The sequence below is a fragment of the Acomys russatus genome, chromosome 28 (assembly GCF_903995435.1).
Source record: "Acomys russatus chromosome 28, mAcoRus1.1, whole genome shotgun sequence".
Lineage (NCBI taxonomy): Eukaryota > Metazoa > Chordata > Mammalia > Rodentia > Muridae > Acomys > Acomys russatus.
The window spans coordinates 12,007,583-12,079,671 of NC_067164.1; the positions used below are offsets into that span (position 1 = coordinate 12,007,583).

At 35.3% G+C, this 72,089-nt stretch overlaps 1 non-coding gene across 1 annotated transcript; it reads right to left on the reverse strand.

The window, feature by feature from the left end:
- Positions 1 to 22,125: 22,125 nt before the first annotated feature.
- On the reverse strand, positions 22,126 to 22,229 carry LOC127211094 (U6 spliceosomal RNA). Its single transcript, XR_007833378.1, has one exon. It is a non-coding gene; the product is annotated as a U6 spliceosomal RNA (small nuclear RNA).
- Positions 22,230 to 72,089: the final 49,860 nt, after the last annotated feature.

Genomic DNA, 72,089 nt, shown 5'->3' on the forward strand with positions numbered 1-72,089 from the left:
TACAAGTCCTGAGTTGATCATTCCTTCAATTATGATTGTTTTACAGTGTCTGATATATGACAGACTTGGAATAAATATCCATAGAGTAGGATTGCTGTGAACAGAAAGACCCAGGGTGAACACACCATAAAGCCATTTTTTAATTTGGTTTGTAGTCCAAGGCAGAATTTAAGTAGCCAAATTTTCTGTGTTCATTCATTGTTTAAAGCTTGGTTGGAATGCTGCTTATCTGTCTGCATTATTCACATATGCCGAGGTAATATCCTTCTTCCTCCTTTGTCACTTTTAAACCTGCATGATAATTAAATAAAAGAACATAAATAAAGGAATATGCCCTAGAACTTTTCATTATTAATGTTCTTTAACTGAATAAGAAATGTGCTACTATATCCCAAGGGGATGATTAATTTAACAGACTAAGTAAGAGTCTTGAATTAAAAAGGAATCAAATGTTCTGACACAGTCTATTTATCAGTTATTATGATATTAAAACACTCTAATCATTGTACTGCCTAAATTAAGATTTCACAGCCTAAATGTCACTTCATTTTGCTTCTTTTAGTTTGGTGATGTTTTACGGCTTATTACCTATTAATGTGTATGCGTGTGGCATATGTTCTTGTTAATTTCTAAAGAAAATAACACAGCACAAAAGCATCTTACATAAGCTATGCTTCCTGTTTCTTCGTGTTTCAGAAGAAATGAGGACTATCAGAGAGCCTGATCATTTCTGAGGTAGCTGGCCGTTCTCAAAATCCTCATGTTTTGGAATGCATCCTGTTGATCTTTAACACCCCCAAATATTTGTTTAGTGTTCGTATTCCAAGTTTTGTTTCACTATAAGAATAAATGTGTTAAGTTCACATACCAGAATAATATGTCATTTATCACAAAGTTGCCTCTAAATTTAGAAATAAGCCAAATTAAAAAAAGAGAGAGAAAATAAGAAGTATTGGTTCAGAGATTTTCTTTTCCAATACAAATAAATCATCTGTGCGTTTCAAGCCTGCGAGTGTGTTAAATACATTATGTTTTATTGAATAAGTAAAATAAATAGCATAATCAAATACTATTTACTTGACCCAATATTTTTCATATTGATTAGGGACAGCATAGTTCAATACATATATACTGTGGAATGCTCAATCAATGTAATGAGAAGTACTTATTATTTTGTATATTGGGATTCTTTGGATTTTCCTATTTTAGCTATTTTGAAAAATGTAAAATAATTATAATGCACAGTTACACATCTGTAGAATCAGTTCTATTTATCAATTTTAATTAATTTCTATTCCCTAATACTTTCCTGTTTTTGTCACCTCCACACTCCCTATCCTCTAGCACCCACTATTTTACTTACTGTTTCTGAAACCATCTGTTTCATTTTTACTTCAAGGCTCAGCATTTGATGTGATATCCTCTCATCCTAGTCATTTTTCTAAAATTATAGATCCATCCTTATATGTATAAATTATATCCCTGATAGCTGTGAATTTAATACTTCAAGAGAGCTCTATATTGTATTCCATAACACTTATACTATTTATATTTCCATCAATGTATGGAAATGAGTATGAATTGTCCAATTATCTTACCTTCAATATTTTCATTTATTTTATATTTTAAAGTATTCTAATTGAGTAAGGTGAAATTAAATTGTTCTTTGATATTTGCTTGAGGTATTATTTCTTTGTCTCATGCTGATATTCTTACTTATTTTTTTTATCCAGCCTCTCTCTCTCTTTACTTTTCTTCCTGTCTTTGAACCATCTCTTTCTTTCTTTCCTTTCTTCCTTCCTTCCTTCTTTCTTTTTTTCTTATTCTTTGAATAGCTATTGTGCTCAAGTCTAAGGCCTTGTGTATAATAGATAAGTGCCATATTTCCTGCATGCCTAGCTCTTATTGAGCAATTATCTATCATCTTTGGGAAAATATTGATACAGATCACTCATTAATGTAAAATCATATCAACATTTTGGTAGTGAAGTTGTTTGAGTTCATTGTATATTCTCACACTTTTGAGAGTTTACAGACAAACACACAAACCCACAAACACACTACTAGTCAGAAACAAAGTGTATGTGTTGAGGATATGTTTGTGTTGTGTTGTGTAACTTACTGAGTCTACTCAGTTTTACTCATATTTAAATTATTTTAGATTTGAAATGGAATGACCTATCAGGGAGCTCATATTGAAAGAAAGTTGGTTATTTCTTTTTCAGCACTCATAGCACTTCATATAAGAGTGGAACCTTGGGAGACTTCCCCTATCTACATTTTCACAAAATTTGGTGTTGCCATGAAATTCTTATTAAGGACACATAGTATTGAAATTTCATGAGTTCAGTTTTCATTCCATGTCTAGAAGACACTAATTAGCTGCAGAATTCCTTTTTTTTTTTTTTTTTTTTTTTTTTTTTTTTTTTTTTTTTTTTTTGTCTCTTAGAATTTTTCTGTACCTTCTTCATTTGCTAAAATTCCATATATCTGGGGCTGGAGAGATGGCTCAGAGGTTCAGAGCACTGCCTGCTCATCCACAGGTCCTGAGTTCAATTCCCAGCAACCACATGGTGGCTCACAACTATCTGTAATGAGATCTGATGCCCTCTTCTGGCCTGCAGGTGTACATGCAGGCAGAATACTGTATACATAATAAAAAAATAAATAAATCCTTTAAAAAATCCCATATATCTATTAAAAATTTTTTATTCATTATCGACTTAAAACGTCTATCTAGACCTTAGAATATCTTAACCCCTAAACAACTAAGCTTAATTGTGAAACAGAACTATCTGGTCTTTAGCCCCATCAGAGCCTTGAAAAGGAATAAAATTAAATACCTGAGTATACAGCGAGTGCAGGCTTACCATCTTCCTAAATGAGAAGATGACAAAGAACATTTGCTGCGTGAATGGCCACCCAAAATTCTTCATAATGTTGAAGCCTTCTGGCCCAATATATCTGACAGACAGAGGGGCCTTTGGGATAGTGTAGTTTTAAGATGGCTGGCTTCTTCCTCATGCTCCCCACCCCCCACCTACCAACTAAAGCTTGACATCTTAAAAAAGACATGTTGCACAATTGTGGGACAGGCAGCTAGCTCATCTTTGTTCAGACAAACCAACTCTGACTTGAGAAAGGAAGGCCACCCTCAAGGACTCCTAAAACCTGCAGCAGGGCTTTAAGTTTCTAACCTCTGCTTGGGAGAGGGTATTTTCTGTTTGCCTTAGCAATTGTGTATATTTTCTCACCCTTAATAAAAACCTTTCTTTATCCAAAAGTGAAAACGTGTGTCCCTAAATATTTATCTTATAACAATATTTTAAAATATTTATGTTTTCTTTAGTAAATCCACATGTGTGTTCTTACATTTCTTTCCTTACTCTACTTGAGTTTACTTTTCTTCATGGTGAGACTCGGTGTTAATTATTAAAAATGTATGTTCTTACCATGGCTATTTTACATCTTTTATTCTTCATTTCTATTTTTATTTTATTTTCCCATATAAATAAAACATGTCTGTGGATATAAGTGAGTCTATACCATTTGATTCTCTCTGCTTCTGGGTTAACTCACTCATTATGATCATTTCTAGCTCAATCCATTTATCCACAAATTTTGGGAATTCCTTGTTTTTAACAGCTGAGTAGTATTCCATAGTGTATATGTACCACAGTTTCTTTATCCATTCTTCTACTGAGGGACACTTAGGCTGCTTCCATGTTCTGGCTATTATGAATTAAGCTGCTATGAACTGGAACAGAGGGGAGGGCATCCTATTGGGACTCTAGATGAGAGAAGCATGGGAGAATAGCAAAGTAGAAGGATCCAGAAAGTCCTAGAAACCTACAAGTAGAACATTATGATAGGCAGATTTGGGCCCAGGGGTCCTGCTGAAACTGAGGCACCAGCCAAGGACAATACAGGCGGTAAATTTTGAACCCCTACCCAGATCTAGCCAATGGACAGAACATTCTCCACAGTTGAGTGGAGAGTGGGATATGACTTTCTCACGTACTCTGGTGCCTCACATTTGATCATGTCCTCTGGAGGGGGAGACCTGGTGGCACTCAGAGGAAGGACAGCAGGTTACCAAGAAGAGACTTGATCCCCTATGAGCATATACAGGGGGAGGTAATCCCCCTCAGGAACAGTCATAGGGGAGGGGAATAAGGGGAGTACAGGAGGGAGGGAAGAATGGGAGGATACAAGGGATGGGCTAACCATTGAGATGTAACAAGAATAAATTAATAAAAAAAAGAAAGAAAGAAAACATGTCTGACTCATGGCCTTGTCTCGGCCATGGACTTGAAAAGCCTTACTGACTTCCATCCCATTGTGATTTTTCTGTTTTTGTCCTACAATAAATATTTTTAGTGAACGTTAAAAATACATTCTGTTATCTTCTTACCTCAAGGGTCTGCCTAAGTTTAATTTCATCATTAGCTGAAACATAAAATTAAACCAATGATTCATGTCTACTCCATGCTCTGAAGAACTCAGACAAAGGTTAGGTGTCGGTCTTGTCCTTCTCTTTCACCTTTACAGGGTTCTGTCATAATTGCCAGTGAATTTCTATGTTTGCTAGATTAAAATCTGGAACCATGCCACGGCTAACAATAACTATGTTTAAAACACAACAAACTTTATATTATACAAAAAGGTTTCTATTCTATATTTATCTAATTTATACATAATCTGTCATTCAAACTGAAATATGAGAACCAAATTGTAAGGATCAGACTAATAAGAAAAGTTCCTTCAGATTTTTGACATTTATAGAGACACAAAACTTATAGTTAGGAATTTTATACTGGAGCATTTTGGTTCTTGTGCTTCTTTTCTTTATTGCTATTTTCCTTTTGCTAAGCACGCACAGTGATTCAGAGAAGGAGAGCATGGTTAGCCTCAAAACATATTAGCGGACATCGGACTGGAAACATATGTGAAATACAATGAAAGCAAAGTTACTTACTCTAAGTGATTGGAAACAATTGGTTGTGTGTGCCTCACATGACTGAGTATGACAATGCTACTGGGGATGGGGAGAAAGGATGGCAGCACTAGTCAAAGAAACAAAGCTGTTTCGCTTTTAACTTCATGATTATTTAGGTATACAAAGATAGAGATGGTGTTGACAGGGAGCACACTGATATTCTGTGTTCTGTTCTGAACCCGTAGATAGACTACACTGCTGCATAAATATTACTTTTCGTTCCCCATGGACCAGACTTAGGAAGATGATAATGCTGTTGTCTCAGTTTTGCTTTTACCATCGTGTTGTCTTTTATGAGTCATTGTTTTCTGTATTCTGAAATACTCTGACAGGAAGTAATGAGAGATTACAGGAAATTCTATTCACAGGCAGCTAGAGACACCTGTAACTATTCATTGTTCTCATATCTATTTAAATTTGCAGTTACTCAAGGGAGCGTCTGTAGATCTACCATACATGCTGCCTTACATGCAGATCGTTCAATTCTTATAAATACCAAGGGTTAGGTGAAAGGTTTGTTCCACCCTCTCCCTCAAGGATTATACTATTTTTTTTATCTTGCTTAAGCACATTAAATTTAATAAATATTCTGGCAGCTTTATATGGAAGATTGATTTTTATATTGAAAATTATAACATGGCAAGCAATAATGAGCTTTGTGTCTGGCATGAGGGTTAGAAACAGACTCACAAAGCCCAGGGAGATGAGCTTTGTGGAAAGTTTTATGAGAGATGAATGTTTCCCTTTGCCTTGATTGACAGCAATGCTACTAAGCAGAACTACGCATTCAGTCTCAGTGCCAATACTGCTGTGACATGATGTGGGCTTCTGATTTCAGGTGAAGATGCAATGGATATAACAGACACCTATTCCTTGAATTTGATATTTGGTATTCCAAAACCTTCTTAAGTGACTTCAGAAAGCCCTATAAAATCTGTGTGAAATTTTCCTTAGTTTTGTGTACACAGGTAATACAATTAAACGGGCCTTTTAAATGTTGTTTTAGTTTTGGGGATTATACTTCACCCTTTCCTTTTACTACTCCTCCAAACTCCCCCATATACATCTCATTTCTTCTTCAGACTTATGGCTTGTTTTTTCTGCTTAGTCTTGTAATGCTATTAAGTGTATATTTTCAGGTCTGGACATTTGGCATTGAACAACCAATTGGTCTTCTCATAGAGTCTCACCGTTCAAGTTTAAAACTGAGCTTTTTGAACATTTAGAAAATAGCCAACTACCCACTGTAGAACCTAGAGAAGGACCTGCTTCACCACTTATCAAAACCTGTGTAATCTCAAAAAATTGATACTAATTCCTATTCTTATTCCAAAATATCAATATAATTCTCAACTTTCATCAAAGAAGCTTCATTTTGCAGCATATAGAGACAATTACAGAAAACTGTAACTGGCCGAGATGCAGAGAAGAACCTCTGGAAATGGGCTATTTTGCCCTACTTGATCATTAAGAATTCACACCCTTCAGGTAATTTTGGGAAACAGTCCAGAATAGGGGAGAAAATATTGTAATATCTAGAGGACGAGAGTGTCTACTGCAAGAATACTTCTTCTTTATATAAATGGGCAGATGTACACAGGAAATCTCAACAGTATAGTTGTCTATATATTGACACAATTTAACCTGTCACTCTGGTGAAGTTATTTCACAAGGATCCAGCTCTAGATAAAGAGCTATAGTCAATGAATGATGGCTACGATATGAAACTTCTGATTGACTTTTAAACACCAAAAGGCTGACACTACACATATGCAACTAAATGGTGTTTTTATACTTATTTATCTATTCACCTGCAATTAGAACACCAACAAACAAACAAAAATGATTCCATATAAGTAAAGCAGTTAGAGTTACTAACAGGAACATGATGACAATAAATATACAGGATCATGGGTAACTCAAAATAGTCAAATGATTAAAATGCCCCATCTGAACACAAATGACAATTTTCCCATGCTCCGTCAGTAACATCACACTAACACACATATGGGGATCAGTAAATAGACTTAGTTGGTTGTCAAATAGAAGACAAAGATAGAGATGAATATGATTATAAAGAAAATAATAATAATAACAACAAAGCAACAATAGTAATGTTAGGAGAAGAGAAGAAATGAAGTTAGAAGGAGGAAGTGTTGGGAGAATCCAAGAAAGCGGTAGCAAATGGGAGGGTATACATCATAGTTCGTTATATTCATGTCTTAGACTCCCAAAGGGTAATAGAAAAGAAGCTCTAGCATTGGAACCCTACAGTCAGCCAAACTTCCCTATCCTATGTATACCATTGATGTCCAATACCACATCCATTGGGAAGCAGTATAGAAAAGTAGGGTGGATTCAGGCAACTCTCCCCACGGCTCTATCTGCGCTATGAGGAAATGGTAGCAGCTCAATTACAGTCATCACTGATCTAGGTATCACTACGTTGATTTGCTTGTTTCCTTACCATTGACTACTTGGTAAAGGTTTTCTGTTGCTCATCACATGGATCCCTGATACACGTGGAGATAGTAATGATTTGATGTGCAAACAAGAATTATATAACCTATTAAGCCACATTTCGGAATCACTAAGAAAGAGGAAAAATAAAATATAAATAAGCTTCATTCAGCCAATTTATCTAATACATTAATATTTCAATATGCATCAGACCAAATTAATAATTATGTATTTATATTATTCTATCTTTACTAAGATTTACATTTAAGACATCTCAGTTACTGCATTTCTTGTTTCTGTATGTGACATTATTCTATTTCTCATTTTTTACAGTGTTTTCACTAATACCACAAACCTTTTTTTTTCTCAAAGCTGTTATGTAAATGAGCAAGACTCAATATATTATTGTAATATTTTGAAAACTAAAATCAGAGATTACTAGAAAATGATTAAAGTATCATCTAAAATAAAGTCTCATAAGATTTTTTAAGTAATGGTGTTAATATTCGGTTGATTCAAGTCAGTTAAATTCAAGTATTTGTTAGGTTGTGATGGAGCAAAATGTATTAACTAATTTAGAAAAATTTACTGAAAATGTCTTAAATGAAAGGTATTTTTCAATTATTAAAATCTAAGCATAGGAAAAGAGGTAAAATTTATTAACACAAGCATTTTGGCATGGTACTCATAACTATTCTATGAGAAGAAAGTAAAAAGAGAAGAGAGAGCTGCTAGACAACAGAAAGATAGGTGATAGATAAAGATAGATTAGATAGATAGATAGATAGATAGATAGATAGATAGATAGATATAATGTATATAATGTATATAATGTATATAATGTATATAACGTATATAATGTATAAGTAGATGATACAGATTTCAAGCATGAAAAACATTTACTCTATTCTTTAAAAAGTGAAACAAAGCATTCTCAATGTGAAAATGTCATAAAGCACAAGTGAATTGAGGGATTGAAACTAAAATGTCAGGTAGATAATAAGGTGGTAGATGGATTGATCATTAGCTAATGATATGGTACTCTGTTATAGTGAGACAAACCTGACCTAAGCAAGAGTATTTAGGGCGCTTTGTGTTATGATTGAGGAAACGAACATTGTAACATTAGGGGAATGCGAGCCTAAATAATGTGACATTGTTGCTGAGTTCTCAGGGCTTTTATGTATCTATTTTCAGGAACCAACCAAAATTGTGGAAGAAAATCAGAAGTTGAGAAAGCAAATATTTACAGGCCAGGATTCAGATCACTAGTCTATAGCAGATCACTCCCCCTCACAAGATCACTCAGGTCTACCAAATCTCTCCACTACCCTCACCCAAGCCTGACCACTCACATAACCTCAGGAACTGTTTTGTTTTAACTTTGCTTTTCCCAACAGAAAAAAAGTTACTATCAGAGAAGCTTCTTGTGGATTGGTGAGAGCGCTAGTCTCCTACACACCCTGGTAAAAGAAAATAAGTGGATGGTAACTTTTGATACAGGTACAGGTGTTAGTGGTCTACTGTAGTTAAGCTATGTAGTATAATAAATAACATGAGTTATACAGAGTCATGAATTAAAGTAGTGGCGAATATTGGATTGGGTATAATTGTTCTCAGTAATATCCTAGACTTAATAATAATCACTGAAGAAAAAACTCACATCTGAACAGAGTGAGGCTGCTGGTCTTACTAAAATAATGGAAAAATAAATATGAATTGATTTATATGGCCAGATGGAAACTGGAAAAACATTAGAAGACAGTATTAAGGTGGTTGGAATAGACCTATAAATAGAATTAAGGAAATTATTTAGTCTAATAATTTATAACACTTCACACATGTGAATTTGACTGTGACAGGATATAAATGAAGATTTACAAAAGAGCTGGAAGCCTTGGAGTAGCTGGATACTGAGGATATAATCAGTTTATAAGGTTTATATCATAATTTACTTCACTCTGTTCCCTGTAGAATAACAATGACCACAGTAGAATAAGAAGGTGGAGCTGAAATACTTATAATTGCTTTAAAACTGATTAATACATGAGCCCTTAAGCCCAAACAGCTATTTAAGACATAGGATTTAGACTCTCTGGCAACTGAAGATAAAGACAATGATGGAATGACATAAATTGTTTTTATTATGTTATGATGAATGTATGTATACATGTATGTGTTCGTATATGCTTGTGTGGCATTTATGTGCATAAATGCATGAGAAATACTATAATATTAGGAATAATTTTAAAAATCTAACACATGACCCAAATCTAAACAAATTAATGGAAACTTTCCATTCATATAAATAACTATGATACAACTAACAATAAAAACAAAACATGTTTATTGTGAGTATTCCATTACTTATATGAATTTAATGGCTAGCAGTAGGAATTATAGGACATAAAAAACAATCATAGAATGGCACTTACACAAAAAATGTTTTAATCACTTGAATTAATTTCCACAATTTGAACTTACATTATGTTCTTAGAATTTGGCCCTTTCCGTGATAACCTATTATATTGTATATACATACTTACATGCGCATACAACCACATACATGCATGTATGTATATGTGCACATACATTTTTCTAGCAGCGCATGGTTAAGCCATTTCAAATTCTACCCATACTTTCAGAAACATACTTACTTTACTATATTGATTAACCTGTTATTTAGTCCTTAGAAATGTACAGCCAGATAATGATGTTTGTAATATGTGAAGCCAGTCACGATGCTGTTGGAAACACTGAACACCCTCTAAAGCAGAGATGCTATAGTGTCCTAACATTTTTTAACAAGGTTATGCCTTCTGTTTCAGAGAGATATTTTCCACTGAAAAGAGTTTCTGGTTTACTAATGGTCCTTAATGGACACAGTATTTGTTCATGACTCCCTAGGTTTTCACATGGCCTGATTACTATGAACACGGTATTCAATGGCCACCCATACAGACATTGGCATGTGCTTCTGGCCTAAATGGGGTGAAATGTAATGTGATTTAAAGACTGTATTTTAACAGATCCTAAAGAAAAAAACCATATGAAAAACTAAGTCAGTTTCTGCTAAACTTTTATATCAGACGATTGGCTGGTGTTACCTTTTCTTAGCGCTCTCTGTTGGGCTACTACAGTGGTCTCTGCTAGGCGGCGTGAGCACCGTATTTGGTGATGCTTTACTGTGTATCTGCTGCTTCTGTTGTTGTTATTTGTTCTTTTTACATTTGCTTGCAATATGTTTAATAAGCTCAGCCTACAGAATGGGAAAAGATCTTCACCAACCCTACATCTGACAAAGGTCTAATATCCAAAATATATAAAGAACTCAAGAAATTAAACACCACCAAGGGAAATAACCCAATTGAGAAATAGGGCTTGGAACTAAACAGAGAATTCTCAACAGAGGAATATCAAATGGCTGAGAAACACTTAAAGAAATGCTCAACCTCCTTAGTCATCAGGGAAATGCAAATCAAAACAACTATGAGATTCCATCTTACACCCATCAGAATGGCTAAGATCAAAAACTCAAGTGACACCATATGCTGGCGAGGATGTGGGGAGAGAGGAACACTCCTTCATTGCTGGTGGGAATGCAAACTAGTACAGCCACTTTGGAAATCTATCTGGTGCTATCTCAGAAAAATGGGAATAGGGCTTCCTCAAGACCCAGCTATTCCACTCCCTGGAATATACCCAGAAGATGCTCCAGCACACAACAAGAAAATTTGCTCAACCATGTTCATAGCAGCCTTATTCATAATAGCCAGAACATGGAAGCAGACTAAGTATCCATCAGTAGAAGAATGGATAGAGAAACTGTGGTACATATACACTATGTAATACTACTCAGCTATTAAAAACAAGGAATTCCCGAAATTTTTGGTTAAATGGATTGAGCTAGAAATGATCATAATGAGTGAGTTAACCCAGAAGCAGAAAGAATCAAATGGTATATACTCACTTATATCTGCATACTAGCCCAAGGGGCATGTCCCACGAAAGCCTTCATTTACCAGGAAACTGGGACAGAGGGGAGGACATCCTATTGGGACTCTAAGGCAAATAACCAATTTAAAGATATTTAATTCATTTCATACTTAGAACTTAAAAATAAAAATTGGTAAATGAAGTCATACCAACAATGAAAATCTTTTATATCTTTGGGTTTTAAATTTAAAAAGAAGGCCTATTTCTCAGTATCTATTTATTTGCAGGTAAATAAAAGGAAAGATATTTGAATAGTGTAAATATTGTTATGATAGAATACAGGTGGATTTTTAACATTTCAGCATGACCAAAGTACAATTTAGACAAAATTTACTGAGAAAAACAAAGAGTAAATTCATTATGTTAATTAGCAAGGACAAGAAAGGATATAAAATTGTTTTCATTTCAAAGCAGCTATTATTTCAATATGGCAAATTATTTTTACCCCCTCAAGAATCTTTTAACTCTAAAGGCTGCCTGCCATTATATGTACTAGCAAATGGACTTTCTGTATAGCAATTGCATAATATATATATATATATATATATATATATATATATATATATATTCCTTTATTTGAGCCAGTCTCTGATTTTAATATTAAGATTTATTTATTATTAATATGTTAATATTAATAGAATACTCTATTAATAGATTAATATTGAGAATCACGTATCAGCTAAGCAAAGACGAGTGTGTGGGAATGATGTAAAATAATGAAATGTAACCTGTTGATTCGTTCAATGACTTCATTCTCTCTGTACAAACATGAACTTGCTAATGAGTGTATGAGAGTAAGAGAGAGAAACGGGGAATGTAAGATACCATAAGGCTTGCCAACTTCCGCGTTTTCCCTATATTTTATTGTCAACTTTACTTTCTACATAGTGATTACATAGTGTAAAATGATGTGATAAAATGCATAGAACTATCATCATATGCATTAATTCCATTTTGTTCTATAGCTGACTTGATAGATATTGGACATATAAAAGTGGATTATGGTGACTATACATCATTTCAGAAAAATACAGCCTTAAGAAATTTAGGAATAAATCCACATATTCCTATGTCTATAATAATGTATGATACATATAATATCAATTATGACAATTATTAATACAACATCTTTATTTGACTCTAATATCAAACATAAACTCTATGTGTTTTAAAGGCCTTATATATTCTGTAATGCCTGTTTAACAACATAACTATAATAGAACACTCAAAACATTTTATAATTGTTTAGTTTAGTTAATATAGGTTTGGAAAAAATGGTATCTACAAGTGAAATAACAAATGTATATACTTTCTAAGCTCTTAAAACTTGGGAGAAACTTTAAGAAGTTTATGTTTTCATATTTTTATATGCCTGCATACATGAACAATGGACATCACTGATCTCTAAACACTGAGATATAAAAGCCTGACTTTGACCATTTTGTTCCTCTATTGAATCTTGCAAATTCATGCAAATTAATCAGAGAAATTATAGAGAGCTGTTTAGAAAACATATTGTTTAATAGGAATAGCGGCCAAATAAACTAAATATTAGTGATTGCATGGGAATGGTGAGTCAGTGTTGGGTTTTGATTTATTTCTTTTCTTAACTCATCAAGTAGTCACCCATCAAACTGGTTTTGTCTTAAAGCATGATTTTTTGTCATACTTTAACATATGTATTCTCCTCTTCAGATAATATTGGTGTTTAATATTTGATATAGGTCTGTTTTATCACTAACGACCACTGTTGTGTTTTCCATCACTACCTGTGATGAGCACACTCTATTAATAGACAAAACATTGCTGTGTTGTCTTATAAATTCTGCTTTTATAGAACAACATTGGCAGATAAACACCATGCTGCTTTGAACAGCATTTATCATTATGCCAGAGGCCCATCTGGAAAGGAAAATAATCAACACAGATGATTATGACCATGAAAATAATCTGCTTTCTAGGCAATTAATTAACATGAAAATAGCAATATGATAGTAAAACTTCCTCATAAAGCTCCACTTCCTATCCCTAAAAATCATCTGTCACTAGCTATCATGCTTTGCTTTTTACTTATCATTTGAATACTCCAGGATTATGAGTTATTTACACTTATAATATCTATACTGATTTATAACAGTATATATTTTCCTCTAGAGATGAATCTGAAATATGCTTCAGTAATATCTTTCCTGTACTTCTTTTTTCAAGATTAATAATGTTAAGTAACAATGCTTTTATTTGAAAGGGATTTGAGTACCCCCTCCCCAGAACAAATGCATTGGTATTCTATTTCTGTTGGGAGTTGCAAAGAAGGCATAAACCTAATCTGGACTATGATAGTTACAGGAGAGGCCGCTGGGAGGTCGTTATGAATAGATAAAGTTATGAGGTGGAGACACAGATGCAGAACTGCTAGAGCATTTATAAGAAGGGAAGGAGAAAAAGGCGCAGGCACACATTGCCGTTTTATTTCGTTGCGTATTGTCTTGCTGCTTCAGCAAAAAGGCTATTAACCATTCATATACAGATTTGAGACAAAAATTAGCACCTTGTTCTTGAAAGTCTGTCTCAGTTTTGGTTACAGCATAGAAAAGCAGATATAAATGAAGCGCATTTTACAGATCTAGCCAATGGACAGGACATTCTTTACAGCTGAGTTGAGAATGGGGTCTGACTTTCACACGAACTCTGGTGCCCCATATTTGACAACGTCCCCTGGATGAGGAGACCTGGTGGCACTCAGAGGAAGGATAGCAGGCTACGAAGAAGAGACTTGATACCCTATGAGCATATACAGGGGAGGAAGTCCCCTTCAGTCACAGTCATAGAAGAGGGGAGTAAGGGGAAAATGGGAGGGAGGGAGGAATGGGAGTATACAAGGTTTGGGATAACCATTGAGATGTAATATGAATAAATTAATAAAATTAAATTTAAAAAACAAAAAAATGAAGTGCATTTTAAATGGAAAGGTGATATGTATTCATGCTACTGGAAATGTGAAAGTATTAAGATTAAGAATAGGTATAGAAGTTGATGAGAAAGGGAGTTGCAAATTGTTACTCACAGTGAAAATTATATATATATTTCTGTCTCTGTCTCTCTGTCTCTCTGTCTCTGTCTGTCTCTGTCTCTGTCTCTCTGTGTGTGTGTGTGTGTGTGTTTGTGTGTGTCTCTGTGTGTGTATGTGCTATAGGTGAACTGCAAATGTATATTTACATATGTGTAGACACATATGTGACATTGGGTATCTTACCTGAACACTTTCCATGATATACTTTCAACCAGGGTCTTTTATGTTTCTTTCCAGAGCGAACTCACTTTTTAAAGTAATAGTGGCTTCTAGTGCTGAAAATTAAATAAGGAAGGCTCTATGAATCTCATTACCATTTTTAATTATTTCTTTTATTTTTGAGATAAAGATATAAGTACATATTTTTCCTTCCTTTTGTTACATTAAAATCTTCCAGGTATCTGTTATTGCTCTCTTTCAAATCCTGACCTCTTTTATCATTAATTTTTGTTATATTTATATATGTGTATGTATATACATATTAATTTATAAATACATAGATAAAACCTGATCTGTATAATGTTACATGTTTGTATGTGTTCAGGGATGAATATTTGGTATTGAATAGCCAATTGATGTACTCATTCCTGGAAAAGGCTATTCCATCTTTGTGATTGCACTATCTTCCTTATATGACATGCCACGGTGTTCTTTGAATGTTTTTGGAGTATTTTATTTTACTTCTTTTCCTCCTTTTCTTTTTGGCTATTGTTTTAGATAAAAGAAAGATAGTTGCATTTATCCTTAGTTGAAACACTAGTTGCTAGACTATCTCCTTGAAAGTCCAAAATTACTCTGTAGCATAGAAGACCTTTGTTCTTTATTTCCATACTTAGAAAATGTTTAGCAGTATGAAGAGAAGTAAATTTGCTTCTGATAGTATTGGTTTTCTAGGGCTAAATGTTCTCCCAGAGCAATGAAGTAGAAAGTACTGAATACTGAGTGATCAAAAGGAACAGACACATCACCCAAGCATTAAACATCAAATATCTATATTCCAAGAAAAACTATGTTTTCCTGTCCATATAAGCTTTTTATAAAATGGTTAAGTGAGATTTATAAAATAGAATATATTTATTAGAGTATAATGCAACCTAGGACATAATGTATATGTATGTGTGTGTGTGTGTGTGTGCGTGTGCGTGTGTGTCCAGAAGCTCAGAAAAACAAGTTATAGATATTCTCTAAGAGATAAGTGTACTATATAGAGGAAACAGTGAAGCCTCCTGGCATCTTGATTTTTGCTAAATGATTAAGTTTAGAACACTGGTATCCACAGCTGTCAGAGAATAGATTCTTACTGTTTCAATGCTCAGACTTTATTGCATTATACTAATGTTCAAATCCAGGGTAATTAACTGACTGTGTTTCATCTTCACATCACTTTCCCTTTTGTACATTTTTAATTGTACTCTAATTTGTTAAAGATTTATTTATTTGTGTCTATAAACACTCTATTGTCAGATATGACTGCATGACAGAAGAGGGCTTCAGACAGGAGGAGGCATCCGATTTTATTATGTATGGTTGTGAGCCACCATTTGGTTGTTGAGAATTGAATTCAGGAGCTCTGAATAGACAGCCAATGCTCTTAACCTCTGAGTCATCTTTACTGCACCTGGCCTCTTCCTTTTTTGTTTTGTTTTGTTTGTTTTTCTGTTATGAAAATGCTTGTGATTGTACTTGAGGCACACTGTACTGTGAGAAGGTTTCACCTTAAAATTCTAAGTTAATAATATTCACCTAAGTTCTTCTTCCATGGGTATTACTAGCTAACATCTTGGAGAGGAATTCCATATTTCTGTTCTTTTGTCTAGCAAAACATTCATAATTTTACATAACAGATAAATAAAAATGTTCCTACTATCAAGCCAACAGTGATGTTTCTATCACTTAGTTTGTCAAGATAATTAATAGTCTAACTGACAAATTATGCTTCAATAATTATGGTAGAAGGAATAGGTAGAAGAAACAGCTCATATCACATGATAAGAAAATTAATTATTTCTTGATAATTTCATATTTAATGATCAATCTATAAAACATAACAAAAACTTGAAAAACAGAATAATAGCAGGGCATGCATAATCTGGATGGAAAAAGTTAAAAATGAGGGTACTCCAATTAGAGATGGTGGAAAAGTAAATACAGAAGAAGTAAAGAGGAAGGTAAAGTAACAATAATAATATATCTGAAAAAGTGTCAACTACTATATATAAATATATATATATATACATACATATATATACATACACACACACACACACACACACACACACATACACACACACACACACAGCAATGATTCCACTAGAGTCATGGACAATCTATCAAAAACCCCAGGATCTGACATGAAAATACTCCTTTGAATTCCTGATCAGACTTGTCCAATTGAATCCTAAACATTAAAGGCTATTGTTATTGGCATTGGTGTTCTTTTAAGAGGTGGTAGGTAAACACTTATTGCCACTGAGCTGGCACTTACTTGAAGACCTCCTCTCTCAGGCCTACCTGTCACTGAACCAGAGACATTCTACAAGTCACCAAAAGAAGGAAGCAAACAAAAGTACTATGCAGCCTATGAAACCTAATAGTGAGCAGTAGTACAAAATAATTCCAAGAGTCTCATATTAACATGCACACTTTGATGGCTCTCCAATTGGTCCGAAGACCAGCTCAAGAAGAAAGAAAGCGTGTCTGGTGCTGGAAATCTAAGTACTCAGGGCTCGGATGTCATTGATCTTGAAGGAAAGCCTCCAATGTCTCCTTACTAAACCAGCACAATGCCTAACTACACTCTACATATACGACTTCATAGCACAGATAAGTATAGCTCTATCACACCATCAAAGAAGCTTCAAATTGTAACAGAGATGTACCACATGGAAATACAGAACCAATCAAAATGCAGTTCGATGCTCAGTCCCAAGTGATACAAAACAACTCCAGTACCTAAGCATCAGCGATTGTTGCAGAAGATGTGGCAGAACAATTATAAGAAGCAAGAAATATTTTTTTAGTTTTTAAAAAGTAGCCAAGAAGAGACTTGATACCCTATGAGAATATATAGGGGGACGTAATCCCCCTCAGGAACAGTCATAGGGGAGGGGGAATAATGGGAAAATGGGGGGGGGAAGAATGGGAGGATACAAGGGATGGGATAAACATTGAGATGTAACAAGAATAAATTAATAATAAAAAAAAAGATTAAATAAAATAAAATAAAATAAAATAAAGAAATGAGAGATAATAAAATAATAAAGTTACTTTAGATGCAAAGAAAAAAAAATTAAAAATTTGTTCCTCTTCCATCCTGACTGTAGTTCCCTCCCTAACATCTTCCGAGTCTCACTCTCCTTCCCTCATCACCCCTCCCCTAGTCCTCAGAAAGGGGAAGCCCTACTCCCCTATCATCTGACTTCAGCCTATCAAACCTCTTCAGGACTGGCTGCATCCTTTTCCTCTGTGATCCGTCAAGACCACCCCACCAGGGGCAAGTGATCGGGAAGTAGGTGCCAGATCCATGCCAGACGTGGCCCCTATTCCCCATATTATGATATACACAAGGAGACTGTGATGCCTATTGACTACATCTAAGCAGGGGTTCTAGGTTCCCACCATGCATGATTCTAGATTGGTGCAGCAGTCTCTGTAGCAAAGGGACCCAGGAAGCAAAGTGGAGTAGCCATTCTATTATCTAAAAACAATAGACTTTCAATAAAAAACTGATAAAAAAAGAGTCAAGAAATGTTGGAAAAATAGTGCTCATTTCCAGGGCACTATTGCACAATAGTAAATGGTGAGGCCTGAAAGCAAACATATACAGGTAATGTCAACTAGTGATTGTATTTATGTATGTGCTCATATATATATATATATATATATATATATATATATATATATATATATGTATATGTATATGTAACAACATCTGGAGTAAAAGATGCCATGAATTTACGGGAAAGCAAGGCAGGAAATACAATAAATGGTGTGGAAGGGATGAAAAATGTCAAGTAATGGAATTATAATATCAAAAACATTCAAAAATTGGGTTTCCTATTTTGTTTTTATTTCATTTTTACTATTTTTCTATTAGATGCCTGCTTATATTCTAATGAAAGTGCTGTATATTTGAGAGGGTGAGGATTGGGGTGGATCTGGGAAGAATTGAGGAGGGAAAAAACGTAAGTAGAATATATTTTATAAAAATAAATATTTTCAATTTTAAAGAAGAAAAAATGACCAATTAATCTGTAAAAATATACAGGATAAGGAATTTATTTTTCATGCATTTTTAAAATTTTAAAAATTTTACATATACATGTATCCAATAAACTACCTATAACTAGCAAAACCATGACACATACAGGAATTACATAAATGTTACATTCTTAGTGTTTTGCCTGTTTGTATTTGATATCCTTGAAGAAAATATATTTCCTATCTTGGTGTATCTAAATTCAGGGCTCCTCTTTCTGAGTACTAGGGGAGGGAAGGAGAGGAGATGAGGAAGGGAGTGAGGATTGGGAGGGAATAAGGGAGCAGGATACAATCAGGATGTGAGAAATTTAAAATGCAGAACAAGCAGGTAACTTATGGGAGTAGCTCTGAGACTGGCTCAAACATGAACATCTAGGCATACACAATGCTTCTTGTTGGCTGCAGAACCCCTATGAATTACTATGAGATGGCGTTCTTCATATGGCATGAATGAAGATTTACATAAGTCTTTTTTTTCTGCTCATACATAGAGCAGAAAACCAGCCTTAATTTTTATGTGCTTCAAGCACACCTTATACACTTATAATTTTAGGACTGTATAATACTTGTGAGAAATTACATGTTTTCAGAACAAAAGAACCAGACACTGACATTGAATCAGACCTGACAGGATTCATTCTTCTCAGCATGCTGGACGCTGACATGCTGTATCCTTCATGTTCCAGCAGCAAATGCTTCAATTGCTGCTCCTCATCAGAAGAAGACAGCTCCCAGGACACTTTCAAAGAAAGCTTTGAATCCCCATTGGTCCAGCGTTTCAGACTGTCCCACACAGGACTTTAATTAAGCATGGAATTTCTCAAAATTTAGAAACTGGAACAAAAATGCTATACCTGCCAATTTTATTTGGGCCCGTATTAGGTATTATCTTTCCCTAGGCAGCCAGAAGAAACCTCAGAGAATAATGCCCCACTTCCTTTAAGGCGGGTCAGGTGGGTTTTTGGTTGCTTTCCTGGGCAAGGGAGGGTTATCATCAGTGGGAGTTGGTTACAAGGAATTTATTCTTTAATATGGATCCTATATATGTGATGACTAGCTCGCCAGCATGTATAAAAACGGAGGAAAAATGAGCTCAAATTGTATTTCTAACACGAGGGTGTGTTGAGGTGGATAAGCGCCAGGATGTAATTGGAAATTTAATTTGCCTTAAGTAGTGGTGATGAAGACTTTCCCAGAAGAGTTTCCAAAAGTTCACGCAGAAAAGTCCAGTTTCAACTCTTAAAGCTAAAACCAGAAGGCCAGTTACTGAAACATGATGACTTTGTGTCCTCTATTCGGAATACCCAATGCTAGAAAACCCAGAACTTGAAGGTGAGAGTAAGAAGAAAAATATCAGATTCCAAGTATTTCAGAAAAGTGCAATTAGTTAGAACATGAATTTCATTGACTTTTGTGGCACTAAATAGAAATTAAAGGAAATCGATTCAATAGATTTTAATTTTAGTGTCAGAAATACATTTTGCATGCATATTTGTATGCACAAATGTCCATTTATAAGAATACAATTCATTCACAGTTAAAGCATGAAGATATGAAAGTGTGGATTTGCTAAAGTTACTTTATTCTTATTAAATTATCTTTTCCATACCACTTGATAGAAGTGACTTAATTTGCATTTTCTTTACATGTATTGTTTCATGCTGGTTTTCCTCTGTGTTAGTTCCAGTTAATGAAATCAAGCCACAACTTGTGTTAGGACAGCTTGTTCTAAGTCAGTAAGAAAAATGACAATTATGTTGCTGGAAGTTGTAGGTTTCTTTAAGCACTATAGTGCTTGAAATTCCCATAAAACTAATGTCTGCTATTCAGGTGAGAAGTTTGCTAATTTTTAATTTAAGAATAACTCCGTACCATCCATCTACTAATACAGTCATTGGAGTTATTGCAGAAAAAAAAAAATCACAGAAAATTATGACCAAGCATTTTCTATTCTCATCCCATCCCAAGGACATGATTTATTTCCACAAATAGCCATATGGAAATAATAACCCCACAAACCACTGTTCACCATCACAACCCAGAGGCATGGGACCTGAAAGTGAGTTGCTGCCCAGCTGCTCACTTGAAAATTCATAAGATGTAAAAGGTAAAAACATGGAGATCTCAATATATGGCTATCAGCAAGGGCTATTTTTTTTTTCTCCTTTATAACTGTACGACATAGTGGAGCTTGTGTCTACCATTTAAATACTTGCAGCTACATTCTATTATTAAAGACATATTTGTTAAAACATGCGTAGAAAAAGGGTCTGTAATTGAAGCACAGCTTTGATGTATTTAATAGGATGTAAAACTGCCATCGTATTTTAATAGGCGATGTCTTATGTGCATTAGTAGTAATATAATAATGCCTCTTCCATGTGCTCTTGCCACTAGCACTTTTCCCTCCCCTTCTTTCAGTTCATCTTAAATCTTTAATGAAATCCAAACACATTTACATCTTTTTCCCTCTTCCCTGTTCTTGAACAGGAAGAAGGATCTTTGAAATAAACTTTCCATAATTGAAGGATAGTTGTTACACGGCCTGACCATTGTTAATACTCTCCCAAATTCGGCCTGCCTTTGGCTCATGAAGGCACATGGAAGTGCTTATGGTCATTGAAACCGTTTGAAGGGAACAATGGAGGGTTTCAACATGGCAAAAGGACTCTAGAGTTACCTTAGCAGTTAAGAGTGTTGGCGTCTCTTCCAGAGGACCTAGGTTCAATTCCAGTATTTTCAAGGCAATTAACAGCCATCCGGTTCCAGGAGATATGACACCCTCTTCTAGACTCTGTGTATACAGGCATTCTTGTAGGCAAGAAAGAAAGCCCATATGCATAAAAATAATAATTTAATAAAATTTCAAAATATTGTAAAATGGCCAGAATATGTAAAGTCAAAAGAAATAAAAAGCTCATGCATTTTAGAGGATCTATAATGTGCTATTAGGTCAAGCCATATGCTTTGAAAGGAAACTGTAATAACTTATTAATGAATATAACATTGCCTGAATTAATAAAGGCTGTGTTTTTAAAAAATCATTACAAATGCTAAATTCTATAGGAGAAATCATAAGAACTACACCTAGACTTAACTAGTAGGCAAACTGACGCCCCTTTCCCTCCTTCATCCCCTCTACCTTAGTCCTCAGAAAGGGGAGCCCTCCTCCCCTAACATCTGGCCTCAACCTATTAAGTCTCATGTTTACTACCTATAGCCTCTTCCTCTGTAGCCTGGCAACACTGGTCTTCCAGGGGGAAGTGATCTAAGTTCGGTCACCAGATTGCACGTCCGAAGTAGTCCCTACTCTCCACACGTGGCACCCACAAGGAAAATGTAAAATATGGAATGCTTCACGAATTTGCATGTCATCCTTCCGCAGGGGCCATGCTTATCTTCCCTGTATCATTCCAATTTTAGTATATGTACTGCCGAAAGGACCACCCTTAACACATTTTAAGTTGTAGACTTATCCTGGGAACCTCTCATTCTCTTACTCCAATCCCATTGGGACATATAGAGTCATCCTTCATCATATAGATTCTCCTTGGGATTTAATCCACACTTCCTAAATAGCAGCTTGAGTCCAGAAGCAATTTTTTCCTTACTTTCCATTAAGTCCTATTTCCTAAAGTCAGCTTTTTAAAATATCATGAACTATTTCCATATTAAATACAAATAACCCTCCATAGATTATTGTCCTCCAAACAGTATATTTTCACACACAAAAAAAATTTATCTTAGGCTAAATATCCGTGATACATCAAATCTATAAGATACATTCACTGCAAATATTTCATCATTAAAAACCTTATGGAGTAAATTTTAGGCACTACTACTATTATATCCATTTCATAAATTAAATAGAGGATACATATAAACAGTTGTAAGAAAATTTTGCTGCAGTTATTTTCAGTTCATTTAAACACAATATTGCAGTAATTGTGATGGGCCCTTCTTAAAGAGTGACGTCATTGGGTAACTTACAATGTATCTGAATGTAATATCATTATTTCATCCTTCTATTACTGCCTTATCTACACTTAGGTGACTTCTTGATACATCTCCCCAGAAAAATCAAATATCATTCCATTTTCTCATAATTTCTCTAACACAGCTGCAAGAATTCTGAGATGTCTGTAAGCTTCAGCATTTTAAAAAGTTCTAGGAGATCTTTCAAGCTATCAGACTATGCTAATTTTATGGCTGTGTTAATTTCCTAAGTGACAGACATTATGAAAGTGCTGAACAAAATGGATTGTGATTAGAACAACAATGATTTTAATGGACAAAAAGGTCAGCAGTCATATAAAATGCACAGTAAAAGGGAAGAGAGTGACATGGAGATAGGCTTTCTAATAAGGAAGCTGACAATAAAAAGCAAAGAACTTGAGAAAGATGCAAGACCCCCTGTAGACTGTGTTTATGACCTCCCTGAAGAAGGCAAGCTCAAACTTCTCATTCACTCCAGACTCAACGATACAAATGAGTTCATCATTCATCTGACTGTAGTATCAGCTCCTGCCTGGATTCTTCTACAAACTTTATCCATCTTGTCTTTTACAGGACTACGTTTGGTTTTTCTTTAACTTTTGCATATGTGAAAAAAGTATCAATTGCTTCTTAATGACTTCTAGTAGATTTGATGATCTTGTTTTTCCCTTAAATATATAATATGACATACACTCCAGTGCTATGGGACTGATACTAAAATAAACAAGAAAAAGATGCTTTACTGCCTTCACCATACTTGGCACAGAATTCAAATGACTCTTTCCTTAAATTCATTCTTTCCTGTTCTGCCTACACTGTACTGTTTGAACTTGGTTCTTGAAACATTTTCCCCTGTATTTCTGCCAATCTATATTTTTCTACTATTTCTCAAACTTCCCAGGAAACTATTCTGTGTCCTTCTTGGCTCTTCTGTGATCTTCGGTTCTCAAGATAAAGGATAATTGTTATGGGTCTCTTTGCCTTACTTATATTTATCCAAGATCCAGCTTCTAAAATTTCCTTCTGCAAGCATTGCTTTTACATTCTTCTAAGCATAACATAGTCGCCTTTTCTAATTTCATTCATCTATTTATTAATTCACTAATTTGTAGTACTAAGGATTGAACCCTGAGCCTTGCAACCCTTAGGCCGTCACTATGATACTGACCTGTGTTTGCAGCCCTTAACATTGTTTTCTTAATTTTATCCCTATACTCTGTGTGTGTGTGTGTGTGTGTGTGTGTGTGTGTGTGTGTGTGTGTGTGGTCTTTGGCTCCTGAAACAGTTCTAACTCTATTTTATTAAGAATTTGTCTCTCTTATGTTAGGAAAAAACAGTGTTATTCAAAGTTCCTAAAATGATTTTCTTTAATCACACTTTTTCACATTTTATGTAAATATTTTCAACATGCAATTTGCTGCATATAAAATTCTTAATACAGCAAAAATCCTATGCCATTTACATAGCCTTTGATTATTTTTATCATTTCTTTTCATAAGTTTGTGAATTTTTGAAACTGAACTAAAATACCCCACTAATTGTCTTGAATATTTCCTTTTAAAAATTTTTCTGCCATAGTTCATTTATTTTCTGCTTGCATATATTGCTTTTTTGCTTTTCTAGAATAACCCTATATTCCTTTTTTGACGCAAACATGTTATAATTGGATCCTTCACAAATTTTAATTTCAGAGCAAAGATCATTTGTAACCTTTAATATTTACTATTTCTGTGTATTTTTAATTAATGTATTAATCACTTTACATCCCAATTGCAATCCCTAACCTTCCTCTATTCCCAGTCACACACTCATACTGTCTATTCATATTCCCCTCCAGAGAAGAGGAAACTGTATATAGGTACCAATGCACCCAGGCACATCAAGGCAGCTCAGCTGAGGGAATAGGTTCCAAAGGCAGCCAACATAGTCAGAGACAGCCCCTATTCCAATTGTTAAAGGACCAAGCTGCACATCTGCTACAAATGTGTAGGGAGCCTAGGTCCAGCCTATTAATTCTCTTTGGTTGGTGATTCAGTCTCTGTGAGCCCCCATGGGACCAGGTTAGCTTACTCTGTAGGTCTTCTTGTGGCCTTAAGCTCTTGGGCTCCCTCATTCCTTCCCTGAACTCTTCCAAAAGACTTCCTGAAAACTTCAGCCATGTTTTGCTGTGGGTGGCTGCATCTGTGTCCATCAGCTGCTGGATAAAACCTCTCAGAAGACAGTTAAGCTCCTGTCTGGAAGTATAGCAGAGTATTATTAATATAGTCAGTGTTTAGCTCTCTCCCATGGGATGGGTCTCACTTTCGGCCATCATTGGTTTGCCATTCTCTTAATCTTTGTTCTGTCTTTATCCCTATAAACTTGTAGCCTGGACAAACTTTAGATTAAAGATCTCCCTAGGTGGATTGGTGTCCCCTTCCTTCCACCAGAAATCTCCCTAGCTACAATACGTAGCTACTTCAGGCTGCATATCCTCCCATCCTAAGAATCTAGCATCTCATCTAGGGTCACTCCCATAGACTCTCTGAAGCATTCCCTGCCCCAAGTCTCTGGCTTCTCCAAGAGATGGCTACTCAAAAATGATTTCCATTCTCTCTCACAGCCTTCCCCTATTCTCCCCACACCTGATCTCTACACCTGCTCCCCTCCCCACTCCCGTCTCTCAGCCAGTTCCTTCCCTCCATCCATCTCTGGTGTCTTTTATATTTCCAATTCAGGCACCCTTCTTTGGGTCCTTCTGATTGCTTAGGTTTGTTTGTTTGTTTGTTTGTTTGTTTGTGGACTCTAGTATGGTTATCTGGTATTTCATGGCTAATATCCATATATAAGTGAGTATATACCATGTGAGTCTTTATGGGTTTAGGTTACCTCACTCAGGATATTTTCTATTTCCACTCATTTGCCTGAAAATTGCATGATATCTTTATTTTTAATAGCTAAGTAGTATTACATTGTATAAATGTACCACATTTTCTTTATCATTTTATTCATTTCTAGGTTGTTTCTAATTTCTGACTATTATAAATACAGATTCTAAGAACATACTTGAACAGGTATCCTCATGGTATGGTGAATCGTGTCTTGAATATGTATATGATATAGTTTGGTCTTGAGGTAGAACTATTCCCAGTTTTCTGAGAAACCACAAAATTGATTTTCAAAGGGGTTGTACAACTTTAATCTCCTACCAGCAATGAAGGAGTGTTCCTTGCTGTATATTCATATTAGCATGTGCTGTCATTAGCCATTCTGACTGGTGTAATATGGAATCTCTGAGTTGTTTGATTTCCATTTCCCTGATGACTAGGGATGTTGAACACCTTTAAGTGTTTCTAGGCCATTCTAGACTTTGTGAGCAGGGAGACAGAGTCATGGGCCTGACAATGGAGCTCAAAGGAAGGCTTTACATACTTGCTTTTATTCAGCTGAGTTTCTCAAAATTTATAAAATTCAGGACTCCATGGCTGAGGAATGCTGTCTCTATTATTATTATTATTGTTGTTGTTGTTGTTGTTGTTGTTCTGTTTGTTGTTGTTATTACTATTACTATTATTATTTTAACCACTTAATTTAAATATGGTACATATGACTTAAAGGTCAATGATACAAAATAATTTCTTACGTATATCTAAGCATAAGAAAATATGGTGTATTTAAATACACACTTTATGACTTTTTGTAAAATGCAAATCACTTAAAACACTAAAACATTTTAAAAATATTACCTTAAATGAAATAAATATCCATTAAACACATACAATATTTCAATAATATAGTCAAATTTTAGTCTTCATGGTTGCATTCTATTTAATGATAATGTGTGGAAAAAACTATGTAAACCAACACCATACAGGCAAATTTAAGAAAACAAACTAAAAGAATAAAAAAGTTAAAAAATACAGTTGATTTTGAAACAAGTCTTGTGTTATTACTCAACTTTCTCCCCTACTAATATTGAAGTAAAGAACCAAAAGCCGTGTATTGGAGGCCATAATAAAAGCAGAAAGGAAAGCCACAGTAATGGTCAGCCTTTCCTTCTGAAGCCCATTGAGATGTGACATGGTGGAGAATCAGAGGGGTTAAGGATGTTCTTTAAAAATATATAAAATTCTTTAGATACGTAATTTAAAAAAGAAATGTATATAGGGAGGAGGAAGAGAAAAAAGTCATTTGAGACAGAAAATGGGAGGGAGAGGGGAAGAAATGAGAAGGAGCACAGAAAGAAAGAGATGTAACTGCTGTCATTTTTTTTTTTTTTGGGTAGTCCTTTGATTTGTAAGACATGAATAAAGGACTGTCCATGAACTACTGAGGGACACCTAAGGACACAACACTCATGCTCTGCAGCATGTACATTCCCTACATCCCTACATGACTACTGACATTCTTCCCCATAAAGCCTGTCCCTACTCAGACTACATTTTAAAAGATTTTATAGTTGGGGATGTGAGATAGTATATAGTTATTCACAAGAATGCAAAATTTCTTTGTTATTATCTTTATGTAAAGTTAATTTATATTACATAAAATTTATTTGTTTGCATAAGATTAATCATTTATACATCTATAAAGACATCATATTCTATCTCATAAATATATGCAATGATCACTTTTATAAATAAACAGAATAATGTTCAAGGTAAATAATATAATAAAGGGTTACTTGAAATTTCATACAATTCAGAATATAATCAATAGTTTGGCTACATGATTACCTCATTTTCTGCTTCATAAGATTGATTTAAAGCATATTAAGTATATGGATTTATGTCAATTATCTCACCCAACATATGAACATATGAACAAAACTAAAACAAAAAAAGTACATAAAAATACATTTTCTTTTAAAGACAGTACAAACACAAGGAAATTAACTTTTAGGAATTAAAACTAAGTAACAATTTCAAAGTGATGTTGTAAATCAGGGAAAAAGTAAAAATAAATAAAAAGAAAACACACAGGATTAATCTAGCCAGCCCAACATTTTAATAATAGGAATTCCTGTGAGAGTAAACAAATAAAATAGAAGAGAAATTACCAGAGAAGTACATCATTTCAAGGAACAGAAATAAAGCATGTTTTCAAGATTAACAATGTCTGCTGAGTGCTCAGCTTAATGAATTCTCATGCTGAGACAAAATATAATGAAACTGTGCAATACTGGGGCTGCACAAAAAAGCTTATAAAAATCTTCTAGGGGGGAAAAAAGGAAGGAGACATTATCAAAGTCACCAGTTGGTGCTGTCAGACTTGTGAGCTACATGCATTATTATTAGCTATGATAGAGAACAGCAGAGGTATATCAGGAAAGATAATTTCCAAGACATAATTATATGCTGAGGTAAGATGTGGAGGATAGGATAACTGCACTTCCTATATGAATCGTCCTAACTTTTACAATTCATATACCCACAAACAAGAGACCAAAAATGGGGACTGGTAGTACAGATAAGTCATTAGAGAACATTTTCTTCATATGAACAATTCATAATTTGATTCTACACACATCAAAAAGTTTAAGTTTATATATAAATCTTTAATGTCCTAACCTAAGGAGGATATAATATTAATTAGGTGTTAATGACAACCTATGAATTAGTGCTTTCTGTTACCAAGTTAAAATACCATAGCAAAAGCAACTAAAGAAAAAGGATTTTATTTTTCTGTATAGCTCTGGAGTCCACTTTAGAGGGCAAGTCATGATAAGACAGGAGAATTATGAAGAAAAGATATCACCTGTCATGAGCACTCCACAAGCAGAGAGAGAAAACAGACTCATTTTCCAGTGGTAAGGCATCACATTGACAGACATTGTAGATCTAGATCCAGCTAGAATGTGGATACACTCTGGAGTACAGAATGATCGGGTTGGAATAAAGACAGGTTCTTAGCACACACCTTTAATCACAAACAATAAAGATAAGGTTAGTTGATAGAAGGAAACAGCCGTGTTTTAAAGTCAGGTCTGAGGGCCAAAAAAAGTCATGAATCAGAAAAAGACTTGACGGAATGTTTCAGACCTAACCTATGCCCAACTCTCAGGAGAACAGGACAGGAAGAGAGGCTTAAATGTGTTAATATCTGGTTTCCTCAAGGTTGTCAAATACAAATAGCCAAAACACTAACAAGGTAACATTTACATAATTACTGACTGTGTCATGGTTCTTCTTTTTTTAATTTGTTTTTTTTTTAATTTTTTATTAATTTCTTCTTGTTACATCTCAATGGTTATCCCATCCCTTGTATCCTCCCATTCTTCCCTCCCTCCCATTTTCCGCTTATTCCCCTCCCCTATGTCTGTTCCTGAGGGGGATTTCCTCCCCCTGTATATGCTCATAGGGTATCAAGTCTCTTCTTGGTAACCTGCTGTCCAACTTCTGAGTGCCACCAGGTCTCCCCCTCCAGGGGACATGGTCAAATGTGAGGCACCAGAGTTCGTGTGAAAGTCATACCCCACTCTCCACTCAACTGTGGAGAATGTTCTGACCATTGGCTAGATCTGGGTAGGGGTTTAAAGTTTACCGCCTGTATTGTCCTTGGCTGGTGCCTTAGTTTGGGTGGGACCCCTGGGCCCAAATCTGCCTATCATAATGTTCTACTTGTAGGTTTCTAGGACCCTCTGGATCCTTCTACTTTGCTATTCTTCCCTGCTTCTCTCATCTGGAGTCCCAATAGGATGTCCTCCCCTCTGTCCCAGTTTTCTGGTTCTTCTTGCTATAGGTAGTCTATTGTAAGTATGTGTAATAATATAAATGTATATGTAAAAAATAAAAAATATTTAATTAATAAAAAATAATAGGATTAAAAAAAGAAATCAGAAAAAAAGTGTTAATATCATGATAGATCAATTGTTAGGTGAATTTCAGTATCCTAATTTAGGAAAGCAGATGCACCTGATTAATCTATTATTATATAATGTAATTTAGGAGCTTTAAGAGCTCAGAATAAGCTGGAGGAACAAGGAAATAAGCTCTATGTCATTCAGGAAGATTATACAAAGCCCCAAAGAGACATTTACTGATTTATTACATTGATTAATATCTGCTATAACAGGACAATATCAGATCCAGATGCAAGATGTGTATCAATTGAAACTTTGGCTTTCCAAAATACAAATACAGAGTATAAAACATTTTTAGACATTTAGAAGCCAGATCAGCATCCATGGCTTAGTGGTCTAGAACCATGCTAATATTGACTGTATTGACTATGTAATAGGACAAGCAATAGGCAATAATTCTAGCTATCAAAATATCTACTGTGTTAACTTTGGGAGACAAGGTCACTTGAAAAGGGATAGTAGCAAAAATTCTAAAGGCTTCTCTAGAAGACCAAAGCCTGTTGGGGTTTGTAGAAGATATGGTAAGGGTAAGCATTGGACGGATGAATGCAGCAGCAAGAGATATGCAAGGTAATCCATTACAAATTGGAAACACTCTATGAGATAATCCTCTAAATATGGGAAACTTCTTAAGGGTGTTTGGTCATACATCTTCAGCAAACATAAGAAACCAAGAATAACCCATCAGCAACCCATAAGGAAACCAGAGAAAACTAAACTCAGTTTTGGAGATCTCATGCATGGTACAGACGAACGTGCTGCCCTAGACATAGTGTCGCACCTCACTTGGCCAGCAAGGAAGACGCAACCACCAGTTCTTCTCCAAGCAGTTTATTCAAGCTCTTCGTGCAAGCAACTCCCCCGAACCACACCCGACACACACTAATAAAGCATACTATCATCCAATCAATTCACACCACGTCTCATATCCTTGTAGGTGCACGAAGGCAGAACTACCGCAGGCAGTGGGCTATATCCAAATAAGGACCTGTTTGTTTTCAACAGAGGCAGCTCTGGCGACAGGCCAGGCACTATCTTAGGGTGTGTTCCTTGGGGGCTCTCCACAGTTCCCCCTTTTTGTTTTATTAAAATGACACATCAGGACTTCAACGCAACGCGTGAGAGTAGAGGTCTGATTTCCGGTATGTATGGGCATTTGTTCACACTGCCTTCAAGCAAGCCCTTCACTCGCTGAGTGCCAGACCTGGCCCGGTACCTTTTTCCCGGAGGTGGGGTCTGGGATACCAACCCACATGTAATCAGACTTGCTCCCCAGAAGGCCATTAACTGCATACAATGTACCTCCTGTGCAGTGCTCTGCCTCGCACCCTGAGCGTGATGAGAAACATTGTGTCAGTTCTTCAGGACAGCCAGCCAGATCTGAGGCGACTGTCCTGCCTCAACTGCTGCAAACGCTTGAGCCATCAGGACCTGCATACGATGTTGAGACGTTCTTAACCGACAAATACACCACAGGCATACACCACTCACACCCAGGAATATAATGCTTATAACCCCGATGCCCGTTCATTCCTTCAGGTGATTAACAGCAGTCGCCAGCCAAGTGGAGAGTCCATCTGCGAAAGCCAGGTCAACACGGGTAGAATTGATTGTAGTAATCGACAGTCGAAGCTCCCTCATCAGGCCCTCAAAGTTGGTTGACCAGTTACCTAGAAGATGGCTAGAGAGCTGTTTAGATAGATTTGCAGCCTTAGTGAAATTACTATATTGAACTGAAGTAATACGAATCCCAGGCAGTTTCCATTCACAGCCTAGCTGTGCCAGCTGCCATAAGACATCCACCTGCTCCTGGACCAGGTCAACGCATTGGTTCAGGATCATAATGCCTCCCTTTAACTGGGCATTGATGCTGACCTGCGTATCTAAAGCCTCAGCAACTGTGGCTGATAAATTGTTAAGGGTGGCGGCTGTTTGAACTGTGGAGCTTAGAGCCACTGCAGGAGTGGCAGCACCTGTAGCGGCAAGGGCGACTGCAGCAACAATGGCTGCGGTAATCCCAAAATCCCTTTTATGTCTAAACAACGTCATGGCATTAGGTGCTTGCACTGGGATGGGATATCCTGTTTGTTGATTTAGCAAATCGACCCTGTCCCAAAAGCATGTCCCTGTCCCAGGCTGGATTGCCTCCAGCAGCATTAGTTGCAGCCTGATCAGTGGCAAATTCTATCAAGAAGGCCTTCCAATCAAGATACTGACCAGGAGTGAGGCATGCCTTAACAAGGCTACTCCAATCGGTAGGTGTCATGCAGTGCCTAGTTAAGCTCTCTATCATCGGCACCGTAAAAGATGCCGAGACACCATAGGCACATACAGCCTCGGCAAGGGAGTTTACTATCTTGAAATCTAGAGGTTCATGGTAGCGATTTCCCTGAGCATCTTGAAACACTGGAAACCCCAAGGCACTCGCTCTGACTTCCCTCCAAACCTGCGGGCATAAAGACTGACCAACATTAGTTGGCTCTGGTTCTAGATTAGGCACGCTGTAGGGAGGAGGCATGGCAACTTCCGTCTCAGCTTTCATCACTCCCCTCCTTTTAACTTCCCCTTTTTCTGGCATCTCCTTTCTATATGGAGACAAATCCAGATATAGTCCGGTCCCCTCCATTTTGTTTATTAGTTCCTCAATATCATCCTCTGAGCTAGATTCTTCACTGAGCTCACTTCCTTTTTCTGAATTTTGAGATCTTTCTTCCTTCAACTGTTCAAGAGCTTGATTTCCAGTTTCTATCGCCTGACAACACCTGGTATCTGACAAGCAACTACGGACCAACTTCCACATTGGCCTCACCCCGGCTTTCAAGTCTCCTTGTTCCCAGGCAAAATCCAAATCCTTACCTAGCTTATCCCAACTCGGAAGGGAAAGATGGCCGGACACCGCGAACCAAGGGGCCACTGTATCACATTCAGTCAGGAAGGTTTCTAAGGTTTTACTTTTAATCTTAAGTCCCTTTGATTTTAACAATTCTCGGAGGGCAGCGAAGACCGGGTGAGAAGGTGACGCACCCATACTTTTGCTTTTCCTCCTCGCGAGAAACCTCGCACATTAGCTCCCTTCCGGAGACCTTAGAATTAGCTCCCTTCCGGAGACCTTCCCCTTTTCCAGGGGTCTTAAGCTCCACTTACCGGGAACTTACCCACCTGCGATCCTTGACCACTTGGAGTTCTGAACATAACGGTGGGGGAGTGGACAGCGAGGGTCCCCATACGGGCCACCACTTGTTGCGCCTAACTCGGCCAGCAAGAAAGACGCAACCACCAGTTCTTCTCCAAGCAGTTTCTTCAAGCTCTTCGTGCAAGCAACTCCCCCGAACCTCACCCGACACACACTAATAAAGCATACTATCATCCAATCAATTCACACCACGTCTCACATCCTCACAGGTCCACGAAGGCGGAACTACCGCAGGCAGTGGGGCTATATCCAAATAAGGACCTGTTTTTTTTTTCAACAGAGGCAGCTCTGGCGACGGGCCAGGCGCCATCTTAGGGTGCGGTCCTTGGGGGCTCTCCACACATAGCCCTAAATAAATATCTCACACTATCACTAAAAATTAAATGCTATAAAATACCCCAAGCAGTTCATGGACTTCTACACCCAAAGATTCTAGAAATGGTTTTATGAAGAAGTAGTCTAACATCTCAAGAATTCATTGTACACCCAGAATTTATAGATGAAGACTTTAAGGGAGAGAACAAAATTATGGTATATGTAAAGAAAAACATACAATTTAAAATGGGAGATAGAATTACTCAGATTTTACTGGTCCCATGTGTCAAAGGCAAAGTAATTAAATGTGTGGGACCAGATTGTCAAAGAAGATTGAAGCCATATATCACTGATAAAACATAAACCTATGGGAAAGAGATCTATTACAACAATGGGAGGGCTCAGATTTATATTCCTTCAATGTCAGACAATAGATATCTATTTTAACTGACAGTGTATATTTATATTTTATGTAATATGGCTTGAAGGTTTCTGTGTTTTATTGGGCTCTTCTGCAGAGGTTGAAGTCTGATGATTCTGGATAGCCTCTGAACTTGGTTTGCAGTGACGTCACTCACTCCCTTTCTCAGCCATTTCTGAACACTAGAAACTCTAAGAGGGCATAACATAGCCATCAGGGATGATTACAGGCTGGATCCTTTTCTGATAGAACCTGTTCACCAAGCACCTATTCAATATGTGTGGATTGATAAAATTTTAATTGTACCTTGATTAAACAGAAATGGGGCGGGGGGCAGAACGATAAGATTGCCTGAAAGATAAAGATACTGGGCTGTAAAAAAGAAAAAAAAAAAAAAAGAAAGAAAAAGAAAGAAAGAAAGAAACCCACATAATTAGAATAATTAGATCAACCTGTATACTCTAAAGGTGTTTTAGTATCAGAATGGAAGTTAAGGAATGGATTACTTTGGAAAGATGATTTTCCTATATTTCCACAGTTGATGAAAGCCTATGGGTTCCACCAAAGTTGATAAAGATCCAATTTGAATGAGAGATGTTTCTACATGAAAGGCGTGACTCATGGGAGGAAAGATGCGAAAGACAGTAATGCAGATGATGCAGAACACAGATACGTTGTCCCCTGCATAAGGACCGCACAACAAACTGGCTGAAAAAGGACAAATCATTCATCAGACTGGTAGACTTTAAAATCTTGATGGATGCTGACATGGACATTTGCTGGAGGACAGATGATCAGGGCAGCACTTATGAGGATTATCACATCAGGGATCTTCATAAAGGCATCCAAACTTTCTAAGTTTATGGAATTGATAACTGTTTCTGCTGTTACAGTTAAACTGTGTACAATTTTTAGCTCATACAGAAAGGGGGGAGATGTAGAAAAATTTTAATTCAGCAACATGACTGATCATACAATGCGTTACATCCAAAGGCTTTCTAGGTATATATGATCTGGCTGGAATGCAGACACAGTCTGCATCACGTTATGATCTGGATGGAATATAGACACACCCTTTCTTTGCACATTTAATGACAAAGAATGAAGGTAAAGTTTGTTTATAAAAGAAAGCAGCCATGTTTGAAAGTGATTTCTACTTGATAGACAAACAAATTGCTGTATCAGAGAAAGATTTGACAGAATGAGTCAGGTATAGGATACACCCTACTCTCAGGAGAAAAAGATAGAAAAGAGAATATACTTAAGAGAGGACCAGGAGAGAGTGAAAATTTTGACCAAGGTTTTCCAATAAGAGTTTCATACCGGGAAAATTTAAAGGGGTCAAGTTGCAGATAGAACAAGCTAGAAACAGGTGAAGACAGAATAGGCTAAAGAAGGAGAAGGAGCCAGGAGGTTAAAACATCCTCACAGATTAGTGTGAAGCCAGACAGCACAATTTAGTCAGAAGTCAAAAATAAGTGAGTTTGAATCTGTCACCTTGGAGAGGAGTTTAGGACAGAAGAGCTGACTTGAACCAGGTAGTGAGAGTACAGAAATGGCTAGAAAGACTTGGGAAGGACTCTCATCACATCCCCTCATTTAAAAGCATAGGTGGTAAGTTGTCAACCCTTAAATCCTGGCTTCACTGACATGCTTCCACCAGCACACCATTACCTCATTAAGGTTAAATAATATGCCCAAATATGACCAACCACCAGGGACCAACTCTTCAAATGCATACTTTTAGTTAAACTAGCACATTTGCTTATCTTTGGAAACCATTATACTAATTGAATAGATATTCTCCAGTTGCCCATTGCTAAATAGCAAATGACTTCAAAACTGGATAACCATACAATGAGTTCTTTCAGTAGTACCTGATATCTTAAAAATTATCAAATATTACCCAAAGATGAGGTATTTCCAAATTTGAAAAATGTAATGTAAGAAGTTAAAACAATGTGATGAATTCTGGGAGGGATATTTTACTTAATTTCAAAGCATTCATGATGCTTGGGGAAAAATATTACTGATGGATTTAAACAAAATTATTTTTCTAAAGTTTGCTATGAAAAGCCTGCAAATTAAAAAAAAAAAAAAAAAAACACTTTGCATAGCAGTTTCCTCCAATGTAGAAACATTTAGTCCTGCAGGAAACCTCCTTAAGCCAGAATATAAGCAACTCAAAATAGCTTCAGGAACTCCCTAAAACTGACTGGATGTTTTAGGCCTTTCCCTGTCAAGAATAAACAATAGAGCCTGCTAAGGGTCATTGCTAGATGAACCAAGCTACAAAGAATTGCAGACAATATGAGCAACAACAATGACTCTGAGACCAGACCAGCTTCCTGGAAGGAAGAGCAACCACCCGAGAAACCTGAAAGAGGTTTAGCCCAACGTATTCACTTAGAAAGGACACACTCCAACCTGTTGAGCTGTCATTTATCTCCAAGTATAGAGCCACAAAAGACCAGGAAATGCATTTCAGAAATGTATTACTTATGTTATGAAATAAAATTGATATAAATATTATTCTGTATACTACTAGTCATTGTAATATAGCCATTTACATGGTTAGAATTGTATAGGATCAAACATGTTTTCAATTCAATAGTAAAATAAAATTTGGGGAAAGGAATAGTAGTGCACATCTTTAATTTCAGCAAGCAGAAGTTTAAATATGCATATTTCTGTTAATTCAAAAATCTGTTTTGTCAACATATTATATTCCAGGCCACTCAAAGTTACATACTAAGACCTTATATCAAACAAACAAACAAACGAAAAACAAACAAACAAACAAACAAACAAAAAAAGATAGAGCCTGGGATTTTTATTTTACATCTTTAACTAGAATGTTTTAATTTGTTTAAAAAAATTATTATAAATTCACTTTTAAGCCAAAAACCAATGAGAAATTTTATATGAGGCAAAATATTTATATGGATTAGAGACATTGTTTTACTATTAAGATCATGGTTGTTACTAAGGTGTATAATAATTTAGTAATCATACAGCTCTGAATTTAAAGAATCTAAGCAGTTGTTTTCATCCACATCGGTGCAGACAGAAACTATACTGATCACGGATTTAGGCAGAACTTTGGATACGTTTTTCAAGGGCCCCAGGAAATAAAACTAGGACACCCATCTTCAGGATAATGGATATGTGGATGATGTGTGTGTTGTGGGGGGGCACATGTATGTGTATGTTGGTGTGTATGCATGTGTGGGTATACCTATGTGTGTGTAGGTGTGCTTTTGTATGACTGTGCATATGCATATGTGTATACACCTCTGTGTATATGTCCCTCTCTGTGTTTATACCTGTGTGTATGTGTGTGCATGTGTTATTACATGTGTAAACCTTTGTGTGTGTATCTCTGTGTGTGTCTCTGTGTGTACAGGTGTATAATTGTGTGTGCCTGTGTGTACACATTTGTGTGTGAGCATATGTATGTTTGTGTATATATCTAGTGTGTGCACCTGCATGTGATTATGACTGAGTGTATATGTGTGTGTACACCTAAATGTGTGTATGTCTCTGTGTGTGCATGACTGTTTGTGTGTACATTTTTCTATATATATATATATATATATATATATATATATGTGACTACATGGTGTTCACACCTTTCTGTGCGAATGTTTGTATATACATGAGTGTCTGTGTGTGCAAATATGAACAACTACATGTGTGTATGTTTTCTGTGTGCATGTGTGTAAGTACGCCTATATGTGTGTATGTCTGTGTGTGCCCACCTTTTTGTATGTGTGAATGAGGTTGTGTGTGTACACACCTTTGTATGTCTGTGTTTCTCTTTGTATATATGTATATGTACACTTATGTGTATGCATGGCTGTGTGTGGACAAACATTTGTGTATGTGTGTGTGTCTTTCTCTCCATGTGATTTTATGAGTGTGTGTGTGTGTGTGTGTGTGTGTGTGTGGGTGTGTGTGTGTGTGTTTATACATGTGTGGTGAGGGTATGATGGTGAGTATATGGGGAAACCAGAAGCAGGAACTGAGGCCCCTCCTATCACTCTCTTCTACTCTTTTGAGGAAGTCTATCCTTAACCCTGGAGAATAGTCTTCTCTTGGCTGAAAGCCAACATCCTTGGGGAATCTTTAGTTCTGTAGCCCTCAGCATTGGGATTAAGGACATTTTGATGAAGGCTGGGATCTGTATTTTGGTTCTCATGGTGGTACAGAGAATATTCTTAAACACTGAACTGCCTCTCCAGCTTGGAGGCTTTCTCACAAAGACTATAGAGCCACCACCTAAAGAGAACATGATGCTAAATGTGGAATGCTGCCTGATTCTTCACAGTGGAAGAGCTTGAGTTATTTTTCTATTTTCACATTGCTTCAAATGATTCTTAGGTGGCATATAGAAGAGTTCAAGGAGTTGGCTATCATAGTTTGAGCCTAAGTTTTACTTTCCTCCATTTGCACAATACAATAAGGTACAGAACAGCCTAACTCAAACACCAAGACATATAAGCTAGAAAAACAGATTATGAAAGCATGTAGACTTAGTAATTAAGAAGGAGAGTGCCCACATATACTTCAAGGAATAAACAGTACTACAAAGAATCAGAGAAAATGAAAGTTAAAGGTATTTAAAAAGGGGACACTTTCCATATGAAGTTGAGAATTAATCTTTCAAGGTCTGTAAAGAATTGTATAGGTGTTTGTGATAGGGGTTGCATTGAATCTGTAGATTGCTTTGATAAGATGTCCATTTTTACTATGTTGGTTCTCCCAATCCATGAGCACGGGAGATCTTTCTATCTTCTGATATCTACTTCAATTTCTTCAGAGGCTTGGAGTTTTCTTTTTTTATATACAAGTCGTTCATTTACTTAGCTAGAGTTACACCAAGATACTTTATATTATTTCTGGATATTTTGAAGGGTGTAGTTTCCCTAATTTCATTCCCAGCCCATATGTATACAGGAAGAATACTGATTTTTAAAAATTAAATTAGTATCCAGCCATTTTGCTGAAGATATATATCAGCTGTAGGAGTTCTCTTGAGGAAACTTGGGGGTCACTTATGTACTCTATAACATCATCTGCGAGTAGGGATAATTTGACTTCCTCCTTTCCAATGTGAATCCCCTTGTTCTCCTCTTGTTGTCTTATTGCTCCTTCTAGACCATCAAGTGCTATATTAAAGAGAAAGGGGGTGGGCAGCCTGGTCTAGTCACTGGTTTTAGTGGAATTTCTTTCTGTTTTAAATAAATATTCCCACCTTAATTTGGGCTATGTAAACACATTCAGTGGCTTTTGTTCTGGTGTGCACAATAGATTTTTAAACAAGAGAAACTGAAAGTTAAGTTATAATTTTAGGAAATTTAATCACTGGGCAATTTTTGTTGTTATTTTTGTTGTTATTTAGCAGTATGGTGTTAATTAAACATTCAGTCATAAATTGGAAGAATTTTTTGATGCAAAAGTCTTTTCAAATAAATTAATTTAAAGCTATATCCTAAATTTGAATTACTGAGAAATTCTAACATGTCAGAATACTAATGAAAGTAGAAACACAGACCACACTTCCAGCAATTGCAACTAATTAAAAAAAAATTGGCTCTACTTCACAGATTCTCAAAAGGCAAAGAAAATTATGTCAGTCTTACTCTCTTTTTCCAAACTGTTGAGATTTTTTAAATTAATTTATTCTGATTACAACTCAATTGTTATCCCATCACTTGTATTGTCCCATTTCTCCCTCCTTCCCGCTTTCACCCTATTCCCCTCCCCTAGGTCTAAGACTGTATGGTCTTAGGTTATCAAGTCTCATCTTGGTAGCCTGTTTATTCTTTCTTTGAGTGCCACCAGGCTCCCCACCAAGGGGAGGTCATCAAATATGGGGCACCAGAGTTCATGTCAGAGTCAGTCCCCGCTCTCCACATAATTGTGGAGAATTTTTAAATACTGCCTGAATTACTTTATGTGCATTTCGCCAGCTGTGTGTGGTAAATTTGTTTACTTGAAGTTGGGCATCATTTCTAGCACTTAAGATGTTTTTATTGCTTATTCCACATGGATGTCTGAGCCTTAAGGGGAGGGGCATAAAATAGGCATCCGAGTTAGGGCTGACCATCCCAAAGTCTCTCACATTCTGCATGTTGTCCAGCTATGGGCCTCTGTGTTAATCAACATCCACTATAAGAGTTTCTCTGAATAATGTATGTTAATTTAGGAGAGAAATAGTAGTAGCTTTCCCTCCAGGCTCCATGATGCTTCTTGGCATCATTAAGTTTTAAATACAGGTTGAAATTTAGTGTCATTTAAAAATATAAATGTGCCCTGCCCCGTATTCAAATAAGCCGTTGCTCCAGTTTCATCTTCTTACTAGATTATGTCATTTGTTGTCCTATTTCCTAGGCATCATTCTATACTTGTACATTCTGTCCAAACAATGTACATGCTTCCACTAAAAACATAACCACTTTTTTTTTTGACAGAAACATAACTGTTCCTTAGAGAAACTCAGCCAACCATGTATTTATTGAATGGTACTTGGCATATATGGGAGATTGTTGACTTATCTTCTACAAAACTCTTAAATACTCCTGGGGGAAGAACCTTTCTTTTGTTAATATTTATTCATCTTATTTGTATTGTAGATAAAATGCATTCATGTAATTTCTTTCCCTGTGTCGTTTTTTTCATCTATAGATTGGTGTCAAGATTATACTTCAGTGTCCTCCAAGTATAGCTATTGTAAGAATGTCATTATGTACCAAGAGAAAGTAAGATTGACCAGTTAAATTATTATACCACATGCAGGCAACAATACCCAAGTTGCAAACAAGGCATAGAAATTGGTGTTCATGACATTTTGCCATTGTTGCTTAGATATGTCATCAAATATTCAAGTGACTTGCTGATGTCTCTCCTTTAGTAGTAATGTCTTGTTTATAATGCAAAACTCTTTAGAACATCTTTCAGTAATAAAAGTTCTACTTGGTTTCCAATCAATGATCCTCCGTTTTAAGCACATAAATCACTTGGGATTTTTTTTTTTATGAAGTAAGTTTTAACTTAATGGGTCTGTAGTGGAGCCTGGAGTTCTTTACGTATAAACAGCTCCTAGTTTGATGAGACCTCACACTGGAAAAACCATAAAACACTGGGTAGAAGCTTCTAGGGAAATTGGGAATTGCATCATTTTTCAAATGGCACCTACTAGTCTCACTTAAATCTAATTGTTCTCTGCTTTTCTAAACATAAAGTTACTGGATATAAACTTCTGTTGCACTATTAAATCAGTGCCTATTATTTATGAAGATACTTTACACATATGTAATGCAAGTACAATTTCAATTCCAACTGAAATGAGATCACTTAGAAACACTCTGTCCCCAGTTTTATATGTGATGAAATGGTTAAGCAACAGTGCAGTCCCTTGCTTCTGGGAAGCAGTATTAGGTGAGAAACCTTTGAATTATTCTTTAAGTAGAAAACATGCTGCAGCCTTGCTCATGACATCTGCGTTATCCTATCTCTATTCAGCACCATTTATAGTCCCAGACTGCTTTCCATTACTTTGTGATTTTCCTCATTAATGAATAATTGCTCTCATTGCTGTAGCAGGAACAAAATCAGCTCTTTAATTGCTGATCTCACACTCAATGCATTTTCATAATAGGCTGTGTCTATTACAGAGTACAGAATAGGGTTTGAATAAGTAGTCCCTTTTCTTTTCCCAACAGCTAATAGTTACCAAAAACTTCTAAGACAAGGGTGGGGCTTTATGTTCACATTCCATATGCATGCCTGAATTTATTCTGATTTGAGATTTGAAGTAACCCCAGAATATAATGCTCATAAGTGATAACAAGAACTGATTGTTGGAACTTGTGTTCCATCTGAGAGAGCTGCCTTTACTTTTCTGACTCTCTCTTTGGCCACTACAATGACATGTTTAGTAAACTTTTGAAACAATATTGAATATGGACCATATGTTTGATGGTCGATTTTCATCATTTATCACCCGATTCAAATTGTCATAAATAGGTGTAACAATCAACTACTTGGCTAGGTATTCTTTCCTTCACTTTATAACTTTATGAAGAGAACAGAATTTGAGATGTCAAGTCGTAGAAAGAGAGGTGTGCTTCTTTCTTCCAAATTTGTCCTTTCTGGCAACTGAGTGAAAAATTGTGAACATCAGTTAAACCCATACAATTAATCTAATCATATGTAAATCATATAGGCTTAAACTGATGTTTCTGATACACAACCAGGTATTAAGATAGGTTGAAAGTGATAGATGCCTTAGTTACAAGTATATACTGTAAAAATTAAGTGACAAACACAAATATTTGTTGAGTAGCTTGTAATTTATCTTTTATTATCATCGTTTATCTTACAAATTTATGATGAAAATGAAATAAAAACTTATTAAAATTTTAAATTTGTTTTGTATTAAGTACACAAAATCTTCAATGCAAGTAGTGGGAAATGATAAAGAAAGGGCATAAACTATGTGTGCCATTCCATAACCTAAAAGTATGACGTTCTTAAGAGCAGAGAAAAATGGGAGAAAGAACAGACAAGAAATTACATTACAAAGGTTGCCAATTATCCTGGGGAATATTAATGTTCATTTTCTGCTGAGGCAGCTTTAATGTTAATTAGGATTTCAGAGTCTTTGTGCACATAATGAAAATTCTTTCTCATGTCTACAATTTGCACCTGACAACTACTAAAATAAATACTTAAAATTCAAGTTTCTACCTTAATGTTTCATGTTTAGGTTCAGTGTGAAATCCTAAATTGATTATCCAAAATATTTTCAATAATTACTTTGGTATAAATATAAAATATATTTAAAACATTACTAAAAATATCTTGAACAAAAGTATGTGCCATATATAACAAAAATTTTTAATGAAATATTTATAACACTTGAGTTTCTTTGAGATAGGCCAATGTAATTTGCTTAATGTTGATACTTGCTTGTCTCAGTATTCACATACAACAACCTTACACAAAGGTATTACAAAACAAGAGATATATTATTCATTCTTAAAACTTTAAGGATCCACTAAACTAATATAGAGAAAAAGCTTAAGTCAAATGTTATTGGATGTCAGTTGACAGTACATAATAAAACACCAAAGTTTTTATTGGTTGATAATAAAGTCAGTAAGAAAGTGTTAAATGCCTTCTGCTAGTCTGCAAAGGCTGCCATTATATTTTTTTTCTCCACTCTTCATCTTATGCTTTGACGTTAGTCTAGAATGAGCAAGTCATCAGTTATTCATGATGGATGTGCATGAGTTATAGAGATTTGAGAGGACAACATACTCATCAACATGTGAGCATCATAAGAGGTGATTACCTTGTCGTAGCACTGAGGAACTAACTACTAGAGGAAATGTCAATTACATTCTGCATAATAGAATATTGATGTCTTAATGTGCCATACAATACTGATAAACCTCAGAGATATGATTCTAAGTGAAATAGAGAAAAGAACCAGAAATGCAACGACACATTCTGATATGTGGTACATGGAGTGGGCAGGTGGGGTGCAGGACAAAAGAGATGACGGAAATTAAAATTCAAGGAACTCATGTTTGGATGGATGATAATATTATCAAGACAATGTTAGTAAGAGATGTCAATCAATGTGGACATCACTAATGTTATTTTCTGTACAATTTGAAATATATTAAACATTTAATTGGATGTCATACATGCTTTATTCTAGTACGCATGTCTTTAGAGTTTATATTTCACCACTAATGTGAACAGGGGAAATCTGAGAATCCTCAGTCTTACACAAAGAGCCACAGGCAACTAAAGAACTCTGATAGTGGTAGAAATAATTTTCCCCAGGGAAAAGCACAGGAACTGGTTATCCAGATACCAAGATTTTGAAAAAGAGAAAGAGGGTATGTGGCATGGTTTGGAGGGAAAAAAGAGCTGGAAATTATGCAATAACAAACTTGAAAATTAAAGAAAAAGTTAAAAGCTGTATTTCTTTTTTTTTTAATTAATTTATTCTTGTTACATCTCAATGTTTATCCCATCCCTTGTATCCTCCCATTCCTCCCCCCCCCCATTTTCCCATTATTCCCCTCCCCTATGACTGTTCCTGAGGGGGATTACGTCCCCCTATATATTCTCATAGGGTATCAAGTCTCTTCTTGGCTACTTGCTGTCCTTCCTCTGAGTGCCACCAGGTCTCCCCCTCCAGGGGACATGGTCAAATGTGAGGCACCAGAGTACGTGAGAAAGTTGTATCACACTCTCCACTCAACTGTGGAGAATATTCTCAATGCTGATATGTCTAATAAAAACAAAACTGCAGAAAAGAAAATTTCTTTTTACATATCTGATGTACAATAAGAACTACAGGTTAATATTTACCTTCAAAACAAACCAACCAAACAAGCTAAAGAAAAAAAGAAAAAGAAAGGTAGCAAAACATGAGCATGGAAGCAAGCTTTCTCTGCTTCAGGTCCTGCGTCCAGGTTCCTGTCTTGGGCTTCCCTTGATAATGAACTATAAACTCTTTGCTGAAATGAACCCTTTCCTCCCTAATTGCTTTTGTTCATAGTGTTCATTGTAACAACACAAAGCAAACTAGTAAGTATGTAAACTACAAAGCTTTATAAATTCATAGGTTTTCTATGTAAACTTAGTCCTCCATTTTTTAATATGGTTATCACTATTACTTGTTCCTATTTAAATATACTCTTACAAAGTTTAAAGTAATACTAAAAAATTAAATTTCACAAGATAATGGGATGAGAGCACACACATTGAATAAGATCTTCAAACAAAAATATAAGTATAAAATGATAATCAATTATTTCTTCAAAAAACTTCTTGTTTTTCATTTTATTTCAAAGAAATATCCTTGGTAAATATCCCTGTTTTGCAGTTTACATTTTTCCTCAAAGTGGAATACTCCAAACTACCCAGGACAATGGATTTTTATTCAAGATAGATATCTATATTATATTTTATATATTGCTTTAACAAATAAACTACTTAAATGAATAAAATCCAGAAACATGAATGCTATTTAACAGGGGAGTTGGGGTTCAGGAAAATTGTACTGTGGTTAAGGTGTCAGCTACCAAGCCTGAGAGCCTTGCTCAAACCTACACAATAGTTAGAAAAAATGGACTAGAGCTAGTTTTCTTCTGACAACTAAAAGCTCACTGTGTGTGTGTGTACAAAGGTACACAAAAGTAAATAAAATAGCTATATATAATTAAAATAGTTAAAAATCATAACACAAAATAAAATCACAATGGTAACTATATATAAATACAAACATATTTGAATATATATACATAAAATCATAATTAAATTATGTATAACAAGACAGTAAAAGTATTGTACAAAAATTGCAATAAAAATTATTTATGAAGCAATAAGAAAAGTTGTTTTTACATATTCTGTATACATGCACTTTTTTTTAAAAAAAAATAATACTTGTGAATGGAGGACCCACATTTGACCAATGTCTGTCTGTACTTTGTTTTTCAACTTGAGGTGATTTTTACCAATAGATTAAAATAAAAAATGCTTAATGAATAATCTATCTTATTACTAACAAAGACCATATTAGCCCTCATTTTCTAAGTTCTTGGACAAGAACACAGGAGCATCTAAAGTTACAGGATCATTATCCCAGAGCAACAACAACAAAAAAATCCTTTTAAGTATGTTCTCATGTTTTATATCTCCCAAAACAATACTAATATTATTATGTTCCATGAATAATTCGAGGGGAAAACAATGGAATAATGTGCCCTGTGTCAGGCACTCATCAGTAGGCCTCGAGGAATAACGTGCCCTTGAGGAAGCCATTCCTCCCGTCTTCAGACAGGTCATTAATTCTCTATACATGATTAAAGACAAGTGCTTTTTCATGACTGCAAAACTTTTATAGTTGACTATTAAAATATAATCAACGTAGATTCACTTGAATGTATTTGTTTTTCCCCCCACAACAATCGGCATGCTGGATGCATTGATGCCTTATGCTAAAACTTCAATAATACAGTGGCCATGACAATATACTAATTACAACCTACCTTTATTTGAGAGGAGCTTTTGTTTTTACACAAAGGTCACTGACCCAGCAGGACAGTCCTAGGATAAGAGCGGAGACCTGTTGAAATGGTTGCTAACTAGTCTCAGGTGCAGAGATAGATAATGTCAATAAAGAGATTAAGAAGCAGGCAATCAAGCAGTCCTCCCAACAGCCAGCATCACTGATGAATCAAATGGCTGAGGACATCCAAGAAGAAGAGATTTTTCCGGTGGAATCCTTACAATGTGTGACTATAAGAAATCGACTGTCAGAAACAAAGCAGTGTGATAATTATTTCAGAAACAATGTCATTTATTCATATGCATTTTAATCTTGGTATTTTCTGGATTTCTTTGTAAATAAAATATTAGTTGGAAGATTTTTCCACCTGAAATCATCTTATAAGATACTGCTTTGAAATCATGATGGTTAATTTTATATTAAAACTGGACAGAATCATTGAAAATGTGTATCTTATTAAAGATTATCTTTAAGTGTGTCTTTTAGGCTTTCTCCAAAAGTTTTTATATTTCTATTGATCAAGTAGATGTCCCATGACTGTTCATCATACAGAAAAGGAGGCTAAACTCCCTGTGTCCAGAGTAAGCCTCAAAGTTACATAGTCCCATATTCCCACGGGCTGTGCTCTTGGCCACCAATACTCCTGTTCTCGGGCTCTGAATTAAGATTGCAATATTAGCCAGGATTTTTTGAGGATCATTAGCCTATAGAACATCTGCCGCAGCAACCTACATGCTGCATGAATCAATGCCCTTTGCTAAAACTTCAATCTAAATAGCTTAGGTTCTGTTTCTCTGGAAAACATTGACTAAAACAAAAGTAGAATAATGAGAAAAATCTCCTAATTTAAAATATCCAAAACTCCAATAAAATTTTTTGCAGTTTGTAAAGCTGGCAAAGAGAACCCAAGGACTAATATAGTCAGGATTTTAATAACACCATTGTAGAGCAAAAGCATTTCCATCACTCTAGTCTAATCATCAATTTCATCTTTTCCTAGCATAGTTTTCCTCATTATTGTTAAAGGTCTGCCATTGTTTGCTATAACTTATGCCACAATGATAAAGGCACAACTGCCAAAACCAAGACCATCTTCTGAGGAGAATATTTAATATGTGCCTCTTTACATGTAATTGGATTATAAGCTCTTTCCAACACCATATACATGAAAGAAAATAGTGATACCTGGACTGAGTGCATACAACCATCTGACTAATAGATTTGGAGAATCCTCGCAAAGAGAGACAAATATCTTTACATGTAAACAGAAATTTAAATGCTTTAAATGCATTTTATAGCAAACAACAAAGTGTATGTTAGATATCAACTTGATGACAATATTCAGTATATTTATATTTCAAAGTAAAGTATAAGCATTTTAAAACAAGTAAGGTTTCATAAGTGTATATACTTCTAATTACTTTATATATAATAGAACAGCAATTTACTTTTTAACTTAGGGTGAAAAAACTATAAACTAAAATACTTTAGTTGCCTTTTATTCATTCATGAATCTGTATGTGCATGCTTATTCACCTGAATCATTTATTTATTCTGTTTGCTTATCTCAATTTTTAATGAACATTTAGTTGTACAATAATCACTGTGCTGGCCTAGTAAACATACCTGATGAATTATATAATTCAACACTACCATCTGGATTTTTGTCTGTGATATCCTTAACCATACTGATTTCTCTACAAGGATTTTTCTGCAAGGAAAAAATTTAATCCATTTTCAAAATAATTAAGTTTTAAATCTGAAGAGCGTATAGTTTAAACACGGCTGTATATATTCCAGTAAATATTTTACTTCATAAATGTAAACATAAAAACATCTCAGTTAGGATTTATGATGAATTTCTTTATTATTCTTAAATATTTTTTGTTCCTTGTAGGAATTAAAATGCAGCATATTATCTGAAGACAAAGCTGAAATCAATTAGTACTAAGAGAAATTACTAACTTTTTGTTGCTTTTACACTTCCCGTACTTATAGATAAATCCCCCAGAATTTACAGCTATTAATAAACTTAAAGCTCTTAAAACTTATTTAACATTAAACATATTCATTATAATTTATTTTATATTTTAAGCATTTATTAATTAATCAGTAAGCCTGTTCACCAAAGAAACTAAGAAAGCGTGATGTCATAAAATCAGGCAACCCAGAATAATCTTTCAAAAGTCTCTCATATCTAGCTCTAGCCTTCTGGGTCTGGAGTTTCATGACCACTCTGAAACCAGTAAATCTGCTTTTCAATCTCTTTGTTTATTATTTAACTCAAGTCTGATGTTACAAGAACTGCTATTAAATTTTAAAGCAGTGTATTAGGTAAAGGATCTACGAACCTCACTTTGGGCTGTCAAAACTAAGCTCCAACAATCCTACATACAGCCTATGAACCATAGCACATATGAGGCCCTCTTAACGGGTCTCTCTATCTTGTTGAATTACATATGGTTGGATTATCCTGTGGCCATAAGATCTATGTTTGGGATAAAAACAATGAGTAGAATTTGTAAGACTGTTCCTCGCTACAGTAAAAGTTACACCCCTCAACAAGATATCACTTTTTCTGTGTAAAAGCACAGAAACAAGGATCAAATATATGAGTTTTGAGAACTGTTTTTATGTTCCCTAGTTTTGTGATTGTGATGTGCGCATTTGCTGCATATTAAGTATTTTAAGCTATTGAGTTTATTCTTTGTAGTGCTACCGAGTCTCCAGTATCATTCTGAAAGCCTGTGGTAATTGAAACACTGGGGCCACACTTTGGATGCACAATATTCTTATAAGGACTTACATCTATGGGCCTCTAATTACTTATTTTTGATTTAGGCTGTTTCTAGATAATTCACCTTCCCTTTTCATTATGAAAAGGCAGACTAATGAATGGTAAGAGTACAATGGCATGATTTCTTATAGCCTTTTGTAGCAAAACACTGCAGACCTTCTTGTCTCTGAACTCTCCTAGTTTTGTGTATTTTCTGAAGATTACTTACCTTTCTACCTCACTAAACCTCCTTCCTAAAAAGACTGATCTCCTCTGGCACAAGTAACACAAATATGGCTACTGAAAAAAAAGAAAAAAAAGAAAAGAAAACATGTTAAACTCTGTGTAAAGATTTTACTGTAAAGATATGCAATATTATTATTCATAACTTGTTTCTTTTGAACTATTTAGACCTGTTGATTTTTTTTAAGCTTTATATTTTGATTTACATTCCTGGCAAAGTACCACAATTTAGTGCACACCACAGTGGCTGAAATTCAAAATAAAGTTTAGGTTGAGAATAAATAGAGAAGCCATCTTCAGAGGGCATTTAATATGTATAATAGCTCACAGCAACATTTGTCTTTTAAGTCTTAAGAAATATTTAAGCAAATATATTTACTTTTCTATTCTTTATACAACAATCTAGGAAAAATATCAAAATAAAATATCTTTAGCATATCTGCTCATAATTACTCTGCAAGATTAGAGAAGATGCTTGTGTCTCGAGACATGGCCACTGCTAAAGAACATATGCTATTCTGACAAATGATAAAAGTTCAGTTCCCAGATCCCACATTGAGTGGATCATAGCCGCTTATAATTCCATCTCCATGGGTGGCCTTGGTAACTGTGGGCACCTGCACATGTGTTTTAACACTTATACATGGAAATACACACATACAAATTCTTTTCCTGACAAAAAACTACATGCTAACTAAATAAAAATGAACAAATTAAATAAACTATTATAAAATTACTTAATGGTAAAATATATATGTATATACATAAATATATATAATTCTGTTTAGCTTGTTCCTACGTTAAAGCCCAAATATTAGACTTTATAAATAACAAATTTAGCATGATTCATCAAGTTTTTAAAAACCTAACTTAGCTAAAAGCAGGGATGTATTTAATAATTTCTCTCCAAATTTCTTAGTTTATCTTCTAAAACCCAGTACAAGAGCCTTTTGACAAAGGCCTTTAGAGGAGATAAGGCTTTGTGAGAGAGTAATTGCTGGATAGTCATTCAATATGACTAGCGTTGCAAGAAGTGGAGGAGGCGCCAGATGTAGGCATACACAGGGAAAGCAGAGACGAGGCAAAGGTGAGAAGTTCTCTGCAACCAGGAAGAGAGGCTCCACCAGATAAGCACCCTTCTGCATCTTAACTTGACCTTGCAGATTCCAGGATGGAGGGAAAATAATATGTCATTTTCCTCTCACACAGAAAATTAAACAACCTGGCTAGGTTTCACAATCTTTGCATCATTTCTCCACTAAAATGAAATTAACTGGTTTATTTTTTGAACTGAAGTGATTCAAATATTTTGTTCATATTAATGAACTTAATTCTCATAGAAACTGGTAACTATATTTTATAAATAAAAATAATATGACTAAATAAGTTATAATGATACTCGTAATTGAATACTATAAAATGATAAGAACAAATTATCTCTTATATTTTTGTTTTATGTTATGATTTATTATAACCATATCACAGGAATTCAGTCAAATTGGCCAATATGGTCTTTGTAAGTTCAAAAAAATTTTTAAAAAAGAAATAAAAGTACCCAGGAAACTTTATAAAAAATAATGATGAATTTGGCTATGTATAGTGGTATATACTTCTAATGTCAGAACTTAGGCAAGGGGAGCAGGAAAGTAATAAATTCAATGATGACATGTATTACAGTGTGAGACAATAAAACAAAGGTATAACTAAATTGGAAATGTCAATTCTGGCTATATTGATTCCTTATAATCCATCGTCATTTAACATTATAGCTACTTACCCCACATTCAATCTATTAATCATCCAACAATAAATATTTATATAGTTATCTTAGACACATGGAGGTACTTATAATTCCCACTGGCTTATTGTATAAAGATTTATTTCTAGTGAAAATTAGGCATTTGCTTAGATATAACAGTGGAACTATGTGGCCTCCAGAGCCAGTACAAATGGAAAGAGAATTATAACAAAAGTAGAATGATCTTTGGTTGCCTTGACTTTTTTTCTCACCTTATTGACAATCATCTTTCAAAGAAGTGATAGGCTGTTAGAGAAATATAGTACGTGTTAAGGACCATCAGGGATCAAATACTGGGTATACATCCCAGTTCATAATTGAGTTAGCAAAATGACTGAATTGGAGTTAAGTCCTAAAAGAGGAATTTCATGTGAAGAAAGGACTGATTCTATATGATACAGATTGTTATCAAAGAAGATCCACATCTTCAGGAGCTCCCTGAGAAAGGAAGGCATTAAATGGCCTATCTTGCTAGCATCTTCTCAGGGACATCCACACAGGACTTTTGAACTCAATTTCTCTTTTCCCATTATGGCAGCCCAAGAAAACTAGTACAGGGTAATTGTAATACTTAGTAATTTCTTTTTTTTTCTCTTTTGCTACTGTTATCAGTATAACTATCTTGCAGTTTCTTTAGTATTGAAAGTTAGATAAAATTTCTTTCAGAATTATTTAATTAGAAGTCTCATTATATTAAGCAAACCAACATACATCAGCATATTTTTGTATTTGTATTTACAGAACTTTATTATTAGTTTTTTTTTTTTTTTTAGTTTGTACCAATAAGATTAGAATGACAGTATGAAAAGAGAACAATCTATATTTTAACATTGTATTTACCACCTTCTATTTGGAAGATGCTAACCTGCACCTCTAGTTTACTCAGGTAACAAAGTTCTATTCCTTCTCAAGCATCTGATGGGGTTGAAGGCCAGACAGTTTTGTTTTACAATTAAGCATAATGGTTTAGGGAGTAAGTTATTTTTAGGTCTAGATAGATGTTTTAGGTTGATAGAGATGAGATATGATAGATATTTATTTACTTTCAGAATTTTAGACTCATCAAAATATGAAAGTTGTGTTCTTCAATGTTGTCAAATACAAATAACCAAACCACTAAGAATGTAATATTTATATAATTCGTGGTTCTTCTTGTTGTATATAGTATATTGTATTTATGGGTTTTAAAAAACTGTAAAAAATATCAACCAGAGAATGGTTCGTCATTTACTTAACATTTGTTTCTCTATTGCCCTGCCATATCTCACAGGCCAGTAAGAGTTGTATGTCACAGAGATTGTAACAGGGTTAATGATTATCTCCTCAGGAAACATGTAGTGTACTTTCCAGCATCATGAATACTGGTCAATACAAATGAAGCTTCTAGTTGGGCACAAACTTGGCTTCTCCAATATCAGTTAGACACATAAGTGTTATGTTCAGCAACAGGACATTATTAACAGATTATGGAAAGAAAACAATAGGCTTGGACCATCCTGATGTGCTTGGAATTTATTGGGGGCCCCATTGTCTAATGACTCAACAAGATATAACCCATTTCTGCCACTGGAGGTTTCTTTCACTTGGTAGCATGTATATATTGTCACACTCATTGTTTGGTGATTCTATTTCAATTTTTTTCATATATGTACATAATTTAAGAAGCTTCTAGAAGAGGAGGTTTCTATATGGCTTCTCAAATGGTTCTTAGTGTTGTCCCTTCCTATATTCTCTCTTTCCTCTCTATTCCATGTGTTCCTTATTTAATCAACCCATGCAAGTCCTCTCATTTTTGTATGTCCATAGCAATATATTCTGTTTTCTCTCCCTTGGGATATCCTCTCTTCCACACTAGTCCCTTACTAGATACCTCACCTCTGTGGTTGTTAAGGTTGTAGCACTTACATCAAAGGTTTGAACAAAAGCATAGATATATAAGCAAATGTATACCATATTTTTTATTTTAGATATGAGTCACCTTCACAACACCTAGCCCACCCCAGAAAGATTATGAGCATCATATAATTTCTTTATGGACATGGCTTCAAATGTGGAAAAACCAGCCACTGTACATAGATACTTGTTTCTGCCACAGACAAAATTCTGCCTAAAAATGGGCAAGCTTGGATGCAGGCAGAGTCGACGGCCAGTCTTTGCCAAGACAGGGTAAGCAAGTCCTCAATAGTTCCTGGCTCACAAATATTTCTGTCAGATGTATTGGGCCAGAAGGCTGAATATGCTCCAATGTTATAGAGAATTTTTAGTGACTGTTCTGGCAGCAAACTGTAATGTAATTTTCTTGTTTGGGAAGCTGGTAACCTGTACTTCCTGTCTACTCAGATAATTAATATTCCTTCTCAAGTCTCTGATGGGGATGAGCACCAGATAGTTTAGTTTTTACTTAATTAAGCTTGATTGTTTAGGGGGTAAGATGATTTTAGGTCTAGAAGGATATTTTAAATTGATAAAGATAATAGGTATGGATCTACATTCAGAATTTTAGATGAACCACGATAGGAAAGATGCTTTCTTCAATGTTGCCAAATACAAATAGCCAGAACACTATGAATGTAAAATTTATATAATTCCTGAATGTTTGATAGTTCTTCTTGCTGTAGGTAGATTATTGTAAATATGTATAATAATATCCATGTATATGTAAAAAGGAAAAAGAAAATATAAAAAAAGAAAAAAAGAAATATAAAATGCCTTTTCTTAGAAAAAGAAAATAAAACAAAAATCTGAGTATAGAGAACATCTAGTACATTTATTATCAAAATAATTTTAATATTTGAGCGACAACACTTCTGAGTAAAAGATATTTTGGGTTGAGTTGATTGTGACACTATGAATCAGCTAATGCAGTTGTTGTTCATTTGCTCGGTTGGTTGGCTACTTGGTTTCTTTTAGTTTTTAGGCATGGTCTCAATAGCCTTGGCTGTCTTCAAGTCCCTTATATAACCAAGGATGGCCTTGAATTTATGATTCCCTAGATTCCACTTCCCACAACTGAGCTTACAGTATGTATCTTCATGGCAGCAGGATTCATGTATTTCTGAAGGATCACTAAACCCCTGGTTGAAAACTATGCATCTGTACACACACAGTGGTTCAAAGAAGATTCAAGTTAAGAAATGGTGTAAGTGGAATATTTTGAAAGGGGCATACTAATTCCTGTATAAATAAGGTTTGATGGCATTTGCAGAGTACAATGGTAGCAGCTGAGAAAAATTTACTGCTTAAGAAAAATTGTTTATGAAAAAAGTATTTTTAAATACCATTTGGAACCACATGGCACTTGCTTCAAATATAGGTGCTCTTTGTTCATTTTAAAGATCTTACTTGAATAGTTGAGTAAATTTAGATCCTGAAGAAGGAATTGAAAAGGTGATTGATAATGCATTGAACGTTACAAAGATCTCTAAGTAGCTAATTCTATGGATATCTTGGGAGAAGGAAAATAATATGACAGTGGTTACATCACCTAAAATGCAAACAACTGGATGTGAAATGAGACATGTAATCAATTATCCAAGAAAGTTTTATGTTAAAGGCAAACATCACTGTTCCAAGGTGAAACATTCACTTTGACTGGAGTTGCTAGTGCTTAGGAGTCTCATAATTATGGCATCTCTAGCATAGAGATGAGTATGAGGAAGAAGTATTTGGATATATGCAGCTAAAACTGATCTATCAAATCTCCTAGTGCCATCCACAATGTGGGCAGAAGAATTTATCAATATTGTGATTAGTTGACAGATCTCAGTCAATCAATACTTGTACTTGCATCATGACTTACACATGGATTTTCTTGTTGTTTACTGTTTTACAACCTTCTTCATCAGGACAGCTGAGGGAACATCAAGAAATTGAGTGACAAAACATGATAAAGCAAGTAACTGCAGGTGCTAACATGAAAAAAATGATTCTATGGCTTTATTTGTAGTCTAATTTTATGTAAAGCATGTAGAGAGATTATGTGCCAAAATTATATAAGTAAATTTTATTTCAATTAAACAATAAGTGAAAAAGAAAAGTGATAATGTATGCATACATATATATAGATATATATTTAATAGATAACAGACACAGAAATAAATTCCAACATGAAGATATTTGCTATGGATGGCTTATAGCAAAGAAAAAAACCTATACTATTATTTATAGTTTCTAAAGCATAATGTATTTTGAAAATTACGCTGGTTTATACAGCCAAATATCTCATGAATATTTCTTTTAAATCCCAGATCAGACTAGAATTTAGGCAAGCATCTAAGAGTTCCCCTTTAGAACATGTTCATTGAAAGTTCCAAGTTTCATATTGAAAAAGATAACTGTCATCTATCAAGAAGTATCAACTTTTACAGCTACAAAATTGCATTTTTAAAATGAAACACTTGAAGTTTTCTCCCTAGATTTACAGTATTCAATTGAAATTATTAAATTTCAGTTTAAAAGTATATTAGCCAGGAAAGACTCAAACATCTTTACCAATTATTATATTCATTATATTTTATATTTATATAAAACTCATACATTTACATTAACATGTGAATTTTAATTAATTATATATTTTCACTCTCCATTATTAAAACAGATATCTGTCCATCACTAGAAAGTGAGGTATTCTGCCAAAGAAAATACAATGCTATGCCATCATCTGAAGTAGGAGTAGAAAACCATGGATGATCATACATATAAATACTGTCATTTTGCCTTTTATAAGATGCACAGGTGTAAATAAAACTGAGGAACAATTGGGCTATCTTAATGAGGCCATATAAACTAATCTTTTGAATGAATCTTCATGGAAAATGTCTGTTTAAAGTTTAGAGTTAATTTATATTTAAATTTTAATTAACCAACTGATGAGGGGCATTTACGACTGGAAAATTTTTTAGATAATGGAACATTAACTGAAATGTGTTTTTAAAACTGTATACAAAATTAAAATGAAAATAAGGTGTACTCTACGTCTATTAACAGTCCTCTGGACCTTTAATAATCTATTCAATTTATATCAAATTGTCTTAAGTCATGTTTCAGCAATGCATGACATTATTGATGATTTCTTCTGCTCAGACACATCGGATAATATTGTCGAACAGGAACTTACCTTTTCTGTTTTCCCTCTCCTTAATGTATCCCAGATGGCTGCTAATCTGTCTGATCACCCCATGCTCCACTTTTGCTGCATCAAGATGAAATATCCCATAATTTACTACTTTCATTGGCTTCTCTGTGTTTTATGCTTTTTTTTTTTTTTTTTTTTTTTTTTGTGCTTTACCTAGTCTTGGGAAGTTTAAAATCATTCATTTAAAGTGGTGTCCATTACTTGCCTCTGCACACAGCATTACTCCAAAACTGCCCTGAGAAATGCATCTTACAAGCAATTCTGGCTATTCTGTGCTATTTTGAATACTAATGCTGAAGAAGGATGCTCTGCATTATTTCTGAAATATAATACCCTGTCTAGCATCACATACAAGGCTCAGAATGATAATTTATTTCTTTATACAAAGGGTCTATCTCATTAAGTAAATTATCACCATATGAGTACATGGATGTATTAATATCAAACCAGGAAAAAAAGAGGCCTGAGAACTTACCAAAACACCATGTAGGGGGAGAGTTGAAAGATGGATTGTGTAAAGAAGAGAATATATAACAATCAGATGGTGAAATTCTACCAACCTGTCCTCAGATTATAGATGCATGCGTCAAGAGACCTTACATGCACAAAGCACCTGGCTGCTCTGGAACTTTCCCTATTCTTGGATTCTATTGCTTGTACAGCTTATACAAAGCATCATCTGTTGGTTTTACCATGTATTCATTTTTTCTAGACCAATCCTATCATGATCATAACCTCCATAGTCTCATCTTCCTTACTTAGCTCTTTCCAATCTAGGCAGATATAAGGCACGCCATGTCTCAACTCAGTGCAAATCTTGGCCCATGACTTGAGTCTTATGGCCAATGATTCCATCTGAGATGCTTACTATTTTATCTCACAAGCATTTATAAGTTTCTTTGCATTTACATGTCAACCTCCTGTTTTTACTTGATGTAAAAACACTTAGCTGTGGTCTCTTTAGCTGTTTGTAGTCACTGTATTACCTACACATACACATAATCATAGTTACGTATTTCCTGTATGATGTATAATGTGGATCTGAGAGTTAATGTAAGTAATTGTGATTGGAATACAGCTGTTTGTCATGACTATCTAGAAAGGGAAAACAGGGCTTGTTCGCAAATTTCAACAAAAACTGACTGACATCTCTTGTCTTTATTGTCACAATTATTTCTATGTTTTAGTCAATGTCCTATGCTCTGAAGAGACACCATGACACCACAACTCTTCTATAAGATTGAACTGGTGATTGCTTACAGTTTTTAAGAGTTAGTCCATCATTAGCCTGGTAGGGAACATGGTGGCATGCAAGCAGACAGGGTATTGGAGAAGAACATTCTGATCCACAGGCAACAGGAAAAGAGCCACTTGGTATGGCTTGGGCTCCTCAGGTGTCCAAGCTCACCTCAATTGGCATAATATTCCAACAAAGCCACACCTATTCCAACAGCCACTCCTTGGTAACTAAGCATTCATAGATATGAGCCCTTGGGGCCATTCGTATTCAAACCAACACAGTTATGTAAATACACAAAAACACTTCTGACAGCACATGTGTGCCATGGATTTTTCTCAAAAAGTAGGTAGCTTGAAAAATAAACAAAAATTAATTATATAGATGAATTTGAAAACCCATCTGCTCAAATTGAGTAAGAGCCTCTGTAACTTCCATACATGTTGATTACTGCATTTTGCTTTGCAAAATTCTCTCTGGAAGTATCCTCTTACAAAGTCTAATGCCAGTACTGTGCTGTCCTTACCCAAGGCTTTACTTCATGGAATGACTTTAATAAATGATAATATGTAACTTTATAATGCATCTTTTCCAACTAGACTACTACTCATACAAGTTTTTTACAAATGTACTAATAAAAGGCAAAATTGCCACTGTTTTGTCATAGTGATACTCAATTTTCAGTGGAGGTAAAAGGAAACAGCAATCATTGAAGAAAGTGACTTTAATAATGTTACAATGTGATTGCAAATATTGCATTAAAATGTATTGAGAACAAGAATAGCCTTAGTTATGGCTGACACTGGGAGACAGAGAAGTATGTGTAAGCTAAGGGAACACATACCAATGAATATATCTAAAAAGACTCACTTGACAAAATATAGGATTTTAGGTCCAGACTAAAAATGACAAGACGTGGTAGCCATAAATCTTTGAATGCAATTTGTAAATTATATTTTCATGTCATTGTGTTAAGCCAGACAGAAGTGAAATGGTCCTGTGTGGTTGTCTGCTTTATTCCATTTTATTTGTAGAGAGCCTGCCCTAGACTAAGTCCAAATTGACAGACGAGCTCTGGAGAGTGATAAATGTTAATACATCTCTTAGCTGATAGCGACTAATGCACACAGCTCTAACTCTTTAAGAAATATTTAAAGTGTCTCACTGCTCCTAAGTAGATTTATCACGGAAAGTTAACTAATGTTTTCTCATGGAAAATTAACAATACTAAAAGACTCTTTGTACTTTCATTGTAGCTATATCAAGGATATTTTATATAATTCCAGTGCTTTATCGAAGGGGCTGCTTAATACAAAAAGTATTTTATTAGTGTGATGTATCATGCAAAGGAAATTGATTTAATGTGATTAAAAAAGGTTACATAAACTGTGTAATTTAGAGGTGATCATTATATTTATTTTAAAAACTTTTACCATGTATTATAAATATTTTTAATATTCTAGTAAATAATGAGCTATCCATGGATTAGATGGCTAAAAGGACAAAATGTCTACATGTTAAGTCACCTCATAAGGTAATTGATAACAGCAGATATAATTTTCTAGGCTCTCCTCCTGGTTATCTTTGTATCAGTAAGCAGATGTTGTGTAAAAAAAAAAAAAAGATAATTTAGGAATAAAATTTCTATTTGTACTTTACTTAAATTATTAGTGTAACAGCTTTAAAAGTGTTTGTTTTAGTTAGTCTCTTATGCTTGACAGTCCTTCATATACCCATGGTTATATTAACTTTGAAGTGAATATGTATTTATAACAATAGCATAGTTTTTATCTGAAGGTGTTAGGAGAACACAATGTCAAGTGAGGCTGTATTAAGAAAAAGAGGCAGCCACAGTGGCGCACGCCTGTAATCCCAGCACTCAGGGAAGCAGAGTCATGCAGATCTCTGTGAGTTTGAGGTCAACCTGGTCTAGAATGTGAGTCTAGGTCAGCCAAAGTTACACAGAGAAACCGTGTCTCAAAAAAAAAAAAAAAAAAATCCAAAAACCCAACCAAACAAGATGAAACAAACAAACAAACAAAACAAAAACAAAAAAAAAAAAAGAAAAGAAAAGAAAACAAGCAAAAAATAGCTTTGATTCTAATAAATACATTAGTATAGATGTATTTATTAACTCTTGATTCATAACATTTGACATTAACATGCCCTGTCTTTTGAACCCATTGCTTACTTTTGATGTGAAACTACTAAGTGCTGCATCAAAATGTTTATCAAAGTCTTCTTGCATAATGGATTAATGCATTCATGTCAATCTGTGTTACAAAAAGCACTGTGTTCTTAAGAATGAATGTCTTTATTCATCCCGCACATTTTTTAGTTTTACTTCTATACTTATGTCCCAGTCTTCCAATTTTTATTTGCAGTCTGCACTCATTTTTTTTATAATACTACTTTTTATTGTAATTCTATGTTTTCTTTTCGTGGCTTTCGAAGCTAATAGATAAGAATGACATGGTTTTTGTTTGTTTGTTTGTTTGTTTAGCTACTCAGGCTAAGACTTACAAAATTTCAGTTACATTAGTGTGATAGGGATCATGAGAGTAAAAGTTTACATGACCATCTAACATATATTTATAATTTAAAATTTTTATTTAACTTAAGCGTACAAATTATATTAGCTTTCTAGTTTAATCTAATTTTTAAGTTTCTAAATGATATTAGCACTATCATTTAAGGCCTTTCTACAATGACTTAATGATGGAAAGACAACTGGATTGGTATAGGCCTTCTTGGTACTGTGCAGTAATAACTGTTGTAATGAAAGTAGGTAACAGGAAATTTTAGGACAGAAATCCAATGTGGTCATATCTGAGATGTTAGTTTGGCTGCCTTATGACACAGCCCGACTCTTAGAAATGCTCTTATATTTTTGGTTGTGATACCACATTCTCCACAATTGTGTGACAAGCAGGGATTGACTTGGACATGAACTCTGGTGCCCCCTATTTGACCACTTCCCTTTGGTGTGGAGACCTAGTGACACTCAGAGGAAGAGTAAGCAGGCTACCAGGAAGAGACCTGATACACTGTGATCTTATAATGAGGGAGGATGTCCCCTTCTGTTACAGACCTAGGGCAGGGGAATAGGATGAAAGAGGGAGGGAGAGGGATCAGGAAGATACAAGTGAGGTGATAACAATTGAGATGTAATCTGAATAAATTACTTGAGTAAAAATAAAAAAGAAATGCTCTTATCAAAATGAAGGTTCCATCTTCTTAAAGTTGACTTTTAATATTCTCTACAAGTCTGTAATTATAACCTTTCAAACAAGAATAGAAAAGTGAAGTAAACTGAGTTTAGACATGGTCTGAGGCATGAGTTTTCAAAATATAATCAAATAAATTTCTGTATGAATGCTTGGCTTGGTTTGTAGTGGAAAATTATGTGATAACCATAATAGACCCACAATTAACTTATTCCATGAACAGAATTTAAGCTAAAATAACATCCTTACCATTGTTACCTTTAAGAGTTGTATTAATTGAAGCCCCCTCATTACTTATGTAGAAAAGAAGCATTAATGCATTCATTAATAGGGAGCTTAAAAAGTAATATTGTTTTGTGTAAACTCACTGTGATACTGGCAGTTTCAAAGACAGCAATATGTTCATGGATTCAAAAGAGGGAAAGTGTGGTCCAATAAGATATCTCACACAAGATTAGGTGCTTCCTAAGTAGGCCCGACAAACCATGTAAAGATGGGAGGAGACAACCATTTTTTCAAAAGTGTCCTCTGACATTCACACAGGCACTGTTGCATACATGCATGGCCCAAACACACGATAAACATATAAATATGAATATTAACATAATTAAAAATATTAAGAATTTTTAGATTACTAATTTTTTAATTTTAAATATTTTATTAATCATGTTTATGTGTTTATCATGTGTTCGGGCCATGCATGTATGCAACAGTGTCTGTGTGAATGTCAGAGATTCCAACTTCTCTTTACAGTTTTATATATTCAACATTTATAATTCAATCTTCTACCTTGTTTAACTTTTTATTTTTTTGTTTTTGACAATAGCATTACTAAAAGGTGTGAAATGATAGATTATGTTTGCCTTCATTTGAACTTCTTTGATGGTAACAATGATTGTTAATTTAATCAATTTTACTTAGCCAGCCATGTTGCACATCTTCAAAAAATGACTATGCAAATCCTAATATCATTTTTATTTGGTTTAATAGTCTTCCTATCAAGCTATTGTAATTAATTATATATTTTAGAGATGAACAGTATCCTTTGTGTGCCTTTTGCACTTATTTCTCTCTTCTCTAAGCTGCCCTTTTGTGTAGCAGGTTGCTTTCTGGGATATGAAATTTTTGTTTTCTGTTTTTAGTTTGATGAGTTTTGCTTATTATTTTTGGGTATGAGCATAGTCCTTAATGACTGAGGCATTTCTCCAGCCCTAGTTTTTCCTTATTATTTAGGGGTTTTATTTTCAGAGTTGCAAAATCCTACATAATACAAAGATTATGAGCATTTCCCTTACTAACAGGACTTTTATCATTTTCGTCTTTAATGTGTTTTCAAATAACTTTTTAACTCAATCACTAGGCAGTTTCTTTCTTTTACATGTGGATATATGGTTATCCAAATGTTAGTTGTTAGAAGGCTTTGAGTTTAATTCTGTGAAAAATAACTGTCTCCCTCCCCCACCCCCCCTCTCTCTGTGTGTGTGTGTGTGTGTGTGTGTGTGTGTGTGTGTGTGTTTGTGTATTTGTGTATGTATTTATGCAAGTATTCGAATATTTTGGCTGCTGTACTTATGGAATATATTTTGAAGCTAGTAAGTGTGATACATCCAGTTTAAGATTATTTTTCAATATTGTTTTGGCTATTGCCATTGTTGGGTTCTTGTTAATGAATGCACATTACTCTGTGTATTTATTATGCCACTGATATGCTGTTAATGCTCAATTAATTGGTGCAGCACTTTTTTATAGATTTCCTATTAATAACATAAAATCTTTCAATCTGTGAACACATTAAATGTTAATTTAATAATTAACACTCACACTATTAAATTTGATATTTTAAATGTACTCACTATCAAGTAACATTCTTCAAAAAATAAGAAATAAATATTAAAGTTTATGTGGAAACACAAAATACACCAAAATATAAAAACAACCTTGATTCAAAGCAGTGATGGAAACACATGACCTTACCTTTTCCTTTAGAGCCATAGTAACCCAAATGGAACAATATGGGTTTACCAAAATGGCAAATGGAGCAATCGAACAGCAGAAAGGACGCAGAATAAACCACGAAGTCCCGAGCCACTTGATTTTTGACAAAGCTAGCAAACCCATGTATTGAGCAAAGAAGAGCCTCTTTGTCAAGTAGTGCTAGAGACACTGGGTATTTTAAAGCAAAAGACAGAATCTTGAAATTTGCCCATTAGGCTGTAGGGAAAAAAATGAAAACATTAACTTAAGACTTTCACTTCATTTGACTAAAGAAAAATTTTGGAAAGACAGTTCTAGGCATAGGTGAGGACTTTCAGAATATGATTCAGGTTACTCAGAAAATAATAATTGATGGATGGTATGAAATGAATTTAAATTTTACAGAGAAAAGTATGATTTATATAATAATTAAATAGCATACTTATTAAGAAAGAAAAATATTTTCCAATTATTTTTTATTTACATTTTTATTCAGTTATTAAATTTTATTCCTTTCCCTCTTCCTTCTGGTCTTCATTTGTGAACCTATAAGAAAGTCTGCAAATGGAGCTACAAGCATATTGCTGCAGCCAGGCCCTCTAGAGCAATGTCTTTGAACACAAAATCTGAAAGGCAAGGACAAGAGACCAGGCATTTTCAATGTCAGAGATAATCTTTTAGTCTGTCTAAAGCATCTTTCCCAAAGGTCTCACATTGGGCTCTGTGTGCACTGTTGAAATTCTAATGTACCTATTGGTTATTGAGTAAGTGAAACAGGCAGGAAGAGTTGCCCTAATGTAAACTTTAGGTCTTTCCATTTCTAGCTTATGTTTATTGCCTCTCTTGCTATCTGTTCCTTCTTTAACCTCATGGATATCACATACATGAAAAAAGTGTGTGGCCAACTTACCATTGTGCCAAATGCTGTGCTGTCCTGGTATTTAGAAACTTCCATTAATTATCCTCTCCAACACTAAGAAGATTGTCAAGCTCTATCTAACTCTTGCATCTTTTACATGAATATTTCTAAGAGAAAAATATCAGCTTGTAGCAACTAAGAAAAATGAGGTTTTTTTTTGGTACACAGTCTTTTAACAAATTCTAGGACCAGGAACTAATTCATGTAGCCTCAATGATAGCAGAACCAAATACAAGAACATATCAAAGATATCATTCACCATGACCAAGTAGGCTTCATTCCAGGCATACAGATATGGCTTAATATATGGAAATCCATCAATGTAATCCACTATATAAACAAACTGAAAGAAAAAAAACACATGATCATCTCCTTAGTTGTAGAAAAAAACATTTGACAAAATCCAACACCCGTTCATGTTCAAAGATTTGGAGAGATCAAGAATGCAAGGTACATACCTAAACATAATAAAGGCTATATACAGCAAGCCCTTAGCCAACATAAAATTAAGTGGATAGATACTCAAGGAAATTCCTCTAAAACTGGGGACCAGGCAAAGCTGCTCACTTTCTCCATATCTCTTCAATATAGTTCTTGAAGTTCTAGCCAGAGCAATAAGACAACAAAAGCAGATCAAGGGGATCCAAATGGGAATGGAGGAAGTCAAACTATCCCTATTTGCACAGGATATGATAGTGTATGTAAGTGACCACAAAGTTCCACCACAGAACTCCTACAGCTGATAAACACCTTCAGCAAAATGGCTGGATACAAAATTAGCTCAAAAAAGTCAGTAGCCTTCCTATATACAAATGGCAATCATTCAAAGGAAGAAATTAAGAAAATTATTAGCTCTTCATGATAGTCACAAGCAATATAAAATATCTAGGAAGAACTCTAATAAGGAAGTGAAGGACTTGTTTGAGGAAAAAAAACTTCAGAACTCTGAAGAAAGAAATTGAAGATGACATCAGAAGATGGAAAGATCTCTCTTGTTTGTGGATCGGGAGAGTTAACATAGTAAAAATGGCCATCTTCCCAAAAGCAATTTACAAATTCAATGCAATCCCTATCAAAATACCTACACAATTGTTTAAAGAGATGGAAAGATCAATTCTCAACTGCATATGGAAAAACAAAAAAACATAATAACTAAAGCAATCTTATACAATAAAAGACCCTCTGGAGGAGTCTCCATACCGAACCTCAAGCTGTACTATAGAGCAACAGTAATTAAAACAGCATGGTATTAGCACAGCAATAGGCTGGTTGATCAATGCAATCAAATTGAAGACCCAGAAATGAATCCACACATAATGGTCACTTGATTTTTTATAAAGAAGCCAAATCTATTCAATGAAAAAGGATAGCATCTTCAACAAATGGTACTGGTCATACTGGATGTCTACATGTTGAAAATGCTAGTAGCCCATAGTTATCACCAAGAACTAAAATCAAGTCCAAGTGGATTAAAGACCTCAACATAAAACCAGAGACACTAAATCCATTAGAAGAAAAAGTGAGTCCCAATAGGATGTCCTCCCCTCTGTCCCACTTTCCTGGTAAGTGAAGACTTTTATGGGACCTGCCCTGTGGGCTACTGTCCAGTTATAAGTGAGTATATACCATTTGAGTCTCTCTGCTTCTAGGTTAGCTCACTCATTACTATCATTTCTAGTTCAAATAAATAATATAGAAGAGAAGAAATAGATGGATCCAGAGGGTCCTAGAAACCTACAAGAAGAACACTATGATAGGCGGATCTGGACCCAGGGGTTCTGCTTGATCTAAGGCATCAACCAATGACAATACGTGCAGTCATCATCAAACCACTACCCAGATCTAGCCAAGGGGCAGAGCATTCTCCACAGTTAAGTGGAGACTGGGGACAGACTTTCACACAATCTCTGGTGCCCCATATTTGGCCATGTCCCCTTGATGGGGAGGCCCGATGGCACTCAAAGGAAGAATAGCAGACTACCAAGAAGAGACTTGATACCCTAGCATCATATTCAAGGGGAGGAGGTCCCCCTCAGTCACAGTCATAGGGAAGGGGAAGGGTGAAATGGGGAAAGAGAGAGGATGCAGAGAGGGAGGGAGGAATGGGAGGATGCATGGGATGAGATAGCAAATGAGATGTAATATGAATTATTTTATTTTTCAATAAAAAATGTGTTTAAAAAAAGAAAAAAAGTGAGGAGAGCCTGGAACACATTGACATAGGAGACAACTTCCTGAACAGAATGCCAACAGCCCAGGCCTTAATGTCAACAATTAATAAATGGGACATCACGAGGCAAAGAAGCTTCTTTAAGGCAGAAGACACTGTCAACAGAACCAAGCGACAGCCTACAGACTGGAAAAAGATCATCACCAACCCTATATCTGACAAAAGTCTAATATCCAAAATATATAAAGAACTCAAGAAATTAAACACCATTAAACTCAAAAACCCAATTAAGAAATGTGGCTCAGAACTAAACAGAATTCTCAATAGAGGAATATTGAATGCCTGAGAAACACTAAAAGAAATGCTCAATGTCTTTAGTCATCAGTGAAATGGAAATCAAAACAACTCTGGGATTCCATCTTACACCCATCAGAATCACTAAGATCAAAAATTCAAGTGACACTACAGGCTGGCAAGAATGTGAAGAGAGAGGAACACTCCTTCATTGATGGTGGGAATGCAAACTAGTACAGCCACTTTGGAAATCTATCTGGTGCTATCTCAGAAAACTGGGAATAAGGGTTCCTCAAGATACAGCTATTCCACTCCTTGGAATGTACCCTGAAGCTCTTCCACCACACAACCAGGACAGATGCTCAACCATGTTCATAGCAGCCTTATTCATAATAACTGGAATCTGTAAACAGCCTAAATGTCATTCAGTTGAAGAATTGATAAAGAAACTGTGGTACATTTACACCATGGAATGCTACTCAGCTATTAAAAACAAAGTAATCCAGAAAATTTTGCACAAATGGATGGAACTAGAAATGATCATAGTGAGTGAGTTAAGCAAGAAGCAGAAAGACTCACATGGTATATACTCACTTATAATTGGACACTATCCCAAAAGACATGTCCCTTGAAAGTCTTCACTTACCAGGACTAGATGTGCAGTCATCCCATTGGGGCTCTAGGTGAGAGAAACATAGGAGAATGGGGAAATAGAAGGATCCAGAGTGTCCTAGAAACCTACAAGAATAACATCATGATGGCTGGATCTGGGCCCAGGGGTTTCTGCTCAAACTACTGCACCAACCAAGGACAATACAAGCATAAACATCGAAACTCTACTCAGATCAAGCCAATGGACAGGACATTCCCCACGGTTGTGTGGAGAGTGGGGACTGAATCTGACATGAACTCTGGTAGTCAGGATGGATGTAAAAATGAACCTGTGTACATTAAAAAATGAAATGTAAATTAGTTTAGTGGCTGCAAAAATCAGCATAGAGGTTCTTCAGATGTATATAAATATAAACAAACATCTGGTCCAGTTAGAACACTCCAGAGATATATCCAAAGAAATCAAAGGCAGCACAAGATAAATATATCTATCTACCATGAATATTGTGCTACTATCCCAACAGCATGCAAGCTCCAAAACCATGTAAGTATATAATAGGACTTCTCAGACCCACAAGTAGTAAAAATAATGACACAGAGGCTTATTAGTATTTTAAAGCTTAGGCATATTAGGTGGGCAGACCTTCAGCTACTTGTCTAAGGTAACCTGACAATTCTAGCCTGCAGTCCCACTTTGTGGCTAGTTCTTCACCTGTCTGCTCAGCCCCATACATCTGTTGCTTCCTGTGTCATTGGTGAATCTCCTGCCTCTGATATCTTCTTCAAGTCCCCCTCTCTGCCTAGAAAACCCACCTTCCACTTCCTGCCCAGTCATTGGCCATCAGATTTATTAAAGCCAGCTACATACAATTCTAGATTGCCTTAGGAAAGTGAGAAAAGAGCAAATATTTACAACATATGACATCAGTGATAGTCCATAGTTCCCTGCTTGTAGATAGCATAATTAACAATTGAATATACAGAGACACATCTTCATACAATGTACCATAGCATAAATGGACAATAAAATAAAATGTCTCTCTCTCTCTCTCTCTCTCTCTCTCTCTCTCTCTCTCTCTCTCTCTCTCTCTCTCTCTCTCTCACACACACACACACACACACACACACACACACACACACACACAAGCACATTATTGAGACATTAAACATGAAATTCCATCATTTGTTGAAAAATAGATAGAATTTGAGATGCACATGGGGAATAACATTTATATCAAAGATGCTATATTCTTTTATATAAAATATTTATTCAAATGATATCAAAGGCTATAAACATGACTATGGACAGCCTTCAGGTATTGTTTCAGATAAGAGATGTCTAGGATATGTTTTGCATCCAAAAATCACTCACAACTGCCAAATTCAAGACATGGCTTTCACCCGGCACATTAGTGCCAATGATTTAATGTTGGAAACATATGCCTATAACAGAAAGTACCAGCTTCAAGCCAGAGGCATGTCTCTATTATATAATAGTTAAATGAGTCCCAAGCAATGTGTTTACTAATTTCATTTGCATTTAGGAATTGACGACGATGAGAATAATAGACACTTCACAGTTTTGATCACAGGAAAAATGAGATAAATTATACCTGAAATTCCATTAGCACTGCAAAACTGACAGTGAATAATATTTTACCAAAGAGTTGTTGTTAAGAGTGTTCATATTGGTCCATCTTCTATTTGTAACAACTCTGAGAGTTCCAATATATGGAAACTGAGCTGTAGTCATGATATGCTTGCTGTATTTTATCACAAAGGATATTTTAGTTAGGTTCCAACAGAACAGTTATCGACTCCCTTTGCATCCTGTCAGTGTGTACAAATAGATCACCTTGCTCAGGCTTCCAATGCCACAATTTTTCTATGAACCACATAAGAAATATGAACCAAAATAAACACTTCCTTCCTTAAGCTACTTTTTTTTTCCATGCATTTTGTCACATCAACTGAAAAAGTAATTAATTTTATAGGTTATAATTTGAGCAATGTACTAAATATTCATTCCAGTTGGAATTTTCTTAATAAGGGTAGATAAACAATTCCTTCTTTTATAATGGATTGATTAAAACAAGAATCTCTAATTCCTTATTATTCTTATATTAGCTGTGAGTTCAGTACATAAAAAGGATGTCCTTCTTTCTTTGAGATTGAATGAAAAGACCAAAACAAGCTACATAAACTAGTCTGTCTATCCAGTAAATTACACCATGAATTAGGCTTTCTTCTTTTACAGAGCCTCATCAAATCTGATATGGAACACACTTACAAAAAAAATCCAAGACACGGATCACACACTGCACCTAGGAAATGAAACTGTAATATATGCATATTACCAGAAGATATTAAAACATATCACCTTAAGCCTTATTTTATTGCTTTTGTTTGGCTTTTATATCAATGTTTAAAATACACATGACAGTTATTCAATTTGTGTTTTCTGTAAGACTACATTGAAGTCCAAATATGAAAATAGGACTGATGAATTAATATTTGTTGAGTCAATCTCAACTCCATACTACTTATGCACTCTGTAGTTTGCAAAGTTCATTGTTCTCAAGGGACATACTTCTCCCTCTCAGGCATCAGACTAAATGACATTTTATTTTGGAGGTTCTGTGGTTTTCTTATAGTCACTTCACTGTAAAGCAGTGTGAGAAATATTAAATTACTCTTCATGTTTTGATCGCTCCCAAAACTTTGGTATAAACCACGAGAGGAAAATAGACATGCCATAAGGTAAGTATATTTAATTTGATTTCTAATTTATATAACTGTGTGGTCAAATGATATTAATAAGTTGCCACCAAAGCTTACAAGTCTCCCACAACAGAGGGGGTAAGTCTTGATTTTTTTTTTTGTTTTTTGTTTTTGTTTTTTTGTTTTCTGATTGGCATATCAATTTCTGCACACAAGCAGCCTATCCAAAAACTCTTAATTTTTGCTATCTTACTTCCTTTCATAGCCCATGAACTCACAAAAATAAATGACAACAGTTTTTAAAAACGTCCAAAATTTTAGCACCCACCTAAACTAGCAAAATCTCCTCTGGAGAAGGAAGCTTCAGTTAGCTCTGTACAGACAGCCAGTCCAGGTCACTCCTTTGCCAAGTGTGTCCATCCTTCCAGGTGGAAAACTTTGCATTGTCCAGTAGTTAGTGTTGATTTCAGAAGTCTTCAGTCAATTTACCACAATAAGAGGAGAGAAAAGTCCTTTCTATTTCAATAAGCGTGACCTAATCCCAGAGCACTGTGAGGTGAATAGGGTATCTCCTCACAGAAGAACACAGAGGGCAACTATCCCCTTAGGATGTAAACTCCGTTTTTATTTTCCACATCACTGATTCATCCATAGTTGTTCAATTCACAAGCAGAATGCCTGCTTCTGTGTTCTTGAAGCTATGGTTTCTATATCTCCATTATGGTCTCTTAAAAAGTTATTCTCTGCAACACAATTTGCATTTGATGAGGTACAAAAATCATGATCTTTTCTAAGCTTCATGGATTAAATCGTTAAAATCGTTTCCCTTGCTGCAAATGATATATAATGTTTTATTATCAAACACAGGGTAAAATATAACATAAATAATACCTGTGCATTTATCGTTAAATCTTACACATCAACTCTTAAATAAGACCTAGATTGGAAGGTAGCCTGTACTTCCAATAATAGAAAATTTCAAGGAATTTAAAATTGAAAATAGATTATTTTCTGGTATAGTATATCCTAATTATTGTCCGCCACTGCCTCCCAACTCCACTCAAGTCCTTGCTACCTTCCCTCTTTTTTTTTTGGATCTACTCCCTTTTTCTCTCATTAGAAAAGAACAGACTTCTGAGAGACAAAGAAACAAACACGACAAAATGTAATGTAATAAAATGAAACAAAATCTTTCATACTGATGTTGGAAATAGCAATCCAACAGGAGGAAAAGAGTTCTAAGAGCAGGCAGAAGATTCAGAAACCCACTCATTCTCATCATCAGGAACCCCATGTAAATACTAAGCTAAAAGCTATAAATATATGCAAAGGACCTGGTATAGACCCACTAGGCCCCATGCTTGCTGCTTCACTCTCTGTACACTCCTATGCTCATTGATTATATTCAAAGGGCCTTGTTCTTCTGGTGTCCTGCATCCCTTCTGACTCTTAAAATCTTTTTGCCTGCCCTTCAGCAGGGTTTCCTAGGTTTAAGGGGAAGAATATGATAAAGACCTCACATTTACACACACACACACACACACACACACACACACACACACACACACACACACACAAACACACACAAAACACATGCACACACCCTGTATAAGGTCTGCCTGTGGGTCTGTACCTCTGTTATCATGTGCTCTCATAGGAAACCTCTATGATTATGACTGGATAATGGATTGATCTATGAGTGTAGCAGGATATTATTAGGAATCATTTTATTAATTTTTGACTAGTTGTATTTGGTTTTAACCTAGGTCTCTTGGCTATCTAGTCTTGACTTCCTTATTACCCAAGCAGTGTCTGTTATGGGTTCCTTTTCATAGAGTGTGCCTTAAGTTAAAATAGACATTGGATCTGTGTCACCAATACCCCTAATATATCTTCCACAAGGGACAGACTGTAGATCAAAAGTTTTGTGTCTGTTTGTGTTGTGACCATACTTCTCTTTCAGTAACCCACAGAGTACCTTCCCATACCAAAGAGACTAGAACATAGGTGTGAATGCTCCATATAGGCATCAGCTTGACTTCTCCATGTTAAAGGAGTTGTGCAGATGTGGCCCTTGGTAATCCACCCACCCTCACCAATCAGTGTGCAAAGTAGCCCTTTGTCTTAGCATCAGAGTAAGTCGTTTAAGCATTTCCAAGGGACCCACATGTCAACCAACTGAATGCAACCCAGTAACTCCATGGAAGCCTTCCCAGGCTACAGAAGAAGGAAAACTGAGACTCTATATTCCTCATTACTTGGAGTCCTTATTAGGATCACATTCCAAGAAACTGCATTAGGTTTCCACAGCACTCTCAAAATGTCCTCAGTTGCAGCCTTCTCTCCCTATATTCTCTGCCTCTATTATGTCTATCCCACACATACCTGATCTCTCCTTTTCCCTTCCCATCTGCTCCCTGTTAACTGATAAAATCTCTCTTATTTTACCTTCCCAGGAGATGTATGAACTCCCCTTAGACCCTCCTCTCTACTTGACCTCTCTGCATCTATAGATTGTAGCTTGGTTATTATTTACTTAATGCCTAATATTCACTTATAAGTGAATACATGGCATATTTTTCTTCCTGAGTCTGGGTTAACTCATTCAGGATGCTACTTTCCAGTTCCACCTCTGTGCCTGCAATTTTTATGATGTCATTGTTTTTAACAGCTGATTAATATTGCATTGTATAAATATACCACATTTAAAAAACCCATTCTTCATCTGAGGGACATCTAAGTTGTTTCCAGTTTTTGTCTAATTGAATAAAACTGCATTGCACATAGTTGAGCAACTGTCCTTGTGACAGGATGTAGTTTCCTTTTATGCCCAAGAGTGGTACAGCTGGGTCTTGAGGTAGATTGATTCCCAATTTCCAGATGGACTGCCACACTGATTTCCGTAATGACTGTACAAGTTTGCAATTCTCCCCCAAATGGAGGAGTGTTCCCCTTGCTCCACAACCTAGCCAGCATGAGCTGTCACATATGTTATTGATTCAAGCCACTCTAACAGGTGTAAGGTGGAATCTCAAAGTAGTTTTGATTTGCATTTCCTTGATGCTAAGAATGTTGAGCATCTCTTTAAGTGTTTCTCAGCCATTTGAGATTCCCCTGTAGAGATTTCTCTGTTTAGAGTCATATCCCTTTAGAGTCCCAATAGGATGCCTTCCCCTCTGTCCCAGTTTCCTGGTAAGTGAAGGCTTTTGTGGGACATGCCCCTTGGGCTAGTATGCAGATATAAGTGAGTATATACCATTTGATTCTTTCTGCTTCTGGGTTAACTCACTCATTATGATCATTTCTAGCGCAATCCATTTATCCACAAATTTCGGG